Source organism: Taurulus bubalis, assembly GCF_910589615.1.
Source record: "Taurulus bubalis genome assembly, chromosome: 3".
NCBI lineage: Eukaryota > Metazoa > Chordata > Actinopteri > Perciformes > Cottidae > Taurulus > Taurulus bubalis.
Window position 1 is genome coordinate 28,549,204 of NC_136591.1, and position 72,089 is coordinate 28,621,292.

The 72,089-nt window shown below is 41.8% G+C and overlaps 5 protein-coding genes across 5 annotated transcripts in view; 4 read left to right on the forward strand and 1 right to left on the reverse strand.

Annotated features, from left to right (window-relative positions):
• Nucleotides 1-11,967: 11,967 nt before the first annotated feature.
• On the forward strand, nt 11,968-22,068 carry LOC306734560 (sine oculis-binding protein homolog; the record flags this gene model as incomplete). The annotated part of the gene is made up of 7 exons (XM_079215919.1): nt 11,968-12,060; nt 14,582-14,711; nt 15,020-15,214; nt 15,961-16,112; nt 17,467-17,562; nt 17,724-19,616; nt 21,577-22,068. 6 exons carry the CDS (start codon nt 11,968-11,970, stop codon nt 19,605-19,607), a joined length of 2,550 nt encoding a protein of 849 aa, XP_079072045.1. The 3' UTR covers nt 19,608-19,616; nt 21,577-22,068.
• A 2,979-nt stretch (nt 22,069-25,047) lies between these two features.
• Nucleotides 25,048-52,963, forward strand: LOC306733370 (rho-associated protein kinase 2-like). The gene is made up of 33 exons (XM_079214595.1): nt 25,048-25,391; nt 29,605-29,686; nt 30,348-30,448; nt 31,070-31,207; nt 32,111-32,371; nt 33,041-33,185; nt 33,296-33,434; nt 35,169-35,260; nt 37,416-37,575; nt 38,751-38,838; nt 38,972-39,051; nt 39,591-39,639; nt 39,726-39,861; nt 40,221-40,312; nt 40,555-40,801; nt 41,983-42,089; nt 42,295-42,454; nt 42,740-42,900; nt 43,382-43,566; nt 43,743-43,812; nt 43,995-44,098; nt 44,809-44,995; nt 46,195-46,288; nt 46,586-46,680; nt 46,944-47,132; nt 47,271-47,439; nt 47,701-47,910; nt 48,496-48,563; nt 48,682-48,770; nt 49,470-49,548; nt 49,697-49,964; nt 50,117-50,396; nt 52,339-52,963. Exons 1-33 carry the CDS (start codon nt 25,296-25,298, stop codon nt 52,340-52,342), a joined length of 4,425 nt encoding a protein of 1,474 aa, XP_079070721.1. The 5' UTR covers nt 25,048-25,295; the 3' UTR covers nt 52,343-52,963.
• A 2,618-nt stretch (nt 52,964-55,581) lies between these two features.
• LOC306734784 (uncharacterized protein) lies at nt 55,582-56,580 on the forward strand (the record flags this gene model as incomplete). Its single annotated transcript, XM_079216175.1, has 1 exon — nt 55,582-56,580. One exon carries the CDS (start codon nt 55,582-55,584, stop codon nt 56,578-56,580), a length of 999 nt encoding a protein of 332 aa, XP_079072301.1.
• A 1,570-nt stretch (nt 56,581-58,150) lies between these two features.
• On the forward strand, nt 58,151-59,152 carry LOC306734402 (uncharacterized protein; the record flags this gene model as incomplete). Its single annotated transcript, XM_079215759.1, has 1 exon — nt 58,151-59,152. The coding sequence occupies one exon, from the start codon at nt 58,151-58,153 to the stop codon at nt 59,150-59,152; it is 1,002 nt and encodes a 333-aa protein (XP_079071885.1).
• An 11,905-nt stretch (nt 59,153-71,057) lies between these two features.
• Nucleotides 71,058-72,089, reverse strand: part of LOC306734623 (voltage-gated potassium channel regulatory subunit KCNF1-like) — a gene marked incomplete at both ends in the record, with an annotated part of 1,494 nt that continues 462 nt past the window's right edge. Inside the window, one exon of the mRNA XM_079215986.1 lies at nt 71,058-72,089. This exon is cut by the window's right edge and continues 462 nt beyond it. Within this exon, the coding sequence (XP_079072112.1) occupies nt 71,058-72,089 (1,032 nt within the window).

Sequence of the window (72,089 nt, forward strand, 5' to 3'; positions counted from 1 at the left end):
AGTGTGTGCAGCTTGTCAGTTGTTTCTGACAGGCGAGTGCAGCTTGTAGAAAAAAAACATTGATTCTCTGTTGCCTCGTTGAGCAGATGGCACTGAGACACGCAGACTCTCTCTCACGCTTCAATGCATTCAACAGTCATTGTGCACAGGATTAGTACATGTACACTGTAGGTTTCGGACGGGGGCTTCTTTCGACACAGAGTGGGTGGAAGCTATTCCCAGCTAACAGGTGCCGTTATGTGGCTTCACGGGTCCTTCCAAAAGGTTAGCATGGTTTGTCCTAGATATGCAGTCAGTCAGATGAGAGCCGCTCTCAGAGGACACTCTGAGTTTGTCCGCGGACAGCAGGGACAGTAGTGCTGTAAATACAACCTGATTCGCTAATGAAATCAGGTTAGCTCTGTGGACGCTCACTCATGTCGTGTTAAACAGGTCACACAAGGCACACAAAATAATGAGACTTTCAAGGACGGCAGCGTATATTCCTTTATGTTACCAGATTGCATGTGAAGTGAAGGCTGCACCGTTAAAACCCCACCCTGATCACACGGCTGACCATCTGGGAGGAAGAACCTTTCAGCTGGTTTACAGCCTTTTGTCTGCCTTTTCCTTCCTTTATTCTCGTCAGTAAAGGCATAACGTTACTGAAACGTTCTTGTCCCCCTTTTGAAGATTCATTTACAATTGATTTCATTTGACATATCAGAGAAAGAAATGTGGAGGGTAATGTTTTCTGCTGTTTTGTTTTTCAAATGTCCATGTTGTGAACACAGCTTGGTTTCCGAGTAATTAGCTTTAATCAAATAAATATCCTCCAGGCACCAATGAGTCAACACAAAAACCGGACAACATGTAGCAACCGATTTTAAATTGTTAAAATCTGCATTCAAACCTTTTCAAAAACAGTGTCCTTGTTTCATTAGAGTCTTTGCTCGGGTGCTGTTTGGCAGCTCAATCGATAAAAACAGAATTGAGGATCTCGGTGAAAGAAGCTCACTCTGGGGAGAGAAGAGCAGCAGAATCTTTCAACGGAGGAGGTGAAGAAGGAATCAGCAGTTTATGATCTCTGGTCAGGGAGGGGTCTGATGCTGCTGCAATAATGCAATAAAAATCTAATTTATGCCTCAGCAAAAGCTGTATTTTTGCAGTGATTAAATTATTTCTATTACTCTCTCTTGAGCTATTAAATGCTTGCCTCCATGGTCCATTAACTAACGTTGATCCGTATGGATGAATGCTGTGACAATTCATTGCACTGTATTGGATTATTTTAGCTGAACAATCTCTTTATGGTGGTGTATTGCCAAATGTTTTTCTCTTTGATGACTTTTTCTTTGATGTTTTTCTCCTTCTAGCTGTGTTTTTAAGCCTTCCTTGAAATCAAAGCAAAGTTATATTCAGACAACAGCAAGACAATCACAAAATATGATTTATTTTATTAATGGTCGGTTGCAACCTAGTAAATTTGAACAGGAATAACCCCAAAAAATAATTTGTTTGTTTATATATTTTATTACAAGGACGAGAAATAAAATGTCCACTCTTTCGTCTCACTGGCTGTAAACAGCTTTTGCTGGCTGAAATTGTCTGTAGACAGATGAGGAAAATGTTCCCGCAGACAACATCAGCAGATTGTTCCGATCGTGACAGGAACACATGATTTGCATAAACATAGAGCAGTGATACACTGAGACACGAGGATATTGAATCTAATTCCTCAAAATATATCACAGTTACAGCCCTGAATACCACAGAGCCTTGACATTAAAATGTCTTTAGATCAAATGTAATGATTTATTGTTGAATAGTATGTGCACTAGTGTGGGTAGGCCTGTAAATACCTGAATATTCACAGTAGATATTTAACTTAAATTATTTTACTATTATGAAATTGAATGAATGAATTAAATTAAATGAATTTAAATATTATTTTGAATATGCAGTGTTGTTTTCCATTCTCAAACAGTAATCACGAGTATAATCTTACTTTTGAAGTTTACGTAAAAGAACATAGTTGCTGATGAGGAGATCACTAATTACAAAGTAATTTAAATGAGAAGTTTATTTGAAATTTAGAGATGCACCATAAGTTGTTAAATATTCTTGAAATGGACACCTTGCAAATCTGAGAGAGAAGGTTTGCAAGAATGTAAATGTGTGTAAATTGTGTTGGTCCTCAAGTAAACATCTCCCTTCATGAAGTTCCTTTCTTGTGCCTGTGACAGATTTGCTGGTTGCTAACTCATTTGGTTCTTCAGCAGCAGGACTCACAGGGATTTGAATGGCTCTGGAGTTTTATGAAAACACATGTTTTTTGGCTTTGAGGACACTTCATATCCTCGACTCAATCCGGAGTATAAACGGATAGATACACAAGAGGCTGAGCATGTGTTGATGCACATGGGATTGAACAGTACGTAATAATGGTTTACAAACATTTACAAACATTTCTCCAGACAATATTCTTACAGCCTGGTAGCTCAAAAGTTAATTTTAATAATGTTGTATGAAAGGTCTATAATGCATTTGTAAATGATGAATTAATCATTAATAATAATTTTCAAAAACATTCTTTAAAATGTATAGTTGCTCTGTAAAGGATGATTCATTAGAAAGTACTATTATATAATTCCCGTATGTCCTCTGATGTCTACTCCTATTTCGTCCCCAATAAGTCCCTGATAATAGATTATTGTGATGCAGCTCACTGCAGCTGCCACATTTGTTTGTCTGTACCAAGCACATTAAAGGCTAGTTGTTGTTCTCTGGGAAACCAGGAGTTGTACAAACTGTAAAGTGAGAACAGCGTGTGAGCAGCTGCTGTTAGTTTCTGAAGTCAATACAATCTTTACTTCAGTCATCATCTATGAATCAGCCAGTGGAGAGAGGGTTTTTGGGCACTAGGCAACAAGGGGTGAACAGGTGTGACACCGAGCCTCATGTGTGTCTGAGGTGTGAACTGGATTATTTATGAGCCCAAAACAATTCTTGGATCGGGTGGAAGCGAAACAACTCTACATTACAGCTGGAGTCTAGGTTCAAAAAGCTACATTTGAAATGTATCAGTGGATTTCAAAGCACATAAGTTCTATTTTTATGAAATATACAGATTCGTTATTTAAAATGCTTCTCTATTGTTCCAAAGCGACCCTGTAGGGAATCGTCTTACTACAGTCCTGAAACTTGACTCAAATCAGCAGGAACGACCCAACTGCATCTAATATCAGTTACTTTATTGCCAAGTTCACAGAGCGATGTTCACAGAGCGATGGTGAATATGGACACTCTTCCATATCGTAACACAACGTATGAATAATGGACCATGTGATCCCGCTTTTACACAAAGACGTATATGAAAGGCCCGGAGGAGAGGGGCGTGTGTGTGTGTGTGTGTGTGTGTGTGTGTGTGTGTGTGTGTGTGTGTGTGTGTGTGTGTGTACGTGTGTGTGTGTGTGTGTGTGTGTGTGTGTGTGTGTGTGTGTGTGTGTGTGTGTGTGTGTGTGTGTGTGTGTGTGTGACATTGTCCCTGTAACACTGGCGGCCATCTGAATAATTCATGAAGCCAATCAATGATTAAAAGTCTGCTGGGTGTCATACCTAACACCAGAAGAGAGGTCACTGTATGTCATTCATGATTATGGAGGGAGTACAAAGGTTGAAGTAAACTGAAAGTCAAGATATAGAAAGAAGGGAAGTCACATTTACAGAGAAATTACTAAATGTTAGTTTAAATAAAATGATTGATCACATAATGTGATATTATTCCATTTATTGTTTGGACAACGTCTTGCATTTTAAGACTTTTTATATTGGTGTAACATAATAGCGACTTAATCCGTAGCTTACATAAGCACATGCTAGTGCTAACGGCCTGTCTCTAATGGCTCTTTCCAGGGGAAAAAACCCTGGCACACAGGAAGTGATGCTTCTGAGGTTACTGGAAGCAGCAACTCATGGCTTATTCAGAATAATCAGAAGGGACTAGACACAGTAAACAGACAACTACCAAGCCCTACATGACTCCATTGACGGGAAAAATACACCAACTTTTTTACTGATGGGAAGTGCTTCACATGCTTGCCATCTGTGGTCAAAAGCAATGAACAAGGAATCTTGGGGGAAAGGGTTGAATTCATGAGATGTTTAACTTCTAATTTTGGCTATGAGAATCAATAAAAGAGAGGAAAGGAGCAGCCATGGAGAAAACCTTGAGACACTTGAGACTCATCGCCATAGAAATGACTTAGCCACGTACTGTGTGTTAAACTGTTACTATGCTACTAATATACACTAGTAATATGTTTTTTAAGTTAAAAAAAAAAAAATCCCGGTAGAGATTGGAAGAATCTCACTTTGTCAGGGCGCAAAAGACCATGAGATGAGTTTATGGGAATAATATTTTCAATTTCTATGTTTCAGTAAACTGTACCTATAGCTACCAGAAATGTCTATTGCATTGCCAATCCATTTTCATACCAAATGCATAAGTTGGCTGACCCTTACTATTTATGCAATAATAGGCCTTTAAAGAAAGTTTTTTTATTTGATTTAAAGCTCACCAGACTTCTCCAAGGATGTGGATGTTGTGTTCTCTATACCTGGAGTAAATAGCATCAAAACCCTAGGCCTGCCATTGCATAACATTATGTTGGAATTCATTATTTTGAATTGCAGCTATTACAGTGTTTTGCTATATTTGTGTTTATCCTCTTTGTGTTTTACTTTCTCAACATCTAAAAAATGAGCAACACATGAAAAAAGATCCCGATTCTCAACGTGTATTAAACCAACTGTTCGGTGAATTCTTATTCTTCAACAGCTTTTAGGAAAAGAAAAAAAAAAAACAGTAGTTTTTTGAGAACCCACATCTCTACAGTCCCTGCAGACCAGACTGGTGGAGGACTGTAAATGGATGGATCCGGAAAAGGGATGTTAAAAGGGAGGCTAGACGCGGGGAGACGCCGTTGTGGGGAGAGGTTAATAGTGCAGAGAGGATTGAGAGACAATAGAGTGGGCTAATGAGTCATGAGGTCGGCTTTATGGTGCTGCACGCCACTCACTCTGCCGGCATGGCCACCACCCAAAACACACATACAGTTCGGTGTTTGCTAGTTTTGCTTCGATTGATCAGTTTTAACACTTTTACTTCGCTGCTTGCCTGAAAAAACTAAACCAATTGAAACAAAACAAAGTATTGTTGAAGACAATCACAAAAATAAAGCAGATAAATGCCTTATGGAGGTTTAAACTGAAAGAGACTAGCTACTAAATGCTACACGTTCTATGTAATAGACAGTGCTGCTCTGCTTTGTGTGCTTTATTACATGTAAAAATCTTAAATGAAAATAGGCACTTTTTTTAATTACAAATTGTACTCTAATACTGGCAAATTACTACAAACTTGTTCCCATAATGTAAATTCTATTTCAAGATAAACTCTTCTCCCATAATATATATTGAATTATTACATTTAAGACCCATATTAAATATAATTGACATTAGTGTTTATACAGATATATTCCATGCTTTGCAGCTGCTGGAGAATTGAAGACCTGGACAAAGTTCGGACTAGAACGTGTTGAGCAACAGCAAAAAGCCAAACTTGTTTGAACCTAATCAAATATTCCCCTGAGGGCTCTTTAACCTCATTTTAAGGCTTCCCAGTAAATGTAAGACATACATATTGATATTGAAACATCTAACTGAAGTAGCAGGTGTCTTCATAACATCTAACAGCTTCTCTCTTGGTAGAATCAAAATGAAGGATCATAATCTGGACCTAAGCATGCTTGTTTAGACTCCGTACATCACTAGAATGCCATAGAGGTTGATACTGGTTCATATGCAGTCAGTGCTGCTCTGGCACTAATCCAGAGGAGATCAGTGGGCATCAGGGAATGCTGAGTCCATCTCTGGCCTGCAGCTCAGCAGTTGCCCGTCTAGACTGCCAGGCAGCTCAGTAATGATGAATACAACACCACCACACCCTTTATGGAGAACCTCAGGATGATCGTATGGGCCGAGATTAATGCAAAGTTTTAGAACGGAAGAACAAGACTATCAGACTATGGATGAAATATTGGTTCAAGTGCTGCAGGAAAGATAAACATTTAAGCAAAATGTAAACTGATCAGAATCAAAGACACAAGTACAGATGTCATAATGTTTCATAATTTATTGTACATTGTAAATTCTTCCATTATCTTATACCCAAACTATTAAACAGTACAACATTTCCATTTATACAAAATATAAACTATAAGGGGGGAATATAAATCGAACAGCAACCCTTCCCATATGGTTATAATATACATACAGTCACTCCCTGGGTCTAACCCATGGATGAAGGGGGGAATGGTGTCAATCAAACCCTCGTTGTAAAAGACCGCAACTCTTTACACATCACAAGGCAAAGCTGACAAGTCTTGTGGCAACTTATTTGCTACATACATCTCTTTGACAGTTCTAGAGCCAAAGTATGAAAGAACCCAACTAAAATTTGCCATCTGGCTTGTACTTTACACCTACTGTATGTGCCAAACTTAACTTAACTTAACAGACAAAAAGCATTCTGATATTGATTGCCAGATGGATTTAAAGTCACACGTAGAGCCTCTGTACACTCAAGTGGTCCGCATTTCAATCAAGACATGTGACATGACAACCGCAGCCCTGAGCATCTCCAAAATGTGATGACGTAACTATGGAAACGCAAGCCAAAAGGGAAGCTGAGCCGTTAAAACCCCATTCCTTTTGATTCCACGCAAGGGGCTGAGAGGGTCTCGGTGATGATCTCCAGGTGACGGCTAAACCTTATTGAAAGAAACGTCTTGAATTATACATCTATTTTTTTATCATGAATTTAAGGAGGACAAAAACAGGTGGTGGAGTCCATCCGTGTTAGTCGTGTGGTCTCTGTGCAGTGCGGTGAAGGGGAGAAGAGGGAGGTTGCAGATGGGTGGGATGATAAAGATGAGAGGTGAGGAGGAGCGTTAAGGCCAAGAAGAGAGGGGGATGTGGGGTCCGAGGCTTCAACAGTAGCGCTGCAGGAGAGAGGCAGCCGTGATGACGGGGATCAGGAAAGAGACGGCGCCCGCATGCAGTGAGACGCCTGATCCGGCCGGGCTGGTGGTGTTGGCCGAACTGCTGTGGGTGTCTGTGGCCATGGTGGTGGCGTTGGGGTTGGAGGTGTTGTTTCCCATCGCTGTGGTGTTCTGGGAAACCACCTGTTGGAGGAAAGGGGAGGAGGAGGAGGAGGAGGAGGAGGAGGAGGAGGAGGAGGAGGAGGATGGATGCTTGTCAAACTGTTATGTAACAAGGCCTCAGTGCTAAACTTAGACGTCACATGAGGAATTAGACTGATGATAAATACCAGATGCTTTAGACTGCAAATTACCTGATACATTTTACAGGAAGGAAATAGTACCAAAACTCAATAAAGAATACTGACATCATTAACAATGGACAAACATATTCCAATACACCGGAAATCAATTCAAATATCACTCAACATTTACCACATTTATAATTATTGCCAGTGTTATTTCTGACTACTCCTCTCTACTAACAGCAAGAAGATAAGAGAGCCCTAAGTTCCTGCTTGTGCATATCAGGTTTCCTAGAGCACACCGAAAAGAAACTTTAGATTCTCTCCCCACCTTTGCACAGGTAGACAATACACTGTACCTGAATCATTTATTCACCGGAGTGTTTACGCTAATCAAGAGGTATGTGAAGAATATACAGTAAATGTGAAAAATATACAGTAAATGTGAAAAATATACAGTACATGACTGGGAATTCATGTTTAAGTCTTTAAGAATTAAAGACACACACGCAGCAATTTCGAAATCGATGACAGGAATTCTGGATATTAATTTCTCAAGAGAGTTTGCTGTAATCCGGACTGCGTGTAAACCTCGTCTAGAAACACCTTTAAAGTTAAATAACCCATCAGCGCACAATGCATCTCAATAAAGATCAAACTAAATACATTCCAACCACGACCTAATAAATAAAATCAAGGTAAAAACAAAAGAATATATGTCAGCATACCTGTGTTGATAAACATATGGCGAACAAAATCACTCCAAGCTGAACGATCGTCATTTTGGACATTTTCTTTTTGTTTGCAGTAATTTGGCCAGAAGGAGGAAGAAGAGGAGGAGGAGGCTGCCCACAGACGCTGCTTCTCTTTAATGAGGATGCTGCATCGCACTGAGGCTTTTATACCAGCTGGCTCTGTGACGTACAGTCCCGGACGTGCTGGAGAGAAGAGTTTTAATAATATAAAAGAAAATTGATTCGACCGGAGGAACCTCGATTGCGGAAACGATTACTCACTTTAGGCTAATTGCATTTGGTAGTAAAACATTTGGGAAGTCAGCTGCGCGCGCATGCTCCATCAACGAAGTCACGTTTTTTTTTCCACTTTCCTGCCATATGTTTAAATGCCATGCCATGATGCACATTAAGGCGGCATTAATAACGACATTAATGTCCAAATGAAGTCCAACTAACTTCATCCATTCACACCGACACATTGCTGCCAACGGCGTGTTGTCATGGTGATACTGGTCCGCAGGCTGCTTGGTTCAGGCAGCCATTGGGTTTATGATCAATAAGATGGCAAATAAGATCTCAATGCCTAATTGAACCGTTACAACTCTGAATGTGTTCCCTCACTTCGACTTCAATTGGCAAGAACATGACATAAATCGAATGACAGATAGAAACTGAGAAGTGAAAACAACCTGTTGAACCAGCGCTCGTGTGGAGCTGCAGCTATAAGTGTGGAAACAGCGACGCCTGGTGGTCAGCACTAGATTGCACCAGTTATTCAAACATGTCAGGCATACAAATACTGTTATTCTTTGTAAAAGTGGACATTCCTTAGTTTTAGTTGTCTGCATACATGGATAAATATGTTTTTCCCAGGATATACAGTTTATAATGATTTTGCATTATAAATATCTCATTTATGTGAAACTAACTGTTTACCCACAGACATGTTGTGGCATTACGTTTTGTAAGTCTATGTTGTAGCCTATTTTTAAATGCATTATAGCTTATAGTTTATAGTTGATTATGAAACTGCATCTATCAAGATTAAGTTCAGATATATCATATTCCACATGACTTATTCCAACAGTTCTGGCAGTCAGTTGATGTTAATATTTAACAACAAGTAGTTTGTGTGCTATTGCTTATCCATGTATCATAGAAAGTAACCCTTTATTTAATATTAACAATTTTAGGATAGGATGAAAATTATTTTAGAAAACTGCAGCAAAACACAATTAGAGAATGGGTGTTTTACAGGTAAGTAACATATGATTAAACATTTAATCAGATTTGAATATAAATTTCAGTTAAAACAATCGTATGTGCTACAGGTCAATTTATTTGATCTCTTAGCCAGAAACACATGACTCATCATGACTCTATTTGCATGTAATTTGATGAAGGGAAAGCACCAGCCTATATTCGTTGGCACGATTATGCAAAATAGGTAGACATTGCCCCCTAACGGTGAAAAGATAGTACTGTAAACCAGTAGATCACACGGCGTTTCCGTCTGTGAAGATCAGACTATAACATTTTCAACAATCCTCCAAATGGACAGGACATTTTTCGCTGTCATCATAGAGACAGCCATGCAAAGTTATTATACACAAAGTGTCAAATGTTCATGATTCGGTCCAGATGTTGAGGAGTGGAACCAAAGACCTGTGCATTACTTTCTCTTATATTCTGTAATTTGTGTAAGTGGATTTCTAAGGGAATAGTGAGCCGGTCTTATCCCCACCTTCACCCCTCCAGAGGAACCTGCGGGGACAGCGCTCCCTGCAGAGGCCCCAGATGTGCGCTGTTATGGAGAGCCGGAGAGAGGGGCCTTTTGTGAGGCATCAGATAAGCCCTGTTCCCAAAGCCGGGCCGGATCGAGTATCATCAGCGAGTGTACGAGGGGGCGAAACTAGAGCCCTGCGCACTGGATCGGGTTTCTGTTTACACGAGCCGTGGTCCCTGGATTCCTCCAACCAGAGTAGACCGAGGACGACTGGAGAGAGGGAGGAGAGCGACTCTGACGTCCCGCCTGTCTGTCTGTCTACCTATCTGTCTCTCTGCATGGGGTGTAGGGACCAAGTGAATGTTCTGCAAAAGATGTGTTAACAGTGGACGCTTGAAAAAAAAAAAAAAATATATATATATATATATTTTTTTTTTTCAGTGGAATTGTGGTGTAATACATACATTTGTTCAACGTGTCTGAAATGAGTGGTGTTTGTTTATGATGCTGAATGCAACTCGATCCTCTCCATGTTTTCAACACTATATTGTAGTAAATTATCTGGGCTTTAACATGGGTCAAAATGTGCATGTGTTCATACATGCATGTACATACTTGTCCTAGGGTCACGGTGGCCGAATGTGGACATACTAGATGTTGTTTGTCTTACATGCACCGCGCGCGCACACACACGCACACACACACACGCACACACACACACACACACACACACACACACACACACACACACACACACACACACACACACACACACGCACGCACACAATGTCTCACACAGTCGCTGATCAAACGGATGCCATTTGAGAAAGCCCCATACATGCTGCCATGGTATCATTTAACTCCCAGCGTTCTTTTCATCTCTTTATTTTAAGACATGAGTATACAGACAGTGTTTGTACTGTGTCCCCTCAGATAAAGCACAGTCTTTGCATTCCTTATGAAACGTATCTGTTGAGATTTAGGAGGGGTGGGCGCCAGGTGTTGGGTTACATCAAATCACAGGGCCCTCCCTTCCCGAACCGGAGAGGGCGAGAGGGCAGCATCAAGTTACGCAGAAAGAGCACGAGTTGTACCGGAAGCTAGGCGAATTGGTTTTCAGAATAAAAGCTGAAAATGTATCGCGTCAAAAGTACATGACGGCGCAGTCGACTGTATTGAGACAGAATTAAAGGAGCCAAACATGCTCGATTTTATTTCGAAGAAGTGCATTATTTTTTGGTGTAGCTCACAATATGAACTTGGTTTCAGTCAAACACAATTAAACGGAGCATTTATTTGTATTGATAGGCTGTTCGTTTGGACAGAGGGTGTTGTTGTTTATGGTAATTCCTTTAATAAATTGTGTTTACATTTTGTTGTTTCTTTTAGCATTACCCTTTTAAGAATGCTGCAACATTCAAGTGATATACAAATGGGGGAATTTCGTTGAAGTAGTGATCAGATACCTGTAACTGAAAAATGAAGGAAAAAAACATATATATAATAAACAGAACTGAATCAAAAACAGAAATGAAAAAATATATATAAAAAAACACAGAACTGAATAAGAATTATATTTAACCCCCTGAAACGTTTCTTACACTTGTTTTTATTTTAAATACATTGTTGATTTTTTCAAAATTCAAGACCCAAACTTGAATTTTCAGGTTTAAATCTTTTTTTTCAAATGATCAAAACTAAAGTCAAACCTTGTCCTTAGTATTGGCTTGTATCTGACATCAACAATGTTTACATATTTTTGCATGTTGACCATACGTTCTGCACGCTTTTTCATTTGGTTTGAGTCATACACACATCAAGATGCCTTTATTAAGTTATTGATTATCTATCTTAATTGGCCAACAACGTTACTTCAGGTCGCAATTAAGAATTTACTCTGAAAGGTAAAACCGGAAGCTCTATATTTGTTACCTGCAGATGCTTGACGGTGTGGGAGAAGAGAGAGATAGGATTGTTCGGCGCAGGAGCCTCCAGCCCGGAGCGCACGCATGTTCAGTTGACTCGGATGGTGTGAAGCCCCAGATGAGGGACTCAGGCGTCCGGGAATGACAGCCGCTGTCACTGGGAGTGACAGCTTTCATTCTAAGTTACTCCGCTAAAAACCCTCCAGCTGACACCCAACTGTGATCCAGGTCGGATCCAGCCCGACCAGGACTATGCCAGAGATGGAGAAAGGGAGACCACCGGAAAATAAACGCAGCAGGAAACCTGCGCACCCTGTGAAGAGGGAGATCAACCAGGAGATGAAGGTGAGAGTGAGTTTGTGTGTCACTATAGTTTTTATCAAGTGAGACGTGTAATTGACCGAGCAGTAACTTCTGTACGCGCACAACGTCTTGCTACGCAGAGCAGAGAGAGAGGGAGAGAGAGCGAGGCAACACAGATCAATGCCGGGAGTAATCAGACACATACTGTGTTTGGGTTCTGTGAATGCTCTCCTTGTCGTTTATTCAAGCAATCAGACGTCATGAAAGAAGAAGAAAAAACACTCTAGAAGTTTGCACTCCTCGGGAGGACAATAACGAATCATATCACGTGAATATAAACTCAAAATATCACACACAGAGACAAGGGGCGTTTTAATTATAGATGTTCGCTGTGAATAAAAGTCTGGCCATGTTCAGCCAGCTGTGGCCGGACGCGCACACCTTAAGGTCCAGCGGAGATCCAGATGTGCGTCACCTCTTCCCAGCTCTTGCTTTACGCACAGAGGCTTGCCCTTATTCCTTCAAAAAGAGAGAGTGGATTTATATAATTTAAATAGCCTATAACCTACACTGGGAACAAACTAAAGTGTTACCACACAATTTTAAAGGATGTACATTTCACACCAAAATAAAGTTCCTATTTAGAGATAATGTTCATTCGGGAATGCCCCTGAAACATTTCTCCTCTTTTTTTGCTTTAAATGACAGTCACTGTTAAATAACAGTAACAGACATAATTCCCTCCCAACATTGTGAGCCTATTACTACATGGAAACTAATCCGTGGATTGTCTGCTTTGTTTGGGTTTGGACTGAGTCTATTTGAGAGTGTTGACTGTGGTGGTAACGGATATCTGAAGCTCCTTCAAGCAGGAGGTCAGAAATCTAAAAAGACAGGCAAGTTGTTTCAGGGGGAGGAGATTTTGGCCTTTCGTGAGAGAGGAAATGTGCTCTTTTTGTGTAAGTGGTTTGGATTGTAGCGTTTGATATCCAGGGGAGGTGTAGTGTTACAACTTAACTAATTTTAATCAAAACATGTGAAATGCTATCCATGCTTGATGTGCGTCTGCCTGGGCTGAATCTCAGGGTCGGCCCTGGTTTGTTGCCTTTGGCTGCAACTCTCTCTGTGGTTTGGGATATGGCTTGTCACTCTCACAAAGCAGATGTTTGTCAGAACTGCCAAAAAGAAACAAAAACAACATTGTGGGAAGTGGAGGGGTGAGGGAAGGAGAAAAAAAAATTAACAGGAAAACAGAAACAGCAAATAACAACCATACAGGAGAACATATCTAAATGATATGAGATGTGAAACATACCAGACTTAAATTGTAATGTAAAACCATTCTCCACCATTTGAAATCAGTCAAATGATGAAAGGGCGAGGAAAGGGTGAGAAAAAAAGGCAGACAGGAAGGCAGGCAATCTGATTTCTAGCTCAGCTGAAGTCCAGCCGAGTGTTGTCTCTGAAATACATCTGTTTCAACACCACATTCAGACCTACTCCCTCCACGTCAGACCCGAGCGCAGCACCAGACACCGGATACTTAACTTTAATCATCGTTAGGCATATTTAGCTGGATATGATACCACTGCTTGCACTCACCCACACACACATACACAGCAGAAAGTGAGCAAGGGAGAGATCCATTTCGCTGAGGCCCTAGAGCAGAGCAGAGGTCGGGGCGAGGAAAGCAGGGGAAAGAATGTGCAGTCAGTACCACAGCACTACAACACCACCACAGCAGACTGGCTGTGCTGGAAAAAGGGTGAAACCTGAGAGGCAGCGCTGTGTCGGGTGTCAGGGCTGGAAGGTGCTGGCTGGGGTGGAGGGGAGGTTGGTGAAGATGGGAGGTGAGGGAGAAAGAGAGGGGAGGGACAGGGAACGCTGGGGAGAAGAGAGAGAGAGAGAGAGAGAGTGGTGGACACTGGAGGGAGACGAAGGGAGAGGAGTGGGGCATTTCCGAGAACCGTGGGACCTCGCTGTGGTGTAGGGTGTCCCGCTCTGATTTCTGCCCGTTCCGGATCAGGTTTCTCCTCCAATCCGGTTCTCCCAAAGCCACAGAGAGAGGTGGGTGGATAAAGAGAGAGAGACCTTTGTGGTTTTCTTTTTTTTTCTTCTTCATCTGGTCGTAATAAAAAATAAAAAAAGGGGAGACCACACATCCCATCTGTGGGGAACAGTTTTCTTTTCTACCTCTTTTTTCCAATTAACAGAGATAAACAAAGGATGATTCATAGATTTCACACTGGTGTTAGGTTTTAAACCTTTCCGTCTCAGATTTAGCGAGAGTAAACAACTTGAATACATCATGGAAAAAGCGTCATACTGTACTCCACTGTGCCCATATTCGTTTCCCCAACTGGGCTGAGGCTGAGAAAGAATCCCTCGCATTGATTCAGAGTAGGAAGGTCTGATTATGTTTAACATAGGATAAAACGTTCCACTAACAACCCTAAGATGTACGGTCACAATTTCCCATTTGCAGGCCGGCTATGGCTCAGTTACCCTATCCCTTTACATAGAAGGTTAATCAGGGATTTCTTTTCCTCTTTTTCTCATTCAGACGTTTGCAGAAAGCACCATGAACGAGCTGCTGGGATGGTACGGCTACGACAAGGTAGACCTCAGAGACTCGGAGGCCAACGAGATCAGAAACTACAGAGAGAGACGTCAGCACGTGTCTGTGCTAAAAGGTGAGGGCAGGTGTCGACAGTTCACTGTTGGAACAGAAGAGCCTTCTTGCATTTACACCAACAGGTTCTGCAGGTTTCAATGCAGACATTGAGTCACTATTCACATTTGCTAGACATATCTCGTGTAGTTGCTGCTTCTCAAATTTCATCGATTTAGATACATCTATTGTTTCTCAACACAACTGTACTAATAATCTGTGTAGGGCATTGTTCTGAGTGCAACAGTTATTACAGTATTGTGTAAGCGATACTATACTATTGTATTACATGACAAATCGTAAGCATTATAATATGTTTATGTCTTTCAGAGAACTCATTGCCAAAACCCAAGAGCGTGGACACCAAAGTCGGTCACTCGGTCCTCGCCATGAAAAGTGGAGAGAGAGAGTCCTGCAGTGTCCCCTCTTCTTCACCCTCCTCTTCCTCAACTAGTTCATCCATGATCACCTCTAAGGAGCAGAAGACTGCACCTGTCATTGTACCCCTTATAAAGCCATCAGCAGGTAGTGGGCTACCAAACTTTACAATGAGTGTTAGACTTTTATTGTAATGCAATATTGCCCCCAGATTCACACATGCACACATAATCCATGACTTGTATTTTGTGTATATGTGAAAAGTCAGAGTGCAGGGTGAGCAATGTGGATAGGTTTCTGGAATATGCATTCATAGAAGCCATGTAAACAGTCAAAAGGATCGTTTTTATTTAATTTTTTACCTTAATTTACATTACATGCATACCTTAATTTATCTGTTGAGTTTTCAGTCAAGTTATTATTGCTGTATATAAAATAAATTATCTGTAATTCCACTCTGAGATATATCACTTTGCAAATATGTTGCTTTCACACTACAAGCCATTTGCAGCTCAAGAGGATTCAGCTCACTTTATCCAAATAAGTTGATTTGTATGCTCTATAGCCTGACCTTAAAATACTGAGCAGTAATGTATTTTTCTGTTGTTTTGACAGTGTATTTGAGCCTATTGGGTGCAAAATGATTCAGTCATTGTTTCGTTTCAATTAGCCATCAAAACAATTCAAACATTCATTCTGTGTCAGGGTCCGTATATCTTACAAACCGCACTAAGCAGTGGTGCAGATAATAAGAAATAACACGAGTGCAACAGGATATCTGGCTCTCTTGAAATAATATTGGAACTGAGCTGTTTTAGAAAAAACGGTTAGTGAGACTTTTGCAAATTGTGCTCATTAATTCCTCAAACGTTTTTTCTGCTTTTTCCCTGCAGTGGAAGATGTACAGAATGTGCAGATAGTGTGCGTTTGGTGCCAGAAGGAAGGGGTAAAACGCTACTCTCTATGTATGGGTTCAGAGCTCAAGAGCTTCTGCAGTGAGAAATGTTTTGCCGCCTGCAGACGGGCCTACTTCAAACGCAATAAGGTAAGTGTCAGGGTCAACTAAAAATGTATAAAATACATATCAGCATCACTGTTTGATGGTCATAAACATTTAGGTGGGGCATGTTGTACATTGTCGGTGAGATGTTGGAAATCCCAATACCTATATTGTGAATGATCTGTAGATCTGCTTTTGTATTTTTGAATGTTGTGTGCAGTAGATTCTCACACATAAATGCACTCACACATACAAGTACTTTATACAGACAGAGTTTGTCCGGGTGTGTCACTCTCCATACACAGGAGACCCAGGCATCAAGTGTTTTCTGGCAGGTAAACAGACCTTCAGAAACAGATACTCCTGATCTTGTGAGGTCATAACTGATGGATTAATTTACAGGAATTTTAAAAGGGGGGGTCTCTGAGTACACACTTTCTAGTCATTATGGAGGACCCAGTATAGGAATGGAGGTAGCGAGGTCAAAGTTTGCAGAGGACACTTAGTATCAGTTTTGTGTTAATGGAGGAGGGGCTGGCCATTAAGTGGCTTTTGGTCTGGGGACAAGAAAGCTACAACTATGGTGAACCGCTCTAATGCCCATTGCAGTGATTTTTCACTTTCAATTACGACATGGATACCCTCTTTAGAGGTGCGGTATGACAAGCAACTATATCGCTTTTCACCCTACTGTTGTTAATACCGTGATAGGTTCATTCAAACGACAAGAGAGACAAAAAAGAGAGCTGAACTGACTCTGCGCAACAAGACCTCTAGTTCTTTGGAGGCGGGGAGGAAAGCATTGCCGTTGGCTTGTTGCTGCTTGTCTGAGAGGAAGGCCAGGAGGCCTGGGGCGAGGTGTCCACTTTCAGTGCATACCTTACCTTCAGCTGCCTCATGTTTCGTAACTCAACACGACTCAATGGGTTACAGAGATGGGGGAGCACTCAGATCGGCAGCAGATCATCTTACATGAATCAAAAGGAATTTCCTATATTAATACTGGCAAGGCCATTAATTATATGACGATACATCACCTGCATTATCTCCATAATCGGTTGTAGAATCATATCTGTTTCACAACACAGTGATTTCCCTACATTGACCTTTAGGGTTTGGTGGCATGCATGAAGTTCAAACTGCTCCTAACCTTGTTGACAAAGAGGTTAATTAGAAGCTATTTTCTTGTGTATGTGTGTTTAGAATATTTTCTGCTATTTTCTGCACTCAAATTTGGTTAAAAGACCACAGGATGATTCCAGTGTAGCATATTGATTTAAAGCAACTGCTACTTCATCATCATGCAATTGGAAAGTGAATCCATCAAAAGTAGGAGGAACTTAGGTCTGACAAACTGCTTCAAAGGGGTTTATGTCACACTGTAGTTTTCCCCTGTCAGGCACGAGATGAAGACCTCCACGGTGAGAGATCTCCTCAACACCCCCATACAGAGGACTCGCCCAGACTGGTGTTAAAGATAAACAGCAATGTCAGAGTAAGAGGACACTAATCAATGTTTTTTTGTTTTGCAATGTAAATAATAATTTGTAATACATTTTAAAGTTACAAGAGTAAACTGCTTTATACATATGTATCTTGTCAGCTAGGACATATCACTGCAATGACCCTCCACAGTCTCTCTCCCCTGTGCCACAGGTTTGTGACTGGTGCAAGCATGTCCGTCACACTAAAGAATACCTGGACTTCGGATCTGGCGAGGAACGACTTCAGTTCTGTAGCACCAAGTGTCTGAATCAATACAAGATGGATGTTTTCTATCGGGAAGCCCGTGCAGCTCTCACCAGCTCCAGCCCAAGCAGAACCAGCCAGGAGGGGAGGGCAGACACCATTGTGGGCGGGCAACAGCTACTCACTCCTGAATCTTGGAGCAGCAGCACCAGTGCAGGAGAAGCTCGTCATCGAAACCTTTCCCCTAGAGGGCCTACGCAAAACCATGGATCAGCAGAATCCACCTCCATGTCCCTCTCAGAGACATCCTCTTCTAATTCCAAGATGCATGGGCTGAGGACCCTGGAGAGACCCATCCATCCTCCTCCCCCTGCTCTGGAGGGGTCACCACAGCCTAGTCCCCTTCATCCTCCACCTCATCCTCGCCTCCCTTTGGAACATCAGCCGGTACCGCAAATCCACATGCCCTTCATCAGACCACCTCTTCATGCTCATGGCATGAGAAGCCCTCATGCCAATCCTCCCAGACACCCAGGCCCCCCTTCAAGCCCTATCCATAGACCTCCTCACTCTCCTCACATGCAGCACCCAACCTCTTCCATGAATCCCCCTGGAATGATGCATCCTTTCCCAGGAGCCTACTTTCCTGGCTTGCACTCTCCTCTGAACATGATGCAAAGAGGCCCTGTCCCAATGCATCCCATGATGAACTATGGTATTCCTTCATTTAGTCCTCTCCTGCCCCATCCCACTGTCCTGGTACCTTATCCCATTATTGTTCCCCTACCTGTCCCTATCCCCATTCCTATCCCGTTTCCATTTCCTTCTAAATCAAACGTAGAAACTCCAATTCACAGTGGTGTTATACAACCTGTGCCAGAGGGGTTAGACAGGAGTAGAGCCAGGGCTACAAGGCCACCAACTCCAGGGATCCCTGAAGGGGACAGCAGATTGTTAGCCAATGCATTGAGTGGAACCTTGCTTCAATGTCTCTCCTCGTTATGTAACCCCAGCACAGATTGGGTTAAATCAGAGAGGCCATTCCCATCCCCAATATCCACACCCCACAGTGAAGCATCCTCCCCCAGAGCACAGTACAACAAATCCCCCTGCTCAGTCTCAGGGTCAGAGGGGCTGACAGACTATAAGCAGCAGCAGCCAGAGAGACAAGTCATCCAAAGGGTTCTTCAAAGGACCCAAGTGAAGCCCAGTGCCAATGGAGGGGTGGACCTACCAGGGCCGGGAGAGTCAGAAACTGGGCAGGGTACCAGATCAGGGCTCCACACCATCATCAGACCCACCCCTCCTCTACCCCAGTCCCCTTCACGTGACACTATTTACCACCACCAGGACCCGAACACTCCACCTTCACACAACACACCCAGTCCCACGGGTAGCAGCCATCCATACGATGCCACACCGCCTGCCCTGAAATTTCAGGATTACAGTCCAAATGGGATGTCCTCCTCACCCGCCCCTGCCAGTCCGGACTCCTCACTACCCCAACGGGTACCAGCACCACCTACTGACCCTGCGCTCAGTGAATTGGAGGACATCAAAGAGAACAAGTGCTCTGCTGTTGGCCCAGTGCGAGTTGAGGGCCCAGTCAGCCAGTCAGAAGAACCCTTAGCAGTAGTGGGGGAGGTAGGAGAGGACCCCCATGTTCCTGATGAGGACCATGCCTATGCTCTGCCCACAGCGCCAAAGACAGGTGGGACCACCACCCCGCTGCTCTTGCCCAAACTCAGAGACAAGGGTAGCCTGCGGAGCCCTGCAAATACGCCCAGTACTGGAGACATGGAACCAGCTCTGAAGAGGCGATGCCTACGGCTCCGTGATCAGAATAAGTAGAGGATGGAGGTGAGAGATTCTATTATAAGGCAAACAATTACTTTAAAATGCAACTTTGACAAGGGATTGGAAAATGTGCACATACACACATTCACACATACACAGGCAGGCTTAATAGCAGGTCTCAAAGTATGGCCGTGGTCACTAAACAGCATGGCGCCAAAGAGAGAGAATCCCAGTAACCTAGCACTCCTTTGGGCTCTAAAGTTACAATAGGGGAAGGAGGTGGAGGGCACAGGCAGTGAGAGTCACTTTGAAAGGCAATCACTTCACCACAACCTGACAGTCGCAATGCTTTGTTATCAATGCAGCCTTTTTTAGGCTCAGTTTTGCCAAGACATGTGAATATGTGTATGTTTAAGAGGGAGGGAGAGATTTATACAATTTTACCAATTAGCGGATGCATCAAGAGCATATTGCAACGTATGAGAAGGTAGTAGGTGAAGGACAGATGGCTTCTGCTAAATCCAAACCGTGACCTTGAGGTTATGAGATACTCTGTCTAATCTGACACTGAGACAGAGAGACAGATAAAGTGAGGTTGGTTAAGTGTGACCCCAAAGTCAAACTCCAGCTTCTTGCACTATGAACGGTGAGGCTGGACAGACATGTTTCTGAGGTCACTGTAGAGACAGAGGTGATTGTCAGGCAGACTATAAGGCGCTGTGAATATGAGAGCCAGCTCTGAGCTGTGATAGAGCTCTGGGGCTAGAAAACACAGGGGCATTACCATAGTGTTTCGATTACGCATGTCATAATGACACCCTGTTCTGGCTTCGGCTCGTCTCGGCTCGAGTGCACTCCCCTCTATCCCTTTTCAATCCTTTCCCTTCTCTTCATTCAAAACCGCTGTCCCCTGCCAACCAGATGTTGATGTTAGAGCAGAAAATCCTCTTTACTTTGGACCAATCAAAGGGCTTCTCGATTTCACTTGCCCGATTGGTTGTCCAAATGGCTGTAACACCACCCGTGGTCCTCATCTGCCGGTATCTCGCCATTTGGAGATAATGTTACCATTTTACTATATGTCCTGAGATTAATCTGATATTACAGAGATGGTTTAGATTTCGACTGGCCTGCCTTTCTCTAAATCTTTTCCATTCAAAGCGTAATAATTCGGTTTAAAAATGATGGCTGATGAAAGAGAAGTCACAACATAAGCCTTTCTCTTATACCGCAGATGTTTTAGTTACAATATTCTCTTTCACAAAATGAGTTCCCACCTTAACTCTTTTTTCATTTGTTGTGGTTTCATGCGTCCCCTTAGTAACCAATACATATGAAATCACAGCATGCTGCTTGTGTCGTGCAGACGGATTTATGGCCCAGTATTGTGTGTAATGGGAGCTGGCTGCCGTATGCGAATGACTTTAGCTCGCCACCTCCGTGCTCTGAGCCCAACATTGCTGTCCTGTTCCATTGTCTCCACTGCTAAAAGTCTTTAAAAACATATCCCACTCTGACAGAATCCGCAGCCAAGTGGAGGATTTCACCTCAGGAAACAGCTCGTTTTTTTCGTCTCAGTTTTCCTTGTCTTTATTTGGGATATTTTATAGCCCCGTGTAATCCGATCCCACCACATGGGTATTCGCTGAGTGTTTGAAACTAAAACGCAATAGGACAGAGGGAGTACAGAACCCTGGTTTGGCCCTTACATGAGAGTGTGTGTGTGTGTGTGCGCGTCTGTTTACATTTAATATGTGTGTGTTTGAATGAAAGTCTGTGTTAGTGTGTGAGAGAGAAAGAGGCCAGATGTTCTTGGTTTGATTGTGCCCTGTGCGAAAGTTATCTGAGTGTCGACACAACTAAAAGCCTCATTTTCAGTGTTCATTTAGACTGGGTGGATTAAGGAATGAGTGACCAGAGCAGGAGAGGTTGATACAAGATATCCTAGAAATGGAAATTAGAATCAGCCCAGAATCTATAACATCTCACCACTCTTTTTTTTTGCTCTCCCTCTAATGAACAGACACCCTGTTTAACACTGTATGGCGGTGCCAGATTCAGTGCCACGCCCTCTTGTGGACACCGCCAGTGCTAACAACCTCCAGTCTGTCCCTCAGCCCACCAGAGTGTTGCTCTGCCTGTAGACCAGCAGGGTGCCAACCCAGGAAGCAGTCCAGATGGCCATATTACCCACAAGTCACTGTGGAAGGAAGAACACAACACAGTCACACATTTTGTCTTGGACCAAAGAGTATTGCTGGCTAGTGTGTTATGTTGTGTTCAGTGAGCGCTTGAGCATCTCAGATATTCTCCCTGTCTGACATTGCCCTCAAGTGTGTCTGTGTGTGTGTATTGTGTGGCTGCCCAGATGCGCGCCTCCTCCTCCTCCTCCTCCTCTACTTGCTCCACACAGCAGACAGGGCTCTGATCAGCCTTGTGTGGTCTTCTCAGATGGAGCCTGAACATGATCTCTTTCCAGGGGAAACGGTTTGTTTTCCCTGCCCGGCTTGCACAAAGAGCCACATTGTTCCTCTCCCTATATCCCACGCTGACTCCCCACTCCAGGTTTTGGGTTACCTGGCCGACGGGGGCTCAGGCTTCAGGAGCTTTTTTTTTTTTGACCGACAGCCAGGAATATGGTATACCCTTCTCCACCTCGCCGCCCAATCTAAATATGGTACACTTTAACACACTAGTTCTGAGGCTCAATTCTTCACAACTGATTGCCTGTGATTCCCTACTCTGCTCACTTCCTTCAAGGGAGGAGAGAATTCTGCTGAGGTTAAGACTTTATCATTGGGCAGGTTATACACTGTGTGGAGCCTGGCTGGGCTGTTAAAACAGACAACTGAGCAGAATAACTCCATCTCTAAAGGAGTAAGGATGCTCCCTCTGCCTCCTCTAAAACAAAGTCTAACTACATAGAATATATGAGTGGACACCTACTGACATACAGTAGCTGAGATGGTCTGTGAACGTCCTGATGACGTCGGTCCCTCACCTTTCACCTCATATGCCAAAACCTTGATAGAAAATCTGAATTTGAAGTGCCATGCATGTTTAAGACCCTGAACATTCATGGCACATGACAGTTTAGCTGACTATTTTTAATGTCACTGGTTCTGATCAGACAATTCTAAAAAAAAATCAGGCTGGTGATATTACCAAATGTGGTATTATACTCAACCGTCAAATGCTGTAGTATACAGCAATCAGTATTACAGTTCCCACTGTTGGGGATGCCTGATGAGATTTGATCCAGATAGATCACTTCGAGGCTTTGTCAACACTTGTCCCATTGTAAAATTTCAGTTTTTCTCATTGGGCTCGACAAGATACTGTTTGATGTTATATTAACTTATGGATGATGCATCTGTAGATTTTCACAAAAAAAGTTCTATATTTCTTCATGTTTTTTCTTTGATGATTGTATTTTGTGAGTGCCGAAGCTCTTAAATAATCCTTGTCTTTATATACTGTATCCCCACTAGAGAGCAGTGTTTGCCTTCATAAATTTGCACCTGCCCATAGTTGACAAGAAAAAACCAGGAGGCCCATAGGCAGCCTGTTGAACCCCATATGAGTGCACAGAACATAACACTGCACTCAGTGCCAGCTGACTGATATCCAATGCCAAGTAGATAGCTTGTCCGCCACATCTTGCTGCCATTATTTTCTCTTTACTCAACATTACAGCAGTGTCAAGAAGACCCAGAGTGCCCTTCAAAGCCTCTTCTTAATGAAGAGTTCAACAGTCCCCTGGGATAGGTAGTCATCATGGCCTACTAGAATAACTCAAAATGTGACCCACCCCTGCCATCATTCCAAAACTCAGTTTGTGTGTGTGTGCGTGTGCGTGTGCGTGTGTGTGTGTGCCTATATGGCAGCGACACATTTCCCCCACTCATTCCAGCCTACATCTTCACCACAGGTCATGCCATTATGTTAGTGTCATCCTCGGCTGGCCAGGGGACTTTGGCAGTGATGACATCACTGCGTACAAATAGCTGTGGTGTCAACAAGTGTTCCTCTCTGACGCCAGAGGCCAGAAAAAGACACTGTTAAAGACTGCCGTTGTTGGTTGTATTGCACATTTTAATCATTGCCATTTCTGACCTGATACAGTCTGTGTGTTAATCCAATGTTTGGACAAAAACAAAATGTTATTATTGCTTGAGAATCATTGGTACTTTCTGACTTCCCCTGTCAACAATTTAGCCCACTGTCTGAATAGATTATTCACAGATTGTTTGTATTTGAATATTGATTCAGTAACCAAGAGCTTTGGTGGAGACCTCTTTGTAAAGTAAAATAAATAAAAGTTATTCTAAGAGCAAGAAAATGTGGTGTGCTTTCACAGTTATTTGTGTTATATATATATATATATATATATATATATATATATATATATATATATATATATATATATATATATATATATATTGCTTGTGTTGTCCTGTAGCCTAACCTTCTGAATCTGAGTTACACGCATAAAACAACTATCCAGATATTAGTTGTAGGACAGACAAAATACTGTGATCCCTGTAAATGTCTATTTTTAGTGCCAGCGTGTCTGCAAGTCAGTGCATCAGCATTCCTGGAATACTAAAAGTCAGTCAAGGCCCTGAGCTGTGACGGTAAAACAGATGAATGAGATAAAAGAGCAGGAATCCCGGCTTGTTTAGGGCTCACTGGGAGCAGTGATTGGAGGTAGTTAGAGGGCCAGAGTCCCGGGCTGGGGAAACTTTCCGGGGGTAAGATAGAGACCAAACTACTCGAGAGGAGTCCTGAGGCCTCTTATCAGTACACAGGAAAAGAAGGAAGTGCAACCGATATGGGACTCAAGTTTGGCAAGTCACCTAGGGAGGGCCTAGGCTACAATTAGGCAGCACAAAACCGGATGCACGTGTTTGCCTTCGAAATAAAAGCACTAATCAACCTTACTAATAAGATTATACTGTATTGTGTGGCAGCACTTTATTTTGTTATTATTATATCATTCTGTTTGAACTTTAACATGTTTTAATAAAAAATGAAAATAAACAATGAATTTGAGCTTGCAAGTTTATTCTCAACTCAAGGTCCAAAAGCTTTTAGTTCTAAATGTTTAAAAGTATATTAATCAAAATATTACATACTAATTTGTGTTTATGTAAGCGTGTTTAGAATATTTCTACCATTTAGATTAGTTATTTTACTAATTTACAAAATGTTAAAATGTTAAAGTACTAGTATTTATTAATTATAAACACACATTCATATATTGATGTATTATGTTCAATATTTCTATTATTTCTAATTTGGACTTCCCTTTTCACTCTCCGTGGTAGTTAACATAATAAGCTGCTTTTGAGGCGCGTGAGCAGAGTTTTAGTTTGACAGGTGGAGCCGGAAGCCGGACTGTGTATCTTGACGGTGGTCTGTCCTTCGGGTTGGACACGTTGTGGTCGGATCAGATTTTGTTGATTCTACCTGGGAGCCGACGGGACGCACCTGAACGTGGAGTCTCTCAAAAGTCCGACCAGTTTCCACTTTGTTGTTAGATATTATTGACAAAAGAGGGGAAGCAGCGGATGAATAATTAACCTGACAACTCAAGCGGTTTACAGAAGAGCTGACATGAAGAGCTGAGCCGAGCAGGAGCGGAGTGCGCCTCTGTCCCGAGACAAAAGGGCGCCCTATACAGGTGTTTTTTTATTTGCAATTTCTTGTCATTCGACCTGGATACATTGCACTGGAATCATGCTCGGTGCGGAGAGCAGACTGGAGAGCCGGCTGAACACGCTGGAGTCCCTGATGAGGAACCCACAGTCGGCACTAAACTTGGAAACCCTGCTGGTGAGTTTGCATTTATCCTCTGGGTCTGATACAAGTAGTTGTTGTAGTAATGAGTAACGCACACGCACACACACACACGCACACACGCACGCACACACACACACACACACACACACACACACACACACACACACACACACACACACACACACACACACACACGCACGCACGCACGCGCACACACAGACATAGCAATGCACTGAGTTGTTATTTTGTCATGATCATAGATCACCTGAAGAGACATGTCTGTTGTCTTATGGAGTAAACCAAAAAACACTCTGCTTGTGAAAAGCTGATTTGTTTATCATTACTTTGGCTTTCAATCAGGGATGCAGCAGAGGGAAACCCCACCTATGTGTTGCCTCCTTTTTCCTTTTTGAATACAGTTTAATCCTCATTTTCACAGTTTTAATGGAAATACATGCTAGGAAATTGAGTGTAATAATCAAAAAGGATGTCTCTATAACAGGCGCATTAAACTGAGCCTTACCAATCAAGGACATGGACAAAAGAACTAATCAGTGCCCTCCCTAAAACCTGATTACTCTCTTGGCGAGGCCTCTAATTGACATTCTTAGGACAGGTCAGAGAGAGGCTCTGACCTGTCCTAAGAATGCACTTGGTCAACTTTGATAAACTACAGCCACTGCGAAGCTTCTCTGCCCCAACCTCTCACAACAAATGCACTTTATTGTGTTGATTATATGGAGTAGCTTTTGTCCTGGCCCTCTGTCTCAACAGGATCTCCCACCAAGCCAAAACTTGCTTTACTTTTTTAGGTCTATACAATGCACAACTAAGCTTTCCAGCATTTTACATCCATTTTTTTTTTTTTAAGTATGTTCAGCCCTGTCTTTCAGACAATCCAGAGATACCTGAGGATATGCCAAGACTGGATTAACTTGTTATTCTACATGGTCACGCTTTTGCTTCGCAAACACAATGATGAAATGGGAAAACGTTGATCTCTTTTTAAGTTATTCCGCTGCTTCATTACAAGTTTGATATCAACAGAACACGACCATTCTTGGTGGTCATTCGGGTTATTCTAGTGACATTTGGAGCAAGGTAAAACCCAGAGAATCAAGCTTGGGGTTTAATATGTCAAACTGATGAATAGATGAGATAGTTAAAGGAGATTTGATGTTGTATGTACGGGTTGTCACACAAATAACCTTTCATCTGCAAAATGTCCTGTTGGGGGAAACCATTCCCAGTGCTGATGAGTCACAACTCCAGTTCAGTGGAAAGCCAAGTCTGTATCGTGATATAATCAGGCTACAAAGTGAAGTCATTCCATTTTAGGCAACGTTGACAGTCCGTCAATTACTTTCCGTTTTATCTCTCCAGTCAGCTGAGTCTGGTTCCAGGCAGCTTTGTTGGGACACAGCTACAGCCACTGGGCTGCCTAATGCCCACAGGAAGCTGAAGTCACTTCCTGGAATTGAGATGGAGTTAACTCACTGTGACCTCACATCACTATTTCCTGTTTGTCCACAATCATTTTTGTTGTGTTTGCTTTTTTTTTTTCAATCTGCAGAAGAAAAGGATTTGGGACCCAGTTGAGGAAGCTTTTTCAAAGATAAGATGTTGTTGATTTTTTTTATTTCTCTATGTATTTCCTCTGGACTGATCGGGACTTGGTCTGTGCCGGCAGGACACAGTTTACATTTTGATTCTGAGAACCTCTCCATTGTTGCTGACTGTGCTCAGGCGGCATCGGCTCACGTGGAGTAGGTGGGAGGTGTTGTCTGAGGCGAGGTGAGGACACACTACCATGCCTAAACTGCAGGATCGTGTTCAGATTTGTCCAGATTCCAGAAGTGAAAATCCTTATATAATCTCCCTCGGCTCTGGCTGGTCCTCTGCTCAATCAGGAGGCAAGAGATGTGAATCCTGAACCCTTCACACGGCAAGATAACACATGCTGACTGTACTATCTAAATAAGGGAGACAACAACAGTCATGGAATAGAATAATGATAATATTATGATAAAGAATAAAGGCCTCTTTTTTTATGTAGTGTAATGCAATGTTGGCATTAACTCCTTGTTACCTAAAAAGACTGCAGGTCTCAGTGACTCTCAATTAAGCCCCGTTGTCTTATGGTGTCACGCTGCAGATCATTCTTGGACCAACAAACTCGCCACAAGATGCGTCACTGCCACCAACTGTTGGCATTAACTCTCTCTCTCTCTCTCTCTCTCTCTCTGTCTCTCTGTGTGTGTGTGTGTGTGTGTGTGTGTGTGTGTGTGTGTGTGTGTGTGTGTGTGTGTGTGTGTGTGTGTGTGTGTGTGTGTGTGTGTGTGTGTGTGTGTGAGACACTTATAACGTTGCTCTACTATGCTACTAGTGGTGGAAGAAAACTCTTCAGGCCACCTTTAAAACGAGCTTGCTGATACAAGTCCATTACTGGATTCATAACCTTTGGTACTTGAAATTGATGACTGGACGAAGTCGAAAGCCCTTGTTAAAGATGTAATTTCTAACTCTGCACATTTACAGAATGTGCCGACATTTTTTGTACCAGGTGAATTAATTAAAAATGGGCATGTTCAACCTTTATGTTTTTAAAAAGTGGTTTCAGAGACATGGATGTAAAACAGGATTTAGCTGCTCAAAAGCTACATGATTCTAGTCTCACATTCCCAAGGGCTACACACACACACACACACACACACACACACACTTCATTGGAAGCTGCTTAAATTAGATTATATTTGCATATGTACATAGAGTTCAACATTCTCACAGACTGTAGAGTTTCCTCTCTACTGCAGTAACCATGGCTGGTACAACTAGGGCTGGGCTACATAACAGTATTATATCTATAGCTTCATTTGAGACGAGATATTGTCTCGGATATATATCGTAAAATGGCACAAGGGTTGTCGTCTCCTGGTTTTAAAGGCTAGAGGGGAAGTGATGTAATTAACCAGACTTTTCTAGCTGTCTGTGTTGTTATTATTATTATTATTATTATTATTATTATTTGCTTTTACCCAACTTTAACATTAATGATGATTTTTTTATTTCAAATTTAATTATTATGGGAAACACACTAATAGTCAGCCATGTAATCTCGGTGCAATATCAATATTGAGGTATTTGGGATTTTCTCAATATCGCCAAGGCCTAGTGACCACACACACACACACATACACACACACTCACAAACTGTGTAAAATGATCACAGATCCTAGCTCACTTAGCCTGAACCATAAGCTGTTGGTCCCACAATAGCTTCTGAGCCTTTCGGTCTATTTACACCCGTCTGCGGTGGGGGAGATCTCTCTGGACCGCCGCTATTTAAAAGTGCAGAATTGTTCCACATGCCCCTGCCCACCCACTCACATATCCCCGAACAAACAGTCGGATAGACACCGCTGTGGCTCAACCAGGCTACCCCACCCACACACACGCACACTGGATGACTCCATTTGACCCTTGTTTCTGGGGAACAGAGGGTCATGCTACACCCCCACCCACCTGCCCAGCTGCCCTACCAGCCTCATGTGTTTGAATCACGCAGACATTTTGGTTCTAAGTGGAACTCAACACCGCTGATTTAAGTACTGATGACACTGCTGAGGCCCCGACTTTTAGTCTGATGCTGCCACTGGCCCTCAGTGCTAAGCCATGGCGAGGGCTTTGTGTTGTTTGGATAGAGCGGGTGTTGGTGGGTCTGTGTTTGGACAGGGGGCCGAAACAACAGCATGCGACTAGTTTTTGTTGTATGACGTGTTATGTCTTTACATCCAACCTCCATTGTCTACTTGCCATTGTTTTGTTATGCTGCAAAGTAGCAGTCTCCTTTTCTCTTCCCAGTAATGTTGCATTATGGAGCTCACAGTTCGCAAGAATGTGTTTCTTTCCTTCCTTTCTTACTTCCTCTGTTCATTTAGTCATCTTTTATCAGCCCGCAGAAGGTCAGGGTTGTTTTACAAGACTTGTCCTGACAGATTAACAAGAGACTTGGAAAATGTTTTTTTGATATTTCTTCTTCCCAACAGAACACATTATGCTTGAAATCAGCTTTAAACATGATTATGTTTTAATTTTTATCTATTTGTTAGAAACATGAAACATGTTCAATCATTCAGCCGAACCCAAGCAAACAATCACATTTTTTCTTCTATTTTTGTTTTTATTGACACGCTTTACATTTTGTTTTCAGAGGTTCATTAATTGTTTTGTCTTTTCTGTCTTTCAGGATTCCATGAACGCACTGGCTCATGATTTGAACTATCCTGCGCTGCGGAAAAACAAAAACATAGAGGCCTTTCTGAATCGATGTAAGAGTGATTGTGTGTTTGGTGAAGGTCAAGATTTGTGTGCTCAGCTTGATGAATACCTATAAAGTTGTTGAATACAAACCAGAGCACTCCAGTCATAAAGGATTGAGTAGGATAATTGTTTGTAGATCTTTAACAACTTGCTGTACCTTTTTTAAGGAAATCCTTCTTCTCTGGGCCACATTCTAGAGACTCAGTATACAGCAGTGTCTCACATGAGAGATAAGAAATCTATGAATAACAATAAACCCTGACCGATTCTACAGCCAAATTATCAGTAAAAGATAGATTTGTGTCACTTTTGTACAGTGATTTTTGCGTGTCTAATCAATATTTTAAGAAACCTTTTGCTCTTTATCTTTGTTAAGACGTGAGGCCTTTTACAAAGAATGTGCCTTAAGGTAGAGAAAGAACATAGCAGCATGTCTCCTAAAAAGCTCTTACTTCCTACCACCCACTGTACTACTAATCTGTCTCTTCCAAAGACATGGCGTTAATTCATGAGACTGGTCTGACTTGTCATTAACTTAAACTGTGGCTAGCCCTGTGCAACATGTTAACTTTCAATGACTCATGATCCTGCACCTACTGTAGGTTACAGTGTTACTGTTACCTACTTGACCTGTGTGCCGCCATTATCACGTTTTTGTCCGTCCTGCAGATGAAAAGACGGTGGGTCAGCTGCAAGAACTTCAGGTGAAGCTGGAAGACTTTGAAAAAGTGAAGTTGATCGGGAGAGGCGCTTACGGGGAAGTGCAGCTGGTGAGGTGTTTCCGTCTCTAATTAGTTGATAAATAAAGTGTGTTATTACATTAATTATGCTGCAGCAGGGCAGTTAGATATGTTCTACAGTCTCTACATATTTTGCTGAATACCAAAAATGTGAACCACTAGAGGGAGCAACAATCTGTTAATCTACCAAAATAAAAAAATGTGCAACATCTGCCAATTGTGTTTTTTTATATTTCAAATATAATTGGCATCTTTCTCCTCATCATGACCAACTTTAATTTTTAAAATGTTAGTTTAAGCAGGCATTGCTTCCAAACTCCCAGTTTTCCCAGATGTTAGTCTCTTGTTGCCGGTGGAAGCTTGAATCTGGTCTCTGCCGAGCGTTTTGTGGTAGAAACAAGTCTGGACAGGCTCAGTGAGTGGGAGAGGAGTGTGAAGTCTGGTGTGGGGGTGTGGAGGGGATGCTTCGTATGTTTGTGCTTGAAATCTTGTGTAAGCATGTCTTTCTATGGGTGTGTGCCTACAATTATGAGCTCCCCTCTCTGCCTCTCTGTTTCTCATGTTATCATGGGCATAGTGACATTCTTACTATCTTGTTCCTATTGTTCGCTTATCAATGTTTACCCGCTAGCGTCTCCTCTTCTGCTGCAGGTCCGCCACAGGGCCTCTAAGAAGGTTTACGCCATGAAGCAGCTCACCAAGTTTGAGATGATCAAGCGGTCAGACTCGGCCTTCTTCTGGGAGGAGAGGCACATCATGGCCTTTTCTAACAGTCCTTGGGTTGTCCAGGTGTGCAAATACACAGGTTTTATTTGATTGAAAACACATTATGTAACATAGTGGAAGTATTGAACATTAAAACAGAAGAGAAAGAAGCTTAACTCTCAGACCCAACCTCCCTCCGCTACAGAGACTGAATAGGTTGTTGCCTTTCTGAACACACACTGTCCTGAGATAAGAATAGTTAAGCTTCCCCACAGCTGAATTATGGATTGTACATAGATCAATATCAAGATGTCTGGAATGGCAATATTTTCTACAACATGTGCAGGGATGGACAATATGAATAAAATATTATGTCATACAATGTGTACTTTTATGTCACAATGTCAATATAATATGCAGCTTTTAAAAATGTAATGTAGAAACGGTGTGTAAATGAACTATAAATATGGGAAATATGCTTATATTTGTTTTAATCAATGTCAAACAATTCGATAATCCAGGGATCATTTTGGTGCGTTATTTTAAATTAGATACATTTTTCTGTGAAGTTAAAGTATTGCACAGAGAGAACATTAAATGAATGGAGTGGTGATAATAACAATGTGTGTTACTGTTATATACAAGATAAACAAAAAACAATACAGTACAAATTAATTAAGCTATAATATGTTAATAACTATGATTATGTCCAGTATAAATGGCAAGCAGGTATGTAATAATTAAAAGAATAGTGCAATAAAGTAATTAAGGAAACTCAATAATTAGTAATGTGAGAATTATGTCCAAATGACGCCCAGATGAACTCAGAAATGTCACATTCTGTCACTGCAATGTTTCCATAAAGAGCTAGAAAGACAATATTTAACATACATTAAAAAGCACAGAGGATAACCCACGTGAATTTAATTTGTATCACAGTGTTCTATAACATCCTGTGTCGGGCTTTAAATGACTGTCGTTTCCTAGCTGTGCTGTGCTTTCCAAGACGACTGCCGCCTTTACATGGTGATGGAGTTCATGCCTGGAGGCGACTTGGTCACGCTCACCATGAACTACGACATACCTGAGAAGTGGGCTCGCTTCTACATCGCTGAAGTGGTGCTGGCGCTGAACACCATCCACTCCATGGGCTTCATCCATCGGGACGTCAAGCCTGACAACATGCTGCTGGACCAACACGGTCACCTCAAACTGGCAGATTTTGGCACGTGCATGAAGATGGACTCAGTGAGTTAATGTTATCATCATGTCGTTGTTGATTTCCAATGTGTTGGACCTGGATGGATCAAGATAGGGACTTAGGAACGTTTTACTCCTTTTTAATTTGGAAGAATAGATAGTTAAAAAGAGAGTGAATTAACTTTTCTGTCTCAAGATGAGTGGCATTTTCCCTGTGTCCTAGAGCACCACCAAGTGTTCAGAATGCAAAGCCATGCTAAAGGCAGCACTCGTGCGTCAGGTTGTTGAAGAGGCCCCAGAAGTAATTGCGCTAAACAACCAATATAGAGTACAGCTGAGGTCCCGCCTCTGGTGTGAGTGTTTTTACCACAGCAATTTCTAAATAGCCGGTTCAACAAGTGGCTCCACACATTTAGGCTTTCTGAAAGTCCACCAGTAGACAGAAAGTGGCTTATAAACACGGTCAAAAAACAGTCCAGCCGAGATCTTTTTACAGTTGTCTCAGAATATCTGGCGCATTGTTAGAAGTTCAGTTGTATTTTATACAAAAATGTTTTTTTTTTTTTTTAGACAAAACTCATTTACATTTACATTGCTGCCACAGTCCCTGCAGTGGAAATATGTTTTATGTATTCTGCTTCCCCCCCCTAAGTCTACCAACCTCGTACTCTCCTGCTTTCTCTCTACAGTAAATCTTGTGTATTTCTCTGTTTGCAGACGGGCATGGTGCATTGTGACACAGCTGTCGGCACACCAGACTACATCTCCCCGGAGGTGCTTCAGTCTCAGGGTGGTGATGGGTGCTACGGCCGGGAGTGCGACTGGTGGTCCGTGGGAGTCTTTATCTATGAGTTGCTGGTCGGTAAGTGACCCACCGTATACATTTTTTGTGCTGTTTGGTAGTTAAAATCCTAAACATTTCCATCCTAAAAATCAGTCATGGTACATAATTCTTTCTTCTTTTTTTTGCAGGTGAAACTCCCTTCTATGCTGAGTCCCTGGTTGGAACTTATGGGAAGATCATGAACCACAAGAACACACTCATCTTCCCAGATGACGTAGAGATGTCTCAGGCTGCCAAAGACCTCATCTGTGCTTTTCTCACTGACAGGTTTGCACATAAAAACTCTAAATCATAAAAACTAATAAATACCTACTTGTCATGTGCATACACATTTACATTTTCTATGTGTTTGTACTACTATTATTATTATTATTATTATTATTATTATTATTATTATTATTATTATGTAACTGATACTAAAAGCAATAAACAGATGTGAAAAGAGTGTAAGAATTGTGCCAAAGATTAAACATGTCAAAGTTGACAAAAATCATCTAAATTTAAACACGTTGCACAACCATCAGGCTATATCCACCAAAGGTTTTTAGATTTTTTTTTGTTTGTCTATCAATACTTTACAACTTCTCCACCTTGTCTGTGGCTACATGCCCCTTATTGGTTTCTACTGAAAATATAGATTTTTAAAAACAGGTGACAACTGTATATTTCATTTTTAATTAAAAAAAAGCCTTAACAATGTCAAAATGAATAATATGGACTATCAACAGATATATCCTTTAATATAACTAATTTTCTATCTTGATTTAGTTTGCTTAAAAACCATATCCGTGACTCCAAACCTGAGTGTTGATCCCAGCTACCATCTCTAAATACAAAAAGTGCCATTTTTTTCGTGCGTAATAACATACTATCAGTTATAAAAGGTTAAAAAAATATGACGTGACGGTGTGGGTCATGTACTTGGTTAGTGACCCATCCCCCTGGAAGAAACCACTTCCTGTTTACATTAGTAACCCCGCCCCCAAAGAGGGCTTAGACACAGGCCCTTTCTGCTTCAATACAGAGCAGCCTTTCATTTTTCCCTCACTCAGTTTATTTACCTTCTCGCTCACTATTCTCTCACCACAGACAGAATGTCACATGTGTGCGGCTGCCCAGCCCCACACACACACACACACACACACACACACACACACACACACACACACACACACACACACACACACACACCCCTTGAACACTGACCGATGCATTCATTTACAACCTAACCCATATGCTCTGTCACTGTCATGGTCTTGCTGAATCCTCCAAGTAAGCACTTTCACCATTTACCTCTCCTGTCCTCCTTTTCCCCGTGTTTCTCATCACCCCTCGTTTATAATGTTCTTCTTCCACCTTTTCTTGGTTCCACTTTCCATTTCTCAATCCTCACCCATTTCTGGCATAACTTTCTACTGTGCACTCCTGCAGTTTTCTGGGCATTGAGACACGGACCGTTGTACGCCAGGCTTGGTTGCATGTCAGATTTTCTTTTTTAGCGGGGGTTTAAAAACTCTTTCTTCCTCCCCGCCTCTGCCCTCTCTTACTCTTGGCTGAGTCTGGAATGTCCCACACGTGGCAAGCCCAAACTGCCGCACCCCTCCATCCCTGTACCCAGCGGTGGAGGAGGGAGGGAATGGGGACGAGAAAGAGAGAGAAAAAGAGCGTGTAGAGTTTTAGAGAGAGGAGAAGGAAGGAAGGCAGCGGCAGCTCTAGCAGTCAGGTTTGAGTCCGTCCGAGTTGTTGATGTTGGCTCCTGCACTCTTATCCTGCTGTCCACACTGCCTTTCTCCTCCTGGATCTACATTATCTGTCTTGTTGGAGGAGGCTCCAGTGTCCTCCAGTGGTCATGCGGCGCTCCATGCTGGTCAGTGTGGTCGGTCAGTGTGGTCGCTGCGCTCGGCTGTGTGTTTGGCATGACATGTTGATGGTGATGGTGAGTAGAGGGGGTATTTAGTGTTCAGGCTCTGCTCACAGTCTTGGTCCTGTTGCTGTGTGCAGGAAGGTTCGTCTGGGCCGCACTGGAGTGGATGAGATCAAATGCCACCCTTTCTTCAGGAACGAGCAGTGGACCTTTGACAACATCCGAGAGAGTAAGTGTGTGTGCATGTGCATGTTTTTGAATACATCCCCACAATGCCGGTGTAGATTTCTCCTTTTCCATCTCTGGTAATGTATGTCTTCTTCTTTTTCTTCCTCTCATGACCATTCCTCTTTTTTTTTGCTTATAGGCCTACTTCTTATCATTCCCAGCCCGTTCCTCAGTGGGTCTGCTTCTTTTTAGCTCTGGTTCATAGTTTATTTCCACCTCCTGAGCTATTAAGCCTGCAAATATGGTACACATGCTCTCCATATGTCCATATCCTTTAACATTATTTGACTGGATACTGTGCAGAGCTGCAGAGCACATGATGCATGAAACCTGAAAGATAACCAGCTGCACATGGGTGCCACTACAAAAGAATAGATTAAATAGACGGAAATGGAGAAAGTCAGCAGAAAGCACTGCAGATTCTATACTAGATAGTACCAAGCCAGCAACACACACTTATGAAACTGAAAGGCTGTTTCATAAAAGTCCACCAAGAGAAGAATGTTCTGCAAAACTGGCTGAGTTTAAGATCTTATAAGAACAGTTATAGGTGGAGATATTACATTACATTATTGCATTATCAGCAGGTAAATCAGCAGACAAAATGTTACATTTGCCAGGAAATGATAATTGCTATTCAATGTAATGATTGATTGACATTATCCAACTATGGCATCATCTTTGTGAGCAAAATAGTTCTTGTATTCCTTTTAAATTAATTTCTTATCGATGTATTACAAATAAAAATAAAGGTAGAAGCCGCAAAGAGAACATTAAAAACACATTAACTGATCAATCAAATCATCTTAATTGGAGTAAAAGGTTCGAAGCTTTTTTTATATAGAAAATAAGCAAAGTGATCTATGAGAAATATGAACGGGACCTCTGTGTCTGTCTATAATCACATGCAGGCTCTTTCTTCTTCACCTGGCTCTGATTAGGAACAGACACAACTTCTGACTGAGCTTCAGGCTGCCTGGCAGTCTGGAACATAAAACTATTACTGTGCCACTGCAGAGCTGCTCAGCCCTCTTCATGTTTGCACATGCATGTCCAGTCACACACACACACATATACACTCAAAACATTCTGGTGTCCCGCAGATCTGCATGCACATCCCAACCCTCTTGTGTCTGCTTACGGATGGCTTTACTCCCTGCTGAGTGTGCCCACGATGACTCATGTTGGGACTCTATTGAAGATTCTCCCAGTTCGCTTTATGGCTATTAAGCTTATTGAGCTTTGGGATGGGGATAAAAAGAAGCCATCACCATGGATGGACGGATGAATGCACGGATGCTGGGGCGGGAGGCAGCACCCCCCGTAGCGGCGGGCGGGGCAGGCCGTGCGGCCTGTGTGGACCGCTCTAATGAGAGGGGCGCCCCAGTTTGGAGGGTTGCTCCCGCTCGCTCACTCTCACTGTGGCCTGGGCTGCCTGTCATTAGCCGCCCGCTATCAGAGGGCATTCTGGGAAGTCGTGCCACAAGGGCCTCTATGGAGCAGCCTGTGTCTCTTTCCGTCTTACCACATTTTTGGCTTTTTTTCTTCTTTTTTACTTCCCCTCATTTGTTTCTTTCCTGTGCTTGATCCCTCCCTGTATTTTCTCCAGCATCTTTGAGTCCCATTTGTCACGCTGAGGGTTGTGACTTGACCCAACAGTAATGAGCTCTTTGCTCAGAGCCAGAATTTCACTGGTCTGAGGAACTCGATCCATAATGGCGGCTTTTTTTCTCAATTAGGAACTATTTATAGGTTAAAGGACTAGCTTAGTTTTATCTGATTGGCCCTTTTATACATTCTTGTCTGCCTGTGTTGTGCAGACTTACAGCTTCTCAAAGGAGCAGGCGTTTAGTCTTGGTTTGTGAAAGGCACTGTGTGTGGGGCACAAAGCGAGCACTGTACGAGGAAAGGAGTAGTGTCAGCCTCACGCCAACCTGCAGAGCGCTTACTCCTACAAGCAGAGGCTAAGTTGGTATATAATTTACTCAGGAACACACCTGAGAAAATGCTCAGAGTTTGCTGAGGATGTCCTTGAATTTAAATACCTCCAACCAGATAGTCTCAGTTAAGGGAAAACATCATTGTTCCCTCTTAACCCCTCATGGTTTGCACCGCTTCCCCTTTTGCTCCATCACGACTCTGTTTCTGTCGTCCAGCTGAAGCTCCAGTTGTGCCTGAGCTGAACGGTGACATCGACACCAGTAACTTTGACGACATAGAGGAGGATAAAGGAGATGCTGAGACCTTTCCTCCACCCAAAGCCTTTGTGGGCAACCAGCTACCATTCATCGGCTTCACTTACTTCAAGGAGGACCAGTAAGTATTTTATTCTGATGTTCTTTGCTTCTACTCTGCTAGAAAGTTTGTCTGCCTTTGCTGGTCATATATTATTTTACTTTACTGTACCTGCTCCCATGTGTGGGAACTTTCAAAAGGGCTTCTAGACTCAGGAAACGGGTTTTAGGACAGCGCCGTGCCTAAAAAGAGCTTTACACTCATACCTTTAATACAGCCTTCCAGCGGTCAGACACTGTATGCCTGTTCAAGCTCCACACTGCTACCTTGTTCTGACGGACCCTTTTAAAGCCCTCTTTGCTTATGATGTAGTCTAGTTTTTAACCTGGTTTTGATCGGTAGGTGTAGTAGTAGAAAACATGTATTGCACTCTTTAGAACTTTAATCGGTAATGTTTCAACCTCAAGGACTGTTTTTTAACTTTTTGAAGGTTCAACTATTTACATCTAAGCAATTTCTCTTTTACATTTACATCTGATTCAAGGCCAAAACAATGACATTTGAGTTAATAAATGACTATCAATCCAGTGAAAAGTTGTTTGCACATTGTAGATTAAATGTGTGATCATACATGAATATTGAATAATACAGTCTTTCTTGGATGTCAGATACAATGCATCCTTAACTGTCCATTTTAGAACATACATTTTCTGAAATAATCCACATTTCTTTGCATTTTCATTTTTAGAATTATGAACACTGTGCAAAAACAGTTTAAGGGCTCGAATTGTTTTTAAATTATTCTTAAAATGGCTTCAGATTTCTCAGTCATTATGCAGCTATGTGGTAGAGTCACATAATGGTTCCCAGAGATAGTTGTCCATCATCAAAAGTCCACCACCATATTGGTTAACAGTTGGCAACCGACAGTGTGGGTTGGATACATCCTTTGGGGTTCTCCAAAGGTAAACCCATCCAGATGGAAGAAGAAGCTTGAAAGATCGGCAGCTTTTTTCTACAACGCCACAGTTTTGTGTTATGTTGGTCTGAAAGTACGAGTGTTTTCTTCATGGTTGTGAAGTGTGCCGTGGTGAACATCCAGCTTCCTCTTGACCACCCAGGTGGCGTTATGGATCTAGTAAGGACAGTAAAGTTGGACATGAGGAAAGTGTTGGATGTCAGAGCTGGAATGCCTCTGCAGGTAAAGACAGTGACGGACATTCATGCTTCTCCTCTGTCCCTTCTTCCTCCGTCAGGCTGCTGAAGGGAAGTAACAACTGCTCTGTGGAGAACAGTAAGGAAAACTCTGAGGAGAAGGATAATTGCTCGGAGAGTAAGAAAGAGGTAGGTGTTTTTGTGCATGTGGTTTTGATAGTATGGTAACAGAGGAGAGATAAAAGACATAGAATCAAAGATGGAAATGACCATTAGATAATAGCATATTCCTTTTCTGGCCTTTGTCTGTTTATCTGAGCAGCTGCAGAAAAAGCTTCATCAGCTGGAGGAGCAGGTCGACCATGAGATGCAGGCCAAAGATGAGCTGGGTCACAAGTGCAAGTACGACTAAACAAATAACACCGGCAGAGCTGAGCAACATTGTCTTTCAATGCAAATATTTTACCATTTACTGCAAACCATCGTTAACTTTTCTGTTATGATAAAGCGTCCCATTACAAGATTAAATTGGCAAAACTTTGAGTGAAGGAAATGTAGGAATGTCTTGAACTAAACATCTGACAATCCAATTTATAGTCAACATTTTAAAGGTTGCGACTGAAGCATTTTGTATGTTGATCATTAGTACATACATTTTGAGGCAGTGGTATAATTAGTATTAAGAAAACAGGCCATCTCTGTGAAGATTGGAGTTCTTGTTGTGTGCGATCCGTTTCGATAACGCAGAAAATGTGTTTGATTGCTTTACACAACAGAAAGTGGCATCCCATCCTATAACGCTGTTGCTTTCAGAGTTTCTGATGAGATAGATGTTAAAAAGAAAGGAACATCAATTCGCTTCCAACATGTTCCATCAGTAAATTCTTAATTCAATGATTTGTGTGTAGTGAAGTCTGCAATAAAACTCTTCTCTCCTCCAGAAATGCCACCAACCGTTTAGACAAGCTGGCCAAAGAATTAGACAAGGAGGTAATATCCCATTCCAACCATGTACCTCATGTGATAAAGTAGATATTCACTCCACTCAGCATCGTTGTGTTTTCCTTTTTGATTAGATGAGTAGCAGGCAGAAAGTGGAGGCCTCACTGAGGCAGCTGGAGAGGGAGAGAGCTCTCCTGCAGCACCAGAGCACAGAAAACCTGCGCAAGGTCGAGATCGAATCTGACAGAAAGCGCAGCCTGGAGAACGAATGTGAGCAGCTGGGAATATGTCTAAATATTTTGTTTGTAACTTTAGAAATAAGATCCAAAATGCATCTGATTTCATGGGAAGCAGATTAATCAACGAACTGTTTATTTATGTAGGTCTTTAGTGGTTCTCATTTTCATATATTTTACTTGCAAAATTGTTCTATCAGTCTGACTGTTAACTCATTAAAACATTGTAATAAACCACAAGGATATCTGGCAGATTTGCATCCCACTGTTTATATCTCAGTATATATTCTATATATGTTGGCTATCAGTGGGTGGATTGTGGTATTTTCCAGGGTCCACTAAATGCGATTCATCACTTATTGTATTATCTCTTTTATTTCTCTGTATCTTAAGTGAACAATCTGAGGGACCAGCTCGAGGATCTTAGAAAGAAGAACCATAATTCCCAGATCTCCAATGAGAAGAACATCCAGCTACAGAGACAAGTGAGTGGGAGCTTATTAAATTCCCCTAATTAGATGTTTTTTTATTATGCTTCACTGTAGTTTTCCTACTTATGTAAATCAAACATGCTAATTTAATAATACATATTCAAGCAAGCAACTGTGACTGCCGTTTTCATTATCCCTCTGCTTTTGCCTAATTAAATCCTTTTTGAATGTGCTGCTGCGCTGACCCAGTTCAGCCTGCAGCGAAAAGTTTCATCCTATCTGTTTCTCATCGGTAGCTCGAGGAGGCCAACACCGTGCTGCAGGCAGAGCAGGAGGCGGCAGCACGGCTGAAGAAGAGTCAGGCGGAGGCACAGAAACAGGCTCAGAGCCTGGAGGTCAGCCTCAGGGAGATGCAGGAAAAGTGCAGCCAGCTTGAAAACAGCAAGATGGAGCTGGAGAAGCAGCTGATGGGGCTGCAGGCCGAGCTGGAGGAGGAGAAAAGAGACCATGACCTCCGGACCGAAACTATTACTGACCTGCAAGGTGAGGCATGGCTGTCTAATACACTTTGAACAAGCAATTCAATAAGTTGTTCTACGCAGTATAAACACAAGACTATGGAACTTGGGAGAGAATAAATATGTCACTTCATCTGACAAATTAAAAGTTTAATTGCAAAGAAAAAGTTGTTCAGTTCATTACATACAGAGGTGCTGTTGCCTCAGCTTAATTTGGTCTGGTATGACCAGTTTGGGAGCTAATGATAGCAAGCTGAATGACAGATATTAAAGGAGTCAGTTTGCTGACATTAGAAGGGTTCTACCATTTCTCTATTATAGCTTAGCATTTTAGCTAAATGCTAAACATAATACCAAAATTGTCAGTTGGAGTTACAGAGGCTGCTGTTGAGAAATTGTTACATAGTCTCACTTTATTAGTCTGATTATAGACATGGCCTGCACACAGTGGTTGGAAATGTACAATAAGCAAAAGAAAAACACTGTCAACCTTTGACAATGATTATTTTAAAGTGTGTCATATTACAAACTTTAATTTGTCTATTAAAATGTTGCAATTTTTGCTAATTTAGAATGTACCAGTCGAAAAGGTTTATTCACTGACGTAAGTGCAGGTAATCTGGTGATCTTCATGGGCTCAGTCAGTAAACATCTCCTCAGTAGCAGGAAAAAAGGCGTTGCACAACTTGGAGCTGGAGGCTGGACATGGTTATTAGATCGTTTTTTTGGACCAGTCCTTGGGAAATATCCGATCATAGGTGGAAACATCTGTTCAAAAGGCTCATGTGAAGCAAGAGGCTGTGAAAGCCAAAGCCGGACCAGAGCCAGCACCTCTTGTGCTGTTTGGAAACTTCAACTTGCTCAGTCCATGCAGAGAGGAGGCCAGTCACTGAGGTCAGAGGGGACGTATCAAAACAAAAGTGCTGCTGTTTGCTGTGATGGCTCGTGCTTTTTTCCCCTGGTAGAACTCTCCACATGGGTGGAGTTAGTTAAAGGGAAAAAACACATTAAGTGTGTTGTTCTTCATACATTGGAGGGAGCATGAGCGTTATGTAACGTCTCACCTCGGATTTGTTTGAATCTGAACAATGTCAGGTGCATTTTCTTGTAGTTTTTTCTGCGAAGAAATTATAAAAGAATTTTTTTTCCTTTTCATCATTTTTTTGTCATTATTTCCTCATCTCTTTTCCAATCAATCCACTTCAGGACGTATCTCTGGCCTGGAAGAGGAGGTGAAGGAGGTGAAGTCATGTCTCTCTAAGGTCCAGACTGAAAAGAAGCAGCTCCACGAAAAGCTCAATGACTTCGAGAAGGTTAGTTGTCATTTCTAATTGCTGATTTCCAATATGATTTGAGAGTCAAGGCTATTCCAAGAGACTTCAGTTTAACATTTCAGTTTAACATTTCTAGATTACATTGTCATTGTTCTCCAGTATTTAAAAAATGGACGTGATACACAAAACACCCCGAGGTAATGATAGCCAATAAGAAAACCCAATATCCCCTTTAATTCTATAGGAGAAGAGCAACCAAGAGATTGACTTGACATTCAAGGTGAAGTCGCTCCAGCAGAGTCTGGAGCAAGAAGAGGCAGAACACAAGGCCACCAAAGCCAAGCTTGCAGATGAAAACAAAACCTACCAGACCATTGAGGAGGCTAAGTCTGAGGCCCTAAAAGGTGAGCAAGTGGGAGGACAAGAGTCTGAAAGATGATTGCAGGATGGATAAAGTGCTTCAGCATATGGTCCGTAGTTTAAATTGTGCTTTACTTTGCTCACTTCGCTCAAATTTAAATGAAAACATAAAAGAGCACGGATGATATCAATAATGAAAGTGGAAAAAGTGTCTTCAGTTATTGAGGAAGGCCTGAGAAGAAATGAAAGATAGAAAACTATAACACGCTGGCCTTCTAGTGGCACATTGAGTGCTGGGTAGATAATCCTCCTTGTTTTGTTTGGTTCAGAGATGGAGTTCAACCTGCAGGAGGAGCGCAGCGTCAAGCTGCAGGTAGAGGGAAAGCTGCTGCAACAAGAGAAGGACTACTCCATGCTGGACTGCGACTACAAGCAGGCGCAGCACAAACTGGCTGAGCTGCATGCACAGAAGGAGAAACTTTCTGAAGAGGTGCGTCCCAATCAATGAATTGCTTGATGGAACATTAGTGCCATTATCAGAACTAATAGACAGTCTTATCAAATAGAAATGTCAAACAACGGTTTTCTTTCTCCATTTTCATTATTTGCTGCTTTTTAATATATTTCCTTCTATCATAACCAGTTTTTTAACTAATGTTCAGACAAAATAAGCAATGGGGAAATGACACCTTGACTTTTGGAACCTTGTGATGGGCATTTGTCTTTTTTATTTTCAATTTATTTTTTCCTTTTTATGGGCTCAACAATTTGATAAAGCAATCCATAATGAAAATAAGCATTACTTGGAGCCATAAGTCTTTGTTCTGCAGCTTATTGTTCCCCATAACTGTCCATTAGTGCCACCATTGATGTGTGTGTGTGTGTGTGTGTGTGTGTGTGTGTGTGTGTGTGTGTGTGTGTGTGTGTGTGTGTGTGTGTGTGTGCGTGTGTGCGTGTGTGCGTGTGCGCAGGTAAAGAGCCTGAATTTGCGTCTGGAGCAGGAGATCCACAAGCGGAGCATGAGCCAGAGCGATCTTAAGATGCAGAACCAGCAGGTGTTGGTGCTCTCCTCATCAGAGAAACAGCTCAAACAGGAGCTCAACCACATGCTGGACATGAAGCAGGTTCTGGAGAAACAGAACCAGGAGCTACGCAGGTCAAACACACATAATGGCATATTGAGCATAATACCCATTAAATATAAACAACAATGCATCTGAGTTTGTTGTAGTGCCGTTGGCAAATTGTTGTGGAGAGGTTGAGGAAAGTGCTTTGGCTCTGGGTGTTAGTTGGCCAGGAGCAGTGATTGACAGCTTGTTGGTCCTGTTCCAGGGAGAAGCAGGATGCTGGTGGCCAGCTGAAGGAACTGAAAGACCAACTGGAGGCTGAGCAGTATTTCACAGTAATTCTAATCTGTATTTCTTCTTTTCTGCGTCTTGTTTTCAGAATAGCAAAATCAATCTAAATTGACCTATAATATGGGGCTTGAATGGGAAGATATGAGCAGAGAAGGAGTTTATTTTTCAACTCCATCTCAATCTGTGATGTGAAATTAACTGAATCTCCGTCTGTTTTCCTTCAAAGACCCTTTACAAGACGCAGATCCGTGAGCTGAAGGACGAGTGTGATGAGAGGCATAAGCTGTACAAAGGGGTGCAGCTACGACTGGAAGAATATAGCGAGGAGAGGTATCCAGTCAGCACCACACCAGAGACCCGGCAACACTAAAATAACCTGATATTTCTATTCAGGTTTAAATATTAGCATAAAACACGATTTATCAAAGAAACAAGAAAAAAAAGTTCAAAACAAAAAGTACAGCTTCAAAATAGCACAAAACATGAATATTTAAAGGCGGAACATGTTAAATGATATACAATGAAAGTATAAAGCATGGAACACAAACAAGGTGGTATGCATTAAAGCATGGAATTAAAGCATGATTTAAAAAATCTTTAAAAACGTGTTTGTTGAGGTTTTAGTGTTAATGGTCAGTGGCACCCACAAGATAACGGTACAAAGATAACATTGATCTGTTTTTTTTTTGTTTTTTTAAAGAATGCAACAGACGTCCAGATTAGTGTTCTTTGCCCTCAGTGATTTAATCTCAGGCTAAATTGAGGACTTCAATTTTAACTGAATGAGTGAACCTGATTAGCAGCCTACCCCAGATGCACTACAGACAAATATTACTGGAGACAAAAAGTTAAAACTATAATCTAATCTAACTCTAGGGTTGGAAAATCCTGCATTGACAAAAAGGTCAATATTGAAGAATGTGTTTCCACTCTATAGGCACCCTAACAGCAGGGGTTTTTGCAGTAAAATATGTACGGTATCCAGTTCTTGCAGTTTAATAACACGGTAATAACTGTTCCTTCCCATCCTCCCTCTGCAGGGATTCCATGGCAGCCCAGCTGGAAGCCAGTTTGACCAAGGCTGACTCAGAGCAGCTGGCTCGCTCCATCGCGGAGGAGCAGTACTCCGATCTGGAGAAGGAGAAGATCATGAAGGAGCTGGAGATCAAAGACATGATGGCAAGACATAAACAAGAGCTCGGCGACAAGGAGGCCACCATCAACTCGGTGAGATTAGAGTCGGGCTCGGCACCGTTTTTAGTTGATTATGAAATATTACGTAAAATTGCAATATTGGGCATCTTTAGCCATAATTAATGACTTTTTGAGTTGTTTTAAGACTTAATTTAGAATTATAATGAGTTCTCTCCTGTACCAAAAGTATCTATTAACAGAGCTACCAACTCTCACGGTTTCGCCGTGTGACACACGCTTTTGCATGTTTTCACACGCACTCACGCCACACAACCAATTTCTCAAGGCAAAAAAAAAATTCTGATTTTGGGCCGAGGCGCGTTCGTTCCTATTCAAACTCCCGACAATAAATGGCGCTAAGGAGCGCATCTGTAAACCTATTCGCTGCATATACATCCTATTTACCGCAAAGTAGGGGCGGACTAGCCATAGGGGACACCGGGGAAATCCCCGGTGGGCCTCTGTCATCAAGCGGCCCGGCCTCTGAGATCGCCGGCCACGACTATATTCTATGGCTCAGAGAAAATGTTAAATTTACTCTAACACATAATGTTGATGATCACTGACTGACATTTATAGTAGTCCTCGCGTCCCTACTCACTCTCATAGTTTCCACACCCAGCAGCATGCAACACTACTGATCGGGATCTGTATTCACATTCATGGTTTGGATGTTGCTTGCAGGTTTTCAGGATTTTCTGCCATTAATTTTATCCAGAACACCGGCACTCCAGCAGATTTGAAACGTACATTTAAATTTCATTTTCGGAGTAACGTTATCACGTAACCTCTTGACATGTGTCAAGACTAAGAGGCTCAGACGCACAGACGGATGTATCCGGTCATTCTTCAAAATAAAACATATTTTTCGATTATTATTTTTTCCATTCTTTCTGTGCGGCTAAGGGGATCTTGCGTCACTCGCTCGCAGACGAAGCCGCTTTTGAGTGTGATTCGACAGCATGGCACCAACGTGTAAACCTTTAAAGGAGTATACTGATATTGTTTTTATTACCATGTGACTGCACACACAATTTTTTTTTTTAAATGTTTGCTTTTGGATAATTTCTCCCCAACGGAGCAGTGCCAGACCGAACTTCCAGACATCAAATGTTGTGGGCGGGGCTAAATTCGGCTGGTACCAGGCTACATCTTTAGCATACCACCCAAAAATCCACTAAAATGCAAATTAAGTAATGTTGGTTTGTTTGCTACTCTAACAATCTCTACAGCTGGAAGAGTCCAATCGCACTCTGACGGTGGATGTGGCCAACCTGGCCAGCGAGAAAGAGGAGCTCAACAATCAGCTGAAAAACATGCAGCAAGGTGAGTGTCATTTGGAGTTAATGAGGGAGATTTCTGCAGGAATGACATTTCCCTCGGCCCTGGGAAATGTGTTGAAAAGCTGTCTTACATATCCAGATGATTTACGGGATGAGGTGAACTTAAAATGTCATGAGAAGTAGCCATTAATCTTTTCATCAGGGAACCAAGTGTCTGTATGGCAGAATATCAGTCTTCAAACTTGCACTATAATTAATGGGTTACTTCTCTAAAAAACTTATGCTAAGTAAGTAAAGTTTATAAGCCCTGAATTAATATTCTTCTCTGCTATTTATACAGAGCTCCAGAAAGCCAAGGAGGAGGAGAAGCAGATGAACTCACTCAAACTGTCCTTTGAAAAGCTGCTGCAGAATGAAAGGACACTAAAAATTCAGGTGTGTGTCTGGGCGCCTACACAGGTCTGGAAAGCCTGGAATACTTTCTATACTTTCCTACTTTTATTGTCTGACTTTTTACGATTGTTATGTCACATCATTTGTTGTTAAGAATAATGTTCAGCTGCAGGCTTGTGTTGAACTCTGGGCAAAATAACTGAGATCTGAAACCAGTTTTTTTTTTTTTATCTATCTTGCAACAACATTGATATTTCTGCTTTCCCTGTGTATTTACTGAATTCACAAATATGTCTATCTCCCAGGCCATTAACAAGTTGGCCGAGGTAATGAACAGGAGGGAGACGGTGCGAGGAGGCCACCGAAGCATTGACACCGAGGTGCACAGGAAGGAGAAGGCGAACAGGAAGCTGCAGCTGGAGCTGAGAACGGAGAAGGAGAAGCTCAACAGCACCATCATCAAGTACCAGAGAGAGCTGACGGACATGCAGGCGGTCAGTATGCCGACAAATGGCACAAATGCATACACATTCAATTTAAAAACGTGTGCAATTATTTTGTGTTCCAATAACTGCAAATTATAGAAAATACATTGAACTCCACTTAAAAACCTGCTCACTTGTGTTATTCAGGTGATCGCAGAAGAGAACCAGGGGCGTCTGGATCTTCAGATGACGTTGGCCAGCAAAGACAGTGACATCGAGCAGCTTCGATGCCAGATCACTTCTCTCAGCGTTCACTCTCTGGACTCTACGAGCATCAGCAGTGGCAACGACCTGGACACGAGTGAAGGATACCCAGGTAGACAAAGCATGCTATAATTTGGCACCAACATGAACACTCCAAAGCCAAAAGCCAGTGAGCGAAAACACTTTTGCATGCACTTCCTGCATTCCTCCTCCTGCAGTCTCTCTTCCTGAGTTTGTGCTGTGTCCTTTGTTTTCCCTTTGAGTCTCTTCCAGGCCAATTGTTTTTGACCTTTTCCTCTTTATGCTTCTTCCTCTACCACCCACTCCCCCCTCCTCATTTCACTACAAATGTCCTCTTCATGGTCCGGCACAGTGCGCATTACTCACTCTCACACCTCAGAATCAATGTCCTTCACCTATCAGCGCTCACACAAATCTGTCTGCGTCGACACCCGGCCCAGCCTTCACTCTGATCACACTCTCTTCGACTCTGAGGATGAGGATGAATATGGCGGACAGGTGGAGCGGGCCCACCGTCCCCTGGCCCTCACTTGCGAGCAGCCCCCTGAGGCTGAACATGCAGGTGACCCTGCATGGGAACCTGGGATGGGGATGCAAATGAAACAAATGTTTATAACATTAATCTATCCAAAAAAAAGTGGCCCAAACCCTGGTTCAACCCTGCAAAGTCTCTGTTAATCCCTCTACTCTGTTGACTCTGCTGTACATTAATTATTTTCAGCGCTCACTGGACATGTGAATACTTGCAGCTTGATGCTGCTTTGGTCAAATTTATCCCACTGCAAAAAATGTGGGGATTTTTCTAAGAGTGAAGTTGGAGTGTAGAGTTTTTCCTCACATCAAAATAAGGCACTCTCCATTTAAATTGAATTCTCCCACGAGACACTTGCCATGTTTTGTGCTGGATCTTCCTTATAACTCGTATAGCTCCCACTGAATAGTCTGTTGTTGAACTCAAGTAGCAAAGCTTTATGCCACTTGCCCTTTGGTTATAGCCATGAATAATTTCCTCTCCAATTGATGAGGGTCTGTTTTTAAAGTGCTGCCATTTCAAAATGTCAGGGTGTTCTTTTAAGTTGTTCAGGTGATTAAAGGCAGCTCTCCTCTTTGTTGTTAAAATCTTCCATTTTTTTTCTCTGCAAACTAGACTCGAGGCTCGAGGGCTGGATTTCACTTCCTACCAAGAACACAAAGCGGTTTGGCTGGGACAAAAAAGTAATGTACCCACCTCTATTATCTCACATCTACAGTTTTGTTTTCTTTGTAATTACCATTACCATTTCGTAAAGCCCCCCTCTAACTTGTTGGCCCTTGTGTCCCTTTCCTTTTAAAGTATGTAGTTGTGAGCAGCAGGAAGATCCTGTTCTATAACAGCGAGCTGGACCGAGAGCAGGCAAACCCTTTCATGACCCTGGACATCGAGTGAGTGATTTTAACACATGGTTTAATCATGTAATACCAAAAATTAATGACAAGGGTATGAAGAATGCTATTATGGTTATTAGAGTTGATACTAATAAGAGTCAACTGCCATACTAGTGAGGCTGTGCTAAATGCTAGTTATGTGTGTTAGCATGCTAATATTACCAGTTACCAGAGACATATCCTTTATTGTGGCTAAAAGCAAAAATAACAACAAATAGACAGGTGCACTCAGTAGAGTCCAGATCTCATCTCATATTTGTGTGTATGTGTGTGCAACTAATGTATTGGAAGTGTTTTTCCTTTGCGGCATTATCACTAGGTTAAGAGTATTAAGTGAGCAAGGAGTCAATTACATCAAATATATAAAACTGTCAATAAAAAGGTGTTTTGAGAAAGTGTTTGTCACCGCAATCACAAAAGCCGGTTGAGCATGCAGCCATGGCTGGCCACCCGAAATATGATGCAGTTTTCTGCAGCAGAATGTGAGAGTAGGCGTGGACAGACAGAGGTGCACACTCTCTCACTCATGCACACATGTAAGCGATAACATTATTCTCCTGCCGGAGATTTAATTAGACAGATATACAGAACTAGAACAAAAGACAGACGTTAAAACGTTTTTTTTGTGCACTTATTAATTACCCTTTTTTTCCTCGGCCTACTGTTAACTCATCCCTCTCGCTCTCCCTCCTACAGTAAGCTGTTTCATGTCCGACCTGTCACTCATACTGATGTGTACCGTGCAGATGCCAAAGAAATTCCAAGGATATTCCAGGTAATGAGCTAGGACACTTCCTGTTGACGTCTCTTTCTTTTCCTTCTCCCTCCTACGGACTGTCGGGTATGAATCATATTCTCAATTAAATTGTCTACCTCAATAAATCTTCAATGAAGTTCCTTTTCCTTTCTTTTTCTCTCCCCAGATCCTGTATGCCAATGAAGGCGAGATTAAACGTGAACAGGAGCTCGTAGTGGAGCCTATGGTGTACGGCGATCGTCCCTCCTACATCAGCCACAAGGGGCATGAGTTCATCCTCACTCTGTACCACTTCCCCTCTAGCTGCGAGGCCTGCACTCGGCCCCTGTGGCACGTTTTCAAGCCCCCGCCGGCCCTTGAGTGCCGCCGCTGCCACACCAAGTGCCACAAAGATCACCTGGACCGAAAGGAGGAAGTTATAGTGCCATGCAAGGGTCAGTACACTCATTCAAGAGCTAGTGTAGAGCGTAGGACCATCAGCCATACCACCGCGTGTGATGCATTTGATGATAATTAAATATTACTTGGATTTGATTACTTTGGGAAAATGCTGTTTGCAATCTGTTTGAATCCCTTTCTTTTACAGTGAACTACGACATGTCCACTGCCAAAGAGCTGCTCCTGCTGACCAACTCTCAGGAGGAGCAGCAGCGCTGGGTCAGCCACCTGCTCAAACGCATCCCCAGGAAACACCCAACAATGAGTCCTCCCTCGGCAGCGCAAAACAACCTTCCTGAAGCCACGGCACGCTCCTCTCCGCGAGTCTCCCCGCGATCTTCACCCAGGGGTTCGCCTCGTATGTCCACCCACCGCGGGGCCATCAAGATCCAGGCCAGCAGGCAGCAACCGCCATCAGGGAAAACAAGGTGAGGACTGGGAAGGTTTGACTCCATACAAACACATATTATACATGTGTCAACCATATAAAAGCTTGACTTGTTTCTGTTCTATTTTTATTTTTTAAATGACTGCAGTAACACTTTTTATTTTTCAAAATTCCAGAAATGTGTTTCTTCATTTTAAAAATCGCAAAATTGTCATTTCAGATTCTTTTGGTCAAAATACATCATTTAAAACTGATTACTTTTGGACTCTGATGCTAATTAACAGCTAATTTGTGTCTTTTCCTAATTATTCTCACCTGATCTTGTGATCTTGTCACTAGAGAACTTAATTTGTTGTTAGATAATCTGTCCTTGAGTATTGAGAACCCCAATATTAGCTAATTATGCAGAAATCAATTTAAATGTTAGTAAATTTTGGTAATAAAAAAATAAACCAAAACAACTAGCCTTACTACTTACTTTGTTGTTTCTGCTGATGGTTCTCAATCATGCAGTTGAAAGGGGTCTAAAGCTGTGGCTGACAGGATTTAAAGTAATTTAGAGTCATTTGCATACGCTGTATGCAGCATTAATGTTGCATGACGCTATATGCAGCATGCTGCATTAATGCTGCAACATGGCTGTTCACACCGCATCATTATCCACCTAATTTAGTAGGAAACCATGATGAGTCACTAACGGTCTTGTTTTCTACCATTGACTAAGACACTGAGTTGAGTTTGCTCTCTGTCACAATCTAACTGGCTCTCATCCCTCAGCAGTGGCCCCATGCTCCGTATCATCCTCCACTGACCATTGACCTCTGACCCCATCATTCTAATGTCTCTCACGCTGGGAGACTGTAAGTAGCAGAACTTGTTGCGCCTGTCCGTCATCCATTACGCCGTGCTGCCGTGTGCATTAACACTAGCATCATCCTAACAAGCAGTCACTCGATTAACTACTCGCTGCTCGACACTGCCCCCTGCTGAGCTTGGCCCCAGCAGTTATGACGAACGAAAAGTCTTTGACCTCGATATGAACCTCATACTTGATACTGTTTCAGATTGCTTGAGTTTGGCCTCAACGACTGGAGTTGGCCGTTGGATGATTTCGATAATGATGATGATGATGATATGTTCTTCTGATGGAAGTGAAAGAGGGGGTACGGAGGGTAACTGAACCTCTACGTGTGTGTGAGGCATGTTTTTGTGTGTTTTTTTTTTTTTTTTTTACCATTTTCAGTTGAATGGAAATTCAGTGTTTGAACAACATTGTTGCTTCAAGAATAGTTTGATGGTTTGGGAGGTATACTTAGTGAACATGCTTATTGAATAAAAAGCAGATTAATATGGGGAGATATTGGTCTGCATGTTTGCAAGAAGTACAATATTAAAGCAATAGTTTGTCAATTTTGTGGGAAATGCACATATTTGATTTCCAGCAGAGTTGCGTGACTATACAACTCTCATGTTTGTGCATTTAATATGACGTCAGTTAACTTAGCATAAACCGGTTCTTTCCTAAATCCATCTACCAGCAGCACTGTAGTTTACTCTCAAACAAAGCCTGATAACAAATATCCAGAATGTTGCCAGGGTAGCTGCCTCCCCCTTTTCACTCTTTATGTTAAGCTAAGCGAACCATCTGCTGGTTGTTGCTTCACATACTATATAATGTACAGACATGTGCGCTATAAATCTTTTCTTTAAACTATAGTACAAAATAAATAAATAATTCAAACAAGCGTATAATGTGCTTTCACATTTCACCTCTTGCAAACATACAGGCTAAGATTATTCCCATATCTGTCCGTTTTTTGTGTTTTTTTTGCATTTTACTCATGCATTGTGTGGTTACCGGATAGCTTCCTCGTTTAATACGTGTGGATTTTGTGTGGGCGTGCCTTTGAAGTCCAGTCATTCTGTTGGTAGCATCCCAGGTTTTCACATCATTTTCTCTCCCTCTCTCTTTCTCTTCACAGTTAACCCTGGCTGATCAAAGATGTCTTTTCATCCTTGTGGATTAATGACTGCAGTCTGGAAGCAGTGCCTACATGTGTTTTTTTTTGTTGTCAGGGAAATAGACTGAAAAAAACAACGCTAATCATGGACAGAAACATTCATAGAAACTGGCAGTTGTCATGAGAACTGGGGCTGACTGTCATTTTAAGAAGAAGAAAATGAGCATTCATAATAGTCAGACTTCGTCTAAAAAGGAAAAAAAACAACAACACTGTGATTAAAACTGCCTTATTTTATAACCATCATGAGAAAAACATGGACTTTTTATTCTGTCAGAGGCAGTGACTCACGTGGATTTGTTTGAGGTGTTTGGCATGTGTGTGAACATTTGTATATAGGATAAGAGGTCTGTCTGTGTATTGTAACACAGAAAGTGTAGCTTATAGTATATGATCGTTCTATTTTTATGGTTATAAGTCAGCAGCACATTTAACAATATATGCTTGTCTTTTAAATGAATACCGTTTTCATTACACAAAGTAGATGTATTACCACACAAGACAGAATAATGTGAATTGAACATAAACAATGTGTTATATTCTCGCCATTCATGAGAAATTCCAATAAATTCTCTGGCCCAGAAAATTGATAATTCATGTTTCATTCATTGTTTATTAAAATGCAACATTTTGGAATTATATCAATATAAAAAAAGCATGATTATGTATTGTGCCTTGATGTCTTATTTGTAACCAGTCAGTCTGAATTCCACGACCTTCAGTAAAATGTAGACGGTGCATTAACCAGTAAACAGGCAGTGAATGAAATCTGTACAGATAAAATCAAGTTCAATGGTTTTGTCAGAAGAAGTCTGTTTACCAGCCCCTCTAAAGCTCACCAATACATGTTTTATAACGTCTGTTTAATCTATTCAACTGTCCCTGAATTATTAGTTACCGGTCTTAAGATCTACTCATTAAAAACCATACAGTGATGTCACAACATCGACATTATAAACACAAATGTGTTCCAGGAGTATTGTAGTGATGCTTCAGAGGTGTTACATCTGACTACCATGTATTTCAGGAGACTGTTTGAACTTTACCAGAATAGGTCTGTTTCTATCTCGCCACTGCATGTGGAGTGAGTGGGCTTGACTGAAATAAATCTTTCAGAACAGCCTAAAGCTAACTGGCACTCATCATACATAATGTAATGGTTCATCATGTTGCCCATCTGCTAAAATTGTATTTCATACAGCGGGTCGTATCCATTCCGTCTATCAGCTGTGTGACTGTGTGTTCCGGTTAAATAACCTTGAAACCTGCTGTACCGACCGCTACAACCTCAGGTGACACCCAGCCTTCCTTCATCGTGATTCAACATTAATTTGTCTCTTTTCCTTTTTGATTTATATTTCTGAAAAGGATGTGCTTCTTGCAGTAGTGGGTTAAGTGTAGTAGATACATTTGAGGTACCACACCACACCACAATTCAAATAGAATTCTTGTTTTTACTGCAATACATTTATTTTAGAGATTTTTCACTACTTTCACTATTAATATATCAATAATACTGTAATATACTCTATATATTTATCTACAAATGGTATCATACTCACAGGGACATTTTCTGCATCATCTGTATGTTACTTTTGATACTATATACATTTTACTTCAGACATATTTTCAATGCATGACTTTGTTTTGCATTTTTTTACAAGACAGGAACTGAATATTTCCTCCACCACTGCTTTCTTAATGTTACCTCAAATATATGGATAAAAAGTAAATAAAAGAACAATCTGTTGCCTCACATATTGTAGTATTCTGTATATCTCATGTGCTGTATCAAGAACATGGTGCACTATAACTAACTAATTAACCAGTTTAAACGTTATTCTGCTTCCTATGTGAGGATGGATTGCATTACAGGTCGGTAAGAGGGTTATTTATTGTATGTCATCCTCATATTGGTTTAAGCATTGGTAAATAAAAAGACTAAAGCTTTACATAACAGGTTCAAAGCCTTATCTGGTCCAAGGTCATGAAAGAATGTTATTTATAAAATACCTTATCATTTTGCATGATTGGATGTGTGTTTGTTTCATTACATATTTGTTGCAAGTGATGGATGGTACATTTACTTTCTGTGGTGCAGTGGAAGAGCAGGTCATCCTTCAATCTGAAGATCAGCCGCTCGATCCCCGGCTTTACATACAAAACATGAATAGAATATGTTATTGAGAGATGTTTATACCCAGTATTATGAAGGTAAAATTTGCTCAAACTCAGCCAGCTACAACAGTAAATTGCGCCCTAACTGTGAATTGATTTTATGTTCAATACCACCTGGAATACATATATATTACTGTATGGACGCAGGAGTATTTTAACATTATTATGGAAACTTTCAGAGAAGTAGAGGCATCCATATGTTCCTGCTTTGGCACAATGGAAACAATCTAACAAATACAGACACATTGTACTCTTCAAATGTATTAGTGGAGTAAATTAAGTAGTTACATTATACGATATAAGGCATTTATTGAACTCTTGTTCAGTGCCTACTGCTATTAAAACTATGCAACTTAAAAAATATATATAATAATTTATCTAAAATTCTGTGGCATGATTAACTTTTCTGAAGATTAATTAAAGTTTCAGAAAAATAAATATAATCCATCTAATTTTAAATTGATTATCATGCATTGTATCTATGTCTTACATGCTCCTCCTAATGGCCCATATCTAAAAAAAATCCAAAGTGCAAAATAATGTAAACATCTAACTTAGTTTTGTAAATCAGTGACGTAAAATTATTAAACTTGCATGATTATTTAGACCTCAATTTCAGAATTGTCCGTTTCTATTAGAACATTAAAACTGCATTAAATAAAATATAACATGTCATTTCAATGTTTCAAAGTGTTGTACTTTCCCTGCAGCTTTGAGTCACACAGCCTGTTGCAACGGACTGCCCTTGACGCATGACTGTGTTTACTCAATAAGTAATGATTAAATCAGGATTCTGCTCCCCAAAGGACTCAGTAATGACCACTGATGAATCTGACATAAGGATCAGTCCGGCTGCTCCTCGTGCAACTAGAAGTACTCATACAACAGTAAGTAATATTTCTAACTCGTGATACTGATCACCGTGTGTTCAAACTGGAATGGATTTGTGATGTTTTGCAGTGGTGAAATCTTTAAGTAATTTCTATCTTTTCCTCATCTTTAACTCTATCTCTTCTTCTTGTAGTAATGAAGTCCTGGTGTGCCCTTGCCGTTCTCTCGTTGGCATATCTCTGCCATGGCGCTCTCTCCTGCCCGCCACTTTGCAAATGCTACCGCAGAAGAGCGGAGGTGGTCTGCAATGAGGTCCCTCTGACAGAGTACCCCTCCGAGGGTCTCTGGCAGAACACCACCTTGGTGACCCTCCAGTTCACGAACATCACCTCCATCTCCGAGCAGCAGCTGAGCGCCACGCCCCTGCTGCAGGGGCTCCACCTGTACAGCAACCACCTGCAGAACCTTTCTGCTCATCTCCTCAGGGGCGTTCCTCACCTTGACACTTTGGATCTCACAGGGAACCAACTGTCCGTCCTGCCTGCAGATGTCTTCGACCACGCCCCACTCCGCAACTTGGTGCTGAAGAATAATGCGATTGAAAAAGCTGACGCTGAGTGGCTGCCGGATAACAGCAGCATCACCTGGTTGGATATATCTGGGAACAGTTTAACGAAGGTCCCAGCGGCGCTGCTTCAGAAGCTGCCCCACCTGGAGAATCTAGACCTTGCCAATAACCGCCTGGACCAGATCTCTGCAAATTCTCTGGACCTGCTGAACAAACTCGAGAGGTTAAACCTGCGTAACAACAAGCTAGACACTCTGGATGCATCTGTATTTCAGAGCAGCCGTAACCTTACCTATCTGTTCCTCTCTCGGAATAACCTCAACAAACTCCCCAAAAACCTTTTTCAGGAGCTCAGTCAGCTCAAACTGTTGTGTCTGGATGAAAACCAGCTGAGCCACATCCCTGCAGGTTTGCTGGACCCTCTGAGCTCCCTGGAGGAGGAGGGGCTGGACCTGACCTCCAACCCCTGGCTGTGTGACAGGAAGGTGAGGTACCTCTGGGGGTGGCTGCAGAAGAACAAGAAGAAGGTTTTCCTGCCAGAGAGCATCGTCTGTGCCAGGCCGCAGTCTCTGGAGGGGCGCTCACTAATGTCACTGACCGAAAGGGAGCTCAACCTTCAGTCTTAATGTTTTCCATCCTCATGGTTATTATCTGACATGGTGTCATATTTTTTACTGAAACATTCTCTTTGGTTAATGTAATGTGAATGTATGATTAAATATGAGTAACGAAAGCAAACAAGAATGTCTGTCTGTCTGTCTTTACTTTAATTACAGATATAATGTGGCTCTGTCCAAAAGGTAACCAATCCATCTACCAGCTGAATCCAAATGTATAATTTTTTATGGATTGAACACAAACAAGATATAATATAAATTATCTTATAATTATTGAGCCTCCGAGGTTGTGAAGGACCACAGTAAGCAAAACTGGGAAGGCAGGGTAAGGTGTGAAAAATAAGGATTTTATTGCCCCAATGCTATTTACACATTTTGGATGGGGAACAAATCTTAGTGACGAACAATTACGAACTAAAGTTACAGACAAACATAGTGAGGTCTCCATGAAGCAAGAGACACTCATAATGAGCACTCCATGGAACAGGAGACACTCCAAGCCATCTCCCATGGCAGGGTATATAGCAGTCAGCGAGTCCATGTTAATTGGAAGGGGAGAGTAGACCTCGCTCCCTAGTAGTGCAGAATAGCCTGGCCGTTGAGGACATCCCTCTGTCTCAGGTAGCATGGCACGGTCCAATCATCCAGGCCAGTCTATTTAGGCAGGTGTGCTGCAGTGGTGCCAGTCTCTTTAAAGGATCATCGCCTGCAGGTAACTGACAATTGTTTGCACTCATCGCAACTCCATATATCTAAATTGCGTGTACTCAATAAAGACAATGGGTTACACACATGCTTTTAGTTCCCTCTGAAAGGGGTGTTCACTACAGAGATCTAGAAACCATCACCTCCAATTGGGCCCGTCACTGTTACAGCTGGTTCCAGCATGTAGGCAGCTTTTTGGACGGAGACAGGCCAGATGTTTCCAGTCTTTAGGCTCAGTGAAGCTGATTGGCTGCAGTCTGAAGCTTCATTTCGAATTGATAGACATGAGTGGTATCAATATCTATAAACATCACCTCTCAGCAGGAATGCAAATGAGCATATTTTCCAAAATGTCAAACTATTCCTTCAACAGATTGCATGTTCTTTAAAGAAAGAGGAATCCAAATACCAAGAATGAAAATGTATTAAATCAAAGACCTGATTCATTCCATTCTCGGAAATATAATTTTTTTATACATCAAAGATTTACAAATCACTTTAAACAGCGTTTTACTACTGCATAAATCTGTTTTTGTAGGCATGAAAACAGGAAAGTATTGATTTGTGTGTCTTGTATTTGAAAGAAGTAACCACTCACCGGCTGATGAGCTGGTTTGTTTGCTTGGTTTTGTTTGCTTATTTCAACATTTTGTCCTGACTCGCTGCTGGGAACAAAAACACTCAACATTCTATGAAACCAAGCTGTGGTATAAAAACAGAAGCAATTCTGCAGTGCTTTTCAGGTAGGATTCAGCTTTTCATATCATATTTTCAGAAACGTTGATATTACTTGTAAATACCTGATCATTTCTTTTTAGATCATTTTCTTGTCGCGTCTCTCACACTGTATGTTTCCTTCATGCAGGCTTTAAATATGAACTTATGGATGCTCCTGACTTTCACTGCACTGGCTGAATGTGCCCACTCTTGCCCAGATCTGTGTTCCTGTTCCTTTACACCTACTAGTGCCGAGGTAGTGTGCAGCCAAAGTGCCCTTACACATTTCCCTGTCGATGGTTTACCCTCCAACACCACTCGCCTATCCATCCAATCCACCAACCTCAGCAGCATTACAGCGAGCCATTTGAAGGCTGTGCCTCTTTTGAACAAGCTCCAGCTCTATCACACCAACCTAAAAAGCCTTCCTTCAGATCTACTGAAGAACGTTCCTCACTTGAACATGTTGGATCTGACAGGAAATCAGCTGGTTCGTCTTCCTTCTAAAGTCTTCAGCCATGACTCACTTTGTAGTCTTGTGCTGAAGAATAATCTGATCGAAACAGCTGATGCCGAGTGGTTTTCTGGCAACAGTAGCATCACCTGGTTGGATTTGTCTGGAAACCGTTTAACTGTTGTACCCGCCGCTCTTCTTCAGAAGCTGCCCAGTCTGGAGAATCTAGACTACAGTGATAACAATCTGCAGGACCTACAACCCGCCGCTCTAATGAACCTGCACCGCCTGGAGACACTGAATCTCGCCAGTAACAACTTAAGCTCCTTGAAACCTTCAATCTTCAGCCACAACCTGAAACTATCGCAGCTGTTTTTGCAAGATAATCAGCTCCAAGAGCTGCCAGGGACCCTCCTCCAGGGTCTTCAACATCTCGATCTTCTGCTGCTCAATCAGAATCTGCTGCAGTATGCCCCCTTGGGGCTGCTGGACGACAGAAGATCCTCTTTCCGGATTGTTTTAGGAGGAAACCCCTGGGTGTGCGATGAGAAGATGGAGTATCTGTGGAAGTGGCTAGCTGTCCATCCTCAAAATGTCCACTTCTTGGAGGAGGTGACATGTGCACAGCCCGAGGTGCTTAAACACAGACTAGTGGCTTCTTTAACTTCCAGTGAGCTTGGACTTCACACGATTCAAAATCAGTGATGTGGAGGTGGTAAAAGTTTAAAACTCTGGTCTTTACATTCCACTAAAATCAGATGATAAATGAATCGTCAAAGGCTGAAATAAAATACTTTCCTATGTCTCCTTGATCCCCTTCATTGTTTGGATATTGTCCAGCCCACTGGGTGGCGTAAGGCACTTAATACATTTTCAAAGCAATGACTGAACAGACAGTGCAGCTTATTTAAGAACTAATTTAATTAACAGATCCCATCCAAACATCTGTCAAATCAAAAATTGTGGTGCTAATGCTTTCTTGTTATATTGATCTTGATCTGAGGCACCTCATCTCAAATATTGTAATTCAAATTATGGACAAACTATTTATTTTTTTCTATCATACTCTCTTAAGAGCAGGGTCCAAAAGCTGTGATTTAGAGTGGTGTTGCAGAATCGCAAGAAATCAAAGAGCTCTTTACTTGAGGCTTTCTGATAATCTTCCGGTGAATGCTTACGCCAACAGATCTGCTTCACTCGGGTGTTGGTTGCATCGCAGATTGCAGCATTGTTTCAGTCGTGCCCGTTTGTTTTTAATGATGTTGAGCATGTAGGAGTGTGTGGGCAGTGCAATGGCTGAGTCTTCCAGATGACCTCTGCTGGGTGTGTTTTAAATATCTCTGTTTCCTCAGGTCTCTCTCTTATTGTGTGTGTGTGTGTGTGTGTGTGTGTGTGTGTGTGTGTGTGTGTGTGTGTGTGTGTGTGTGTGTGTGTGTGTGTGTGTGTGTGTGTGTGTGTGTGTGTGTGTGTGTGTGTGTGTGTGTATATCTTCTGTGTGCCCACACACACCCATGTGGTCAAGCCTTGATCACAGTGAATGCAGCCCCAAATGTAATGTATTACCACTATAAAATTATAACACATTACCTCCTCTAGAGACTGTTACTTATGAAAATCAAATTGATAGTAAATGCTCCACAGAGAGGAAGAGGGACATTTTCAGAGGTTTGGTGTATGTCTTTCATTCTACCTCTCTGAATTGTATCCTGGAGGTTAAAAGTTGAGGTCAAGGCTATAATGTTTGTCAGTGTGTAATGTCAGGCAGCTTGTTCCTGGTAAATAAGGATGAGGCTACTCTCCTGATCAGTGTGGAGGAATGGAGAATACTCTCTGCCATGCTGTTGGCTAATAATGACTGACTGACACTAAAATATAAAAGGTCACAGTTTGTTCGAACAAAATTTTTTTTTGGGGGAACTAAATGACTTCATGAAACAATTCTTAATTTCTCAGTTCAGTTGGGAACGAACGTGTAGTGACTCACCTGAGTGGCTAATCTTTATCCAACTAAATTCTTGGCTCACAAATAACAATTCCCAGTTCACTGTTTAGAAACTTAACCTAACTTAATTAACGCGCAGGTGGTCAGGTCTAGCACTACCAGGGAACGATGCATGTTCACTTGCACTTAACAGTGAACATGAGCCATGAGTGAGTAGTAGTATCAAATATTTTATTTTGAATTACGTGTCACGAACAAATATGTGCTGTATATGTGTCCCGTGTTTTAGTGGGACTACAATCAGTCAAAGCTCCGGTCAAGCACTGAACGATTCTGTGAATCTTTTCATTTGAGTGATTCAGTACACTGAACATAACTGCTTTGCCCACCACAACCCTTGGTGTGCAATTCACCACCTCTCTTCAGCCCTCATAAAAGGGCATCATCATTCCCTGATTGGTAAAGAGAGTAGACGAACCCTTGGGTTGCCCAGGGCTATGGAAATAAGGACAGGACATGGTCTTGACCTATGGTGTGGGACCCATGGTCAGTTTAACTGGAGCCTTGAAGCTGGAGACACCAAGTGTAAAATACAATTTGCCAGAATTGTTTTGTTTTTTCAGATAAGGAATAGCACATAACCACTCAGAAACAGCAAATGTATGTTTTGACTCTTTATTTTTAGTATGGATTAAATAAGCAAGATATAACATGATGTTATATTTGGAAAGAGCCAGACAAGCTGTTTCCTTCTGTTTCCAATCATTATGCTAAGCTAAGCTAACCGGCTGCTGGCTTTAGCCGTATACAGTATTCAATAAACAAATATGAGTGGTATTAATTTTCTCAGCTAACTCTCCACCAGAAAGCAAATAAGCATTTCCTAAAAAAAACTTCACCTTTTTAAATGTAAGTCTTGTAATTGTGTTTGTATATTGTAGTATTGCTCCGCTGGCTTAAGGATCTGAAAATGTCCTCCACTACTGAAAAACTAGTCAACCATCATACCTACCTGCCTCACTTATTGAATACGTGTCACTACTGGGCAGTTAAAGCAAAGATTGTGGGCAGAAGTATAATTAATCACAAAGAAAAGAAAATCCTAGGACAAACTATGCCCTCAAACAAGACACATGTTCATTAATGGACAAATCGGACACAGTGCACCATTGTTCTTCAACCTTGATATTTCACAGGTCACCTTACATTATGTGTGTTTGAGCTCAGGCCGAAATAAGAAAAGAGGTTGTTAGACTTATTAAAAGCTTACCTGTGGGTGGGTGAGAGGATTCACACTGTGGCTGCCTTAAGTGGCTTGAGGCCATCACCATGCAAGCACTTAACAACAGTAAAGCACTCTCACTGAGCTTTTCATTAACTCGTGGTTTTGCTCGGAAATGACAGTATTGTGTTAATGCCTCAAACCTGTGCATGTTCAGGACCTGCATGCATGATGAACGATCTTGTGCATTAGCCTGCATTTTCATTTATCATAATTCTACGTGCTTGCATTTTATTCATCCTGTTCTGCTCACAAATCATCACTCTACTTGACAACATAATATTATCTCATTATTTGCGAAGGGGATTGAGGCCCCTTTGCAGACTGAATGATTGGTTGTTGTAAATGGCCCCGCTCTCAAGGGAAATGGGCTATTAGTATATGTTATATGGTCACCGTGTTTAACACCCTGCAACAAAACAGGTCTGATTTATAGCGGGAGTAAAGTTTTTAATGGAGAATCCTTCGATATCCCAACAAATACAGACAGCAATGACACTTTTACCTTCGAAGATATATAGCAGCTTATCCATCAATATGAGATGAAAATGCAGGCAGAGGTGGGAGAAAATGTTATGTATCAACCAAAAATCTTCCAGACGGCAATGTTAAGATGACGCATGTTAAGAGGGACAAAGCGTCAGTTAATGGATGTTGCTCTATTTTCTCAGACAGTTTTTTGGCTTAAGACTGGAAAAAAAACGTCAGTAAAATAATAAATAAAGTCAGTGAACTGACTCAATGACCTTTGTGATACAGCAACATCTAGTTTCCTAACAATAGCTGTAAACCACTGGTCATACCAACTTAAGCTGTATGAGCAAAACCCCTGAGTGCATTTACTTGAACAAGAGGGTATTTTATCACACATGAATTTAACTTATATTTTTGAAGATCCACATACAAGTGAACAGGACCCCCATCTGTGAATTTGTATGAGCCTTCCTTCAGGAAACACAACAGCTCTGATATCCCATTGACATGCTAATAGCCCCTTTTGAAAAAAAATGAAAAAAGTACTGGCAGGTCTTTTACTCCAACCCCCAACTTCCGCCATTCTCCTCTGACTGTACACCTCCACTCTCTCTAATGACTATGTAAATATTCAACTGCAGAGATGCACATGGTACTATTCATGCAGCTTTGATCTGAGACATGTTCCGAGAAGAGAAATCTTTTAAGTAGATACTTCGGTCACACTATTTATTTTGTGTCTTACTGTAATGTATCTTTCCTGGGATGGCAGATTGATCTCCACACTGCCATACAATTGTAATCACCCACAGGGACCCATGCAGGGTCCGAGGGAGTTTAATTACCACCGAGCACAAAAGACAAGGACAAGACATTGCATCACTGTTTGATGTTTAAATCTCCTCAATGACTTGTCATATCCTTTGCAATACGTTTTTATGTTGGCTCTATGACACCCTTTCACACAGAGCTCATATGGATTATTATCTGTCTCCATGTGTCCCCATGGGCTTTTATTAGTGTGCCTATAACAGACCTTCTTCGTGTTGTTGGGGTGGTTGGCGTGGAGCTACACAGAGCTGCCTGCAGCCATCGAAACTTGTTTACAGCATGTAAAAACAAGGTCACGGCTACTGAGTGAGCTCGTATGTCACTGTATAGATTTAATAAGTTATTGATTCGTGCATTTAACAAGCTTCTTTAAAGGTATCTGTTTTAGTAATCAATTATTGAGTAATGTATGTGCGTTAATCAGGGAGTTAGCGCCAAAAGCCAGCTACTTAGCATAAAGAAGCGGTTTTCATGCCAGAAATAGATGATTCCAATATTAAAAAATATGCCTATACTAGCACCAAAAAAACTCACTAAGTACTTAATTTGTTTCATACATAAACAACATAAAATGTAATTTGATGACACATTGAGGTTTGAAGGTGGTAACATGCTATTACTAGCTTATTTCTTGGCAAACTCTTTATGCTAAGCTACGGTAAGCACTCCCTACCTTTAGTCAAAGTCAGCTTTATTGTCAATTCCTCAACATGTACCAAACATACAGAGGAGTTGAAAAAACGTTTCTCTCCTGTCCAACATATAAAGTGAATACAGATAATAAAAATAAAGTGCAAATTATTTTTTTTTTAAAACATTGAGACAACATATATATTGAGACAACTTGCATTCTGTATTTTAGCAGCAGTCAGACATAGGAGTCTAAAAGAGAGGAGGGAATGGGAGAGAGTTCAGCTTCCTGACCGCCTGGTGGACGAAGCTGTTGGTGCACGGAGGCTCCGGTATCTTCTCCAGAGGAGGCTGAAGAGACTGTGCAAGCTTGGCAGGAGTCGCTCACAATCATGGTGACTTTGCGGGTGAGGTGGGTGTTATATATGTCTTGCAGGGAGGGGAGTAAGGCGCCAATGGTCCGTCCAGCTGTTTTCACTACGCGCTGCAGGCTCCATATTTGAAGAAATAGTTTGACATTTTGAGAAATACAGTTTATTCGTTTTCTGACAGAGTTATGAGAAGATTGATGCCACTCTGTTGTTGGTCTAATGCGTCTACTGCCGGCAGCTGGTTTACTTAGCTTAGCACAAAGACTCGAAACTGTGAACAGCTAGTGAGGCTCAGTCTAAAGGCAACATAATTCGCCAACCTGATAATATAAATCCTTATATTCTGCAGATATTCTCCATTACTCTTCATGCCTATTAAAGTTCAGGTCAGCGAGGTCAGTATAACACAGCTATGCAGCTGGAGTTGGTTGTGTCTATGAAAGGTCCAGTTCTCAAGGGAAGTCAGTCACACGCCTGCGCACTTCAACACTCACAACTGTTTATCAGTATGTTGACATTAGTGAAGCAGACGGGTCGTTGCACGGTCCAGTCTTGTGAGAAAAGATGAGAACACGGGATTCTCCTCCTCTTGACAGGATAGAGCCAATCAGATGTTAGAACGAGGCGAGACGAACCTGTGACGATAAACCTGTGTATGAAAGGCCCCACTTCCGTTTGGGGGGCAGTTGTTCTTGACCCAACCTGCGTGTTGGCTGTACCACTCACTGCTTTTGCAATTGCAGCGCTGAGTACTTTGCTTGTGATCATTTAGTAAATAAATATAGAGAACGAGAGAAGTTGTTGAACTGAGTTCTTCTGGAGGCTACACCAGGCATCCAATAATTAGCACGCATTAACAAACCAGCACCTCTAAAGCTTACTAATTAACGTATTATAGGCTATTTAAACAACTGAAAGTGTATAACAACAATTTGCTGTTTTAATATGCCAGGTTTCCTAGTTCTGAGCAATAACTTTCTGAACTCTACACTGGTTGTCTGCAGAGGTGCTGATTACATTTGCACTGAGCCAGGCTAGCTGTTTCACCTGTTTCATAATTAACTGAGACATCTTCTGATCTAACTTTCTGCCAAAAGGCAAGAAGACCTATTTCCCAAAATGTCTAACTATTTTACTTTCATTTAACAAACTGCACTTTAAGGCAGAGACATGAGATTGTGCATGCTCTCTTTTTACCACAAAACATGCATTTTACAATGTTCCTCTAAATATCTGTTTTAGTAGGAATTAATTATGCATGAAACTATAACTCGTATAGCAGCACTGTGACATTTGTCATGACGTGGCTGTTTTTTAATGAAACTTCACTTGGAGTGTCACCGCCAATGAAAGGCTGCAATTACAACAATGCAAAACTGTCACAATTGGATTTATATGGAAGATGCATGTTTGAATCAGTCATCCTGTGACAGAGATTAATCTTTCATCACAGGAGTTACATTGTGAGTCAGATTGGACCCACTCTAAATATTGTTTTTATGACCCGCAGACCTGAATTAAATGTAATCATTGTAGCAAGCCACTGCGGGACAAGGACGTTCCACTCCATAAAACATAATTGTCTCTGGATGAGATAATCAGCAGTGGCAAGTGTATCGGCAAGCAGGCCAGATCAATCAGTTCGGCTTTGGTCTCTCCAGGCCAAATTCCTTAATTATATGTCCATACATTTATCAGCAGAAGTGACACAGGGCCACTACAACATGTCTGATGCAGTGACATTTGCCCTTTTGTAAGCCATTTTTTTAGGGACCATCGGCAAAAAGGCATGAACTAGGTGACTAAGAGGAAAGAAAGAAACAACTTGCACCAGACAGTAAACCTGCCAGTTGTAGCTCTTTAGTATGCAGGCAGAGGCACACGAGAGAGACATTTATTAAATGTATGTGTTGTTATTTATAGCTTTCTAATTAAATTAATTTGCTGAAAAAGCCATGCCGGATGGAGATATATATATATATTTAAATAAACTGAGGTGGCTTTAACAAGCTTCAGCTTTGAACGAGTTATTTGAAGCTGTTAGTGGACGCAGCTTTTAAAACCCAAGTTCATCTGGAGACTGTGCTTAGCAGAAATGCAGAGGGTGTTATTTCAGATGGCCGCGGCCGGATCAAAGCACAACAGTAATGTGTGAAGCAGTGCAACACAATACACACAGCCACTAAAGGACAATTCAAACAACACAACATAATTCATTACAGGGTAACAACTTGAATAAATACTTTGGGTTGATTTTTCAAATTAAATTGTATTATCTTTGGCTGGTTCTATTAATTTTTTCCATATGAACCCACAAGTGCAGACGTGATGTTTTTTCTAGAGAACTTGGCAAGATAAAAAGAAGTGGAAGGAGTGATAAGTTCAATAGAAAAAGAAGATATGGAAATCATTTTTGCAGGCGGGTTGAGCGTGTGCAGTGCCCCATTCTTTTCTGCTAGTTTGTTGAAGGTCATATTTAATCTATGTAATTATTGTCATGCAATTTAATGCCGCTCTCTGCCAGAATCAATATCCTTCAGGGTGCACTTACGCAACATTTTAAACATTCTTGTTGAAAACAATTATACTCATCCGCTCCTGAAACATGTTTTTCACTTCTGTCAAATCTGACATCAGGGAAATTACCTTTTCCCTCTCCTGCAGCTGAATATATCTCTGAAACAGAGATAGTGCTCTGAGGGTGGGCTGTTAAGCATTATGCACACACATGAATGTGTTTGACCATCTTCTGCAAGATATACATCTATTATATAGAGAGATATTATTTGCTTTTAGTTTGGTCTTGAGAGCAATATCTTATAAATTATGTTATAAATTATGTTTTTGAATCACTTTTTCATCTTAGTTTCATCCCTCTTTCTCTTCTTTTCTCTTCTCTTATTTGGAACGTACTTGTAGTCGGACGTCTCAGCATTTTTGCCTTCCAGTATGTTTGATATGTCAATCTACAACTTTGCTTGTTAGTAATATCAAATGTAGTGACTGAAACTCCCAGATGCTTTGGAAATTTAAATTTGAAATTTGAATGGGCAACTCTCTTTTAGTGGCTGAAATAGGTTGTAACAGCTGTAAAACATTTAATAACAATGAAGAACTTCACACCAAACTTCTGTGTTGGGAGATACATGCACATCATAATTAGCTTGAGTTTGTATTGTACTTCCATGTGTCTGTAGCATTTGTTCCAGTACCTACAGGGATTTCTTTATTTTTAGATGTGGGTAGAACAAGATCCCCATCCCAAAGGTTGAGTAGAGAGACCAACAGGGCCTCCGTGAGTCATGCTGTCATGTAGAATATTTGGGTGTAACTCAATACCAATATGACAGGTGGTCATCACAAAACTGGCACTGGGAGTCGATGGGACACATGTGCTTAAGGAATAACTTTGATTCCATAAAACACCTCTGATGGCACCCATATTTCTAAGTACAGCAACAGTGATACTGCTGATTACAGCATCCTACAAGTCGTTCCATGATTTAACACGAGATTTGATGGAAATAATGAAGTGTGATATTGAAACAGACATATGTAGCATGCCTTGTTAATTATTCCTCTTCATCGTGACAGCATCTTGGTGTAGTTGTGGGGGGAAAGCATGATAATGGAAACACCATAATCAATATCAATTAAAGTAATTAAAACACCAGATGGACAATTTGAAAGAGAACTTTCCTCAAACGCACCAACACAGATTGTGATCCCTTAAGCCTGTTTCGAGGATTTAGACACATCTGGGTTGCACATACATATTCATCAGACGTCTTTAAAATAGATCCATCTTCACTCAAAAAACCTGTCTCAGTATTTAACAACCAGGGGCATCTATAAACATCTATTGATTTAGGAGCAACAATCACAATAACTGTGACTTTTTTTAGCGAAGGGATAATGAGCTCAATTTTCAGTAAATGCTCAGGAACACCTCTAATCTTAAACACCCACTGAATGCCACAGATGACCAACATGTGGGTGTACAAATTGGTGATTAGCCAGCAGATCACAGCAGGTCACTGCAGAGTAGACCACACATGGCCGTGGGTACCCGGGCAGACAAGTGTGTGTATGTGCAATTATTTGTATGCACTTGCAGGTAGGCGGTGGAGAGGAGGGGGATGTTTGTATACGCCTGTGTGCGCTAGTAAATCTAAATTTGAACCTGAAGTTGCATGTGTATTTGCATGTGCATCTGCTGGAGGAGCATTGTTCCATTACACAATGCCATCCTTTGACATTCCAGCTCCACCTGTCAGCGTGTACTCAGGCCTTTCTCCCGCTCTTTGACATGTGTAAATGTGCTGCTGGCCCCGAGAGATAGCAGTCCTGTATAGGACACGTGTGGGTGGACAGCCTGCAAAGTCCATCCCGAACTCCTACATGATCTTTCTTTCATGGATGCATAACTTAGACTGACGCTGAGTGGAAAATATCACTGAAGAGGTAACTAATGCTGAATCAGTGCCATCTAACTAATTAAACAAACTGCCATCTTGTGCCAATGATTGATGACGCTCTGTCAGTAGGGCATATATTACTATGTTTCTTCATTCAAAGTGCTAAATTAGGTATTCATAGGATATTTAGTGTCTCCCCAAGTCTCTGAATATGGTGACGGCTGAGCCGAGGGCTAGCAGCAAACAATCAGAGGGGGGACACCGAATCAGCTGTCAGGCCAGGGCCCAAAAGGTCCCTCTAACCTTTAAGTAGTCTGCTGGGAGAGCCTTTGGAGATCATCTGGTCCGGTGCAGTCGCCACGACACCATCGGTCAGGATGGCGTTATCCGCTGGCAAATGATTGTAGATTGCCACAATGAGCTAGACAGCGGTGTTCGCTCACATGCACTAACAAACATGTACGCCCGGCCGGTCCGGCTATGTAAACACACAAAGGGAAGCTTGGATTACAGTCCACACCGAGGGAAAGTGACTTCATAATTTGCTTATTGCTCCAGCACAATATTGTGACAAAAAGTGGTTTGATGCCATAGAAATGCTCTGAATATTGTATAGGGAATTTTTGTTTCATGTGATTATACTTGTCCCCAATCAGCCAAAACAGTAAAGTTGTTTGAAAAAAAAACCTACAAACCAACATACCATCTGCATTTGTACGTCCTTCAAAACATATTGTGATAAAAAAGTTGCCATTTTCATAAAAAAAAATACTTTTGAAAAGGTATTTTTCTGAGGACAACATGAAGGTTACAGTTAAGGTTCGGCAGCTTTTACTATTATAACAATAATAACAATATAAAAACTTTTATCAAAGGAATAGTGTTAAACAACATTCATCTTAAAATATATTAAAATGAACCTATTTGGCACATGATGGTGCTGCTGTAGGTGCTTTTATGGCTGTGGAAGAATACCAGATATTATAAAAACAAAGGTTGGGAACAAAAGAAATCTCAAAGGAAGACTTTATAAATATGTAGATTATTCCAGAGTCTCTACTTCTGCATCATTCCACTTCCAGGCTACCTGCTGCTATTAATGTCCTCAGCTTGTACTTCATTCCATTTAAGCAGGAAAATCACATGCACAAGGCAAGATATTAAGCTTATTTCATGAAAATGTCACTAAATAAGATTGGGCACAATAACACAATCTTAACATTAATCAGCCGCCCAGGTTGTAACAAGGCCAAAACCACTGACATCTGAGACATGACATCTATTTAAAATCTCCCCTACTGTGCCAACTATTGCAAGAATTGTTCTATTGGTGCAGCAAGTTTAATGTCACTCAGACAAATGTGAGAAGAAACCTTTCAAACCGTGAAACTTTAACCTTTAAATATAGTGCCCATTAAGCCCACTACGCCAATTCAGAGTGCATTTTAAAAACAGGGACACAGTGTGAAAATGTCGTCCTTTCAGGTTTCATCAAAATAAGAGCGGTTATGCACTAAGACACATTTTACAGGCAGACACGTCCTGTTGATACTCTCATTGATACGTTCACTCCGTCTTTTCATGTCAGGTCTTTGCATGACCTGCTGCTCTGATGATGCATGCTGTTTTGACGAATTAATGGAAAAACTGTCCCCATTATTGATACTTTTATTTGTATTTTCATCAGAAATCTTTCTTTTCCACTCAGACTTTCAGGTTAGCTATAGCCTGCACTTTGAAAAACTGACTTTGAAGTATTGGGGTTATTTAATTAACCTGCAGCCTGTTACTCTTTCCCCTTCGCCCAATAACTTGGTCGTCAAGTTATTCTGCTGGACCTCCAGGAGAGAGCGGAGTGCCTGCTGCAAAATTTAAACCCATATAGGACAAGTTCTGCAGCAGAAAGCTTCTGAGCTCCCAGTGTTGATTACATGGTGCAATCTGGAGCTGCAGCCCACTGACACATTCACTGCTTTCACCCCTTCTGCACAGTATGAGTTTTATATCTCATATATTGCTTCACAAACAGTGTCAGTTGCAGAAGATCACCAGCAGAAACAGAAATAAACTGCCTTGCATTGTTGCTTTTAGAATCCCTGCCCTGTCATCATAGTCTCTTGTGTACTTTGCATGTGTCTTTAGTGACCATGTTGTAATTTATAGCATTAAAAGTCTCATACCAAAGTGTTTTCCTTTTTATTTTGTTGTCATGCCTGTACACCCTTCATAAACCTGTCACAGGATGACATACATTTCTCCTCTTTTTTTCCTGGCGGAGCTGCCAATCTTCCTTCATGTTGCTTTAAAACATTCATTGGGATATATTGTATATATGTCTGTACAGGGAATAAGCTACAGTGCAGTCTAGTTGGAGCATTGAGGACGGGGTTGTTATATAAGAAGCCTACAGACTGTTCAAACAGCCTTACAGGGAGTCACTGCGCAAAGACACAGCTCTTCAAGTCAACATCTCACACATATGTCCCTTTAATGGGCGCGATTCCTCAAAAGCATGGTGCCCGGGCTATTTTACAATAATGTTCCCAGTCGTCGTGGTGTCATAAACCCTGAACTGTGCGGGTTTAAGTTGAAAGAAGACCGCAATAAATGATGAATTTCTTGTTTAGTTGCAGAATCTTTTTTTCAAATGAGTCTTCAGTGTTTATGAGATGACATAGTCAGCGGCCTCGGCTGTGCTTTCAAAGCTGGTGTCCATGCTGGGGGTCTGAACCCCGGCCCCTCTTCTGGGATCTTTCAGCAAGGGGATGTGGGTGTCACTGTGACAGGAGTGCATAGCGTTGTCCCAGACTTCTGCGATACAGACGTGTGCACGTGAGCCGGCCGCAGCCTCCAGCTCGCCGGAGCGCAGTGCCATCAGTTCAATCTCATGCTTGGCAGCGGTCTCCAGCACCTGTTGCTTGTTGTAGAATAAGACGAAATTGTTGATGATGGGGTGTATGGGCAGCGCTATGGCGATCACCCCGCACAGGAAGCTGATGGCCGCGTTACACCGACCCAAAGTGGTCTTTGGGTAGACGTCTCCATAGCCCACCGTGGTCATGGTGATCACAGCCCACCAGAAGGACTGCGGGATGCTGGTGAACAGGGTTTCCGGGTGGTTCTGCTCCATGGTGTAGCCCAATGCGGAGAAAAGGAAGACCCCGACGCCCATGTACATAAGGAGCAGTCCGAGCTCTTTGAAGCTGCTCTTCAGGGCAGATGTTAGGGTCTGGAGTCCAGCGGAATGGCGAGCCAGCTTGAAAATGCGCGCAATGCGCATTATGCGTAAAGCCTGCACTGCCTGCTGCACGTTAGCCAGCTCCATCACTCCTGTGCCGACGGAGGTCAGAATCAGCACCACGAAGAAGGGAATGATCGCCATGAAGTCGATGATGTTCATGAAAGCCAGGGCGAATTTTATTTTATTTGGCGAGGAGATCAAACGCAGAATGTATTCAATAGTAAACCAGCCGATGCACACCGTCTCGATGACCTCCAGAGTTGGGTTCTCCGTGAGGTTCCCCTCCGAGTCCTCCACCTGCAGGTCGGGGAGGGTCCCGATACACATCACCACGGAGGAGACGAGAATCAAAATGAAGGAAACGATGGCGATTGTGCGAGCGGGAAGCGAGGACTCCGGCTTCTCCATCAACCTCCAGAGGCACATCTGGAAGCGCTGCCAGCCAGCTGCAGA

Excerpts from the sequence above, each read along its gene's own strand:
- LOC306733370 (XM_079214595.1), top strand. The coding sequence starts at position 25,296 with ATGCTCGGTGCGGAGAGCAGACTGGAGAGCCGGCTGAACACGCTGGAG. Across the intron at positions 30,449-31,069 it reads CTTACGGGGAAGTGCAGCTG|GTCCGCCACAGGGCCTCTAA; the intron begins GTGAGGTGTTTC and ends CTTCTGCTGCAG. Across the intron at positions 44,099-44,808 it reads GAAGAATATAGCGAGGAGAG|GGATTCCATGGCAGCCCAGC; the intron begins GTATCCAGTCAG and ends CTCCCTCTGCAG.